The following is a 72,089-nucleotide window of genomic DNA, read 5'->3' as shown; positions in this document are numbered from 1 at the left end:
AAGGAAGACAACGTTCCTTTCGCGAAAAAATATGGAAAAAATTTAGAGAAATGACATTTCAAGGTGATTGCAGAACGAGTCTACTGTCGTCAACCTATATTTCGCGTAAGAGCCATGAGGGGTACGACATGTGGAATTTGGGCTCGTGTGCAGACATAAAACATGAAACAGATCTTTTTGCAGGAAATTTAATGTAGTTAAATTTCACGCTGGGATACGTTTTCGCTAGAGCCCGTACTTTTAGTGTTATTCAAGAAAAATGTGCAAAACTGATCTTGAAACGAACCCCCATCTGCCACACTCACAAGGGAACCTCCCCATCGCACCCCCTCAGATTTAGTTATAAGTTGGCAAAGTGGATAGGCCTTGAAAAACTGAACACAGATGAATGGAGAAAACAGGACGAAGATGTGCGGAACTATGAAAAAATAAGCAAAACATAAAAACTGAGTAGTCCATGTGAAAGATAAGTAACATCAAGGAAAGTGTGAACTCAGGAGCGCCGTGTTTCCGTGGTTAGCGTGAGCAGCTGCGGAGCGAGAAGTCCTTGGTTCAAGTCTTCCCCCGAGTGAGAAGTTTAATTTTTTACTTTCAGTTTATGTGACAAACTCTTATGTCTTCATCACTTTTTTGGGAGTGATTATCACATCCACAAGAAAACCTAAATCCGGCAAGGTAGAAGAATCTTTTTACCCATTCGCCAAGTGTACAAGTTAGGTGGGTCGACAACAAATTCCCGTCATGTGACGCACATGCCATCACCAGTTTCGTATAGAATATATCAGACGTGTTTTCCTGTGGAGGAATCGGCCGACCTATGACCTTGCGATCAAATGTTTTCGGTTCCCATTGGAGAGGCACGTCCTTTCGTCTACTAATCGCACGGTTTTGCGGTGCGGTCGCAAAACACAGACACTAAACCTATTACAGTGAACAGAGACGTCAATGAACGAAAGGACAGATCATAACTTTGCGAAATTAAAGAAAGTGAACTTTTCTCTCGACGGAAAACTTGAACCAAGGACCTCTCGTTCCGCAGCTGCTCACGCTAACCACGGGACCACGGAGCTCCTGAGTTCACATTATCCTTGATGTTGCCTATCATGCACATGGACAACTCAGTTTGTATATTTTACTTATTTTTTCATAGTTCCACACCTTCCTGTTTTCTCGATTGATCTGTGTTCAGTTTTTCAAGGCCTATCCACTGTGCCAACTTATAACTAAATCTGAGGGGGGTGCGACTGGTCAGGATTTCTAGTACGTTGTTTATGGCGCTCCCTCCTACCACTGTAAAAATATTTGCCACGGCACGAATTACTTCCCACATTCGACCATTTTTGGTCTTCATATAACGACCTTACTACGCTACCAGCTTAATCGAGCGCTTACAAATTGTAAAATTCACGCTTCGTGGATCTTATCTAATAATTTTGTGAATTTTAGTACCATAAAATAATTACATCGTCGTATTCGTCAAGGCTATTGATGGTTGAAATGGCACTAAACACTATGGGACTTAACATCTGAGGACATCAGTTCCCTAGATTCAGAACTACTTTAACCTAACTACCCCAAGGACATCATAAACATCCATGCCCGAGGCAGGATTCGAACCTGCGACCGCAGCAGCGCGGTTGTCAAGGCTTCTGACTACGAGGCCACAGAGCGCTGTAAGAGATGGGTTTGCATCGAAACTGTCAGCATAACTGGTTTTAGTGTAACATTTACAAAATTCGTTCTTCCTTCACTATCCTCACAAGTTCGGTTAAGTTATTAGTGTTATCGAAGGAGCCGAATATGCTAGTTGCGTAGAAACAAAAACGTGACGAATATCGGGAACAGTTCGTGTAGTCGGAAATTTTTGTATAGTGATAGGAGGGAGTGCCACGAACAACATGCTAGAAATTCTGACTGGTGAAGCATTAGTGTGGGGTTAAGGTGCGTTTGAAGGCCACCTTTTTACACTTGAGTATTTCTAAGCCCGTGCCCCAGGCGAAAACGTTCCACATTTAAAAATTTAACGACATTAAATTTCCTACACAAAGGGCCATCTCATCTTTTCTGTAGGAGTATTAGGCTGCGTGTAGGTAGCGAGAAAGTATGAAAATCTCACGCGTGGTTTACGAAACTCGCCTATAAAATTCCGGATTACATAACAGGACACTGGTAACGGCAGCTGAATCAATGTAGCATTATTTGGCATGGAACAGGAAAGAAGACACACGTATGGGGTATAAAAGACGAACGCCACATTCATGGGGTTGGGTTGTTTGGGGAAGGAGACCAAAGAGCGGGGTCATCGGTCTCATCGGATTAGGGAAGTACGGGGAAGGAAGTCGGCCGTGCCCTTTCAAAGGAACCACCCCACAACCATGTACACACTCTGCAAAAAGGGAAGTCGTTGAATTTTGGAACTTTATAAGGCGCACTGTGCGTTTCAAGAGAGATTTTGGTAGACGAGACTTGGCAGGAACTGCAACAGATTAGTGCAAAGTGGCACCTATATCTATTGATATCAGGAATTAGATGCTCTCTTCTTCTCGCCCAAAAGGAAATGTGTCGTGTACCATCGACTGTTGACTTATTTCGTCATGAACGGGGCCGATATAACATCAGTTATAACCTTGGTAAGCGAATTGTGTGGAACACTGCGAAGGCAGCAATAAACCAAGTTATGCTTCAAAGACAAACAACAATAACTGTTAATGTACTCGCTGTAAACGAAACATCGAAGTCTAGGAACATTATTTTAACAGTTCGCTTCTTTATTCTATGTAAAAAGTAGGATATAAACAAATTATAAAAGACGATCTCTCGTCACACTGCACATGAAGTAACTTCTCCGAAAAAAAACCATCAGGAAAGGAATTATTCGAATGGGACGGAGATCGGAAGACATGGTATACATGTACAGAAAAATCAATTGTTTTTAATTTGAGATTAACTGCCGGATTTGTCAAGAGAAATAGCTTGAAAAATTGGGTAAGTCAGTAACCCGTCGGCCTACCTCTGACTCTTATGCAAACAACTATCATACTTGGCACTGATTCATAGATTTGTTGGATGTCCTCATGAAGGATATCTGGCCATCTCTCCAGTTGCCGCGTTAGATCGTTAGAATCCCAGGCTGGTTGGATTGCTCTGCCCATAATGCTCCAAACCTTCTCAACTGAAGAGATATGGCGATCTAGCTTACCGAGGTAGGGGTTGGAAAGCTCGAAGACAATCAGTAGCAATTCTTGCCGTGTGCTGGCGGGCATTATACTGATGACATGCCAGCTCAGGATGCCGTGGCACACAGAGCAAGAAAACGGAACGTAGGGATTCCGCGGATGGCAACCAAAGAGGTTCTACTCTGAAAAGAAATGACAGCCCTCACCATCACTCCCGGTTGTCGACTCCTATGGTGGGCGACAGTCAGGCTTGTATCCCACCGCTATTCGGGGTGTCTGCAGACACGTTGTGTTGCTGGTCTGCCTGGACTGGTGTCCGATTACCGATTTATTGAATTAGCCAGATAATGCACTTTGGAGATATGGCCTGGGCAACTGTAAGTTACTTGCCGTTACATTCTGGCATCGTGCGAGTTGGTTGGTCCAGTGCAACTGATGTATGTATTTTGGTGTCCACTGTTTATCAGTGACGAAGACGAACCGTGTCAAGGTACTTGGCCCTATTTCTTTTATGTATATATTATACAAAGTTTTGTTAAGTTATGGTATCAGGTGTCTGATTCATTTTCTTCAAGTTACCTGGCTACATTTAAGTGTATAGAGGACAACTACACACAGTTATCATCCAATAAATTATGCTACTCACGACGCACTTGAAGTAAATTGCAGGTCGAATTACGAGTAGTGATAACATTAAATTATATTCACATATCAAACGGTTTGTATTTTAAATAAATAAAGTTCATTTATTCTTTTAAGTTTGTTACTCTACTCACTGACAGAATAAAATTAATTTAGAAGTAAGCAGTTAGGCCAGGGCAAACCACATTTGAAGTCTACCTATATTTAAATACAGGGTGACAATTTTTGAACTATATGAAAAAACCGAAAATTAGTTACAAAGTACGGCATGCACACACTTTATTCAACATGTAAATGTCACTACAGGTATTCAGATTTAGGTTATGACATGTTCGATATGCCTGCCATCATCGGTGATGATTTGGCGCGGACGAATAGCTGAATTCTGTGTCAGCCGCTGAAGTGTCGGAACACTGATGCTGTCGATGACCGGCTGAATGGCTGTTTTCAGCTCAGCAGTGGTGTAAGGTTGTTGCTGTACACCTCGTTTTTAGTATAGTTCAAAAATGGTTCAAATGGCTCTGAGCACTATGTGACTTAACTACTGTGGCCATCAGTCCCCTAGAACTTAGAACTACTTAAACCTAACTAACCTAAGGACATCACATACATCCATGCCCGGGGCAGGATTCGAACCTGCGACCGTAGCAGTCGCGCGGTTCCGGACTGCGCGCCTAGAACCGCTAGACCACCGCGGCCGGCTTTAGTATAGTCCCACAAAAAGGAGTCGCATGTGTTCAGATTCGGAGAATATGGCTACCAATCCAGGCTAATGCTAGGGGCCTCTGTGTACCCCAGAGCCAGAATGCGGTCCCCGAAGTTTTCCTCCAGGACATGAAACAGTCTCCTACTTCTGAGGAGTCGAGTTCCGTCCAGTATGAACCACATCTTCTCGAAATCGGGGTCAGTTTGAACAATGGGGATGAAATCATCACGTACCGTTCGGTAGTCACGGTGCCATCAAGGAATTTCGCACTGATTATTCCGTGACTGGACATTGCACACCACACTATCACCTGTTAAGGGTGAAGAACTTCCCGAACGCAAACTGCGGGTTCTCAGTCTCCCAAATGAGTCGATTTTGCCTATTAACGAACCGCTTCAAATGAATGTGCGCTTCGTCGCTAAACCAAACCAAGCATGCGCATATTAACTCCTATCAGGCCCCGCGACCAACAGTACAGTTTCAACGTTCTAATGCAAAACGTTCATAAATTATGACTATTTTATTTTATTTAGTTCAATAATTGTCACCGTGTAAATCGATAAGTTGAGTTCAAATGTTGGAGCTCTATCCAAGTCCTCACACACGTTAACTTGCAAAAATTATTTCCGCTACTGGGTGGGTAATTGTACAGGTCCCCTAAACAGATGAAGTGTGCACTAAACGCCGGAAGTGAATACTAGGGTAGCGGAGGCCGTATGGCATGCACATGTAAGTCTTTTAAGATACACACATCCCTCCACAGACCATATAAGATGCCTTCTGAGTCCATACGGAGCGGCATTCGTCATAACAGATCGAAGAAAGAAAATGTTATAGTATTATCTGCTGGGGACAGAGAGCTGATTACAATCGGAAGTAAATATCAACGAAATTTTAAATTACGAGTGGAATGGATCTCATAAAGATAAGTCGAACGCTGGTGTTGAAGAATAGCTTATAATCGTAAAAAAGTACGGTATCGTCTAGTGACATAGCACAGATTCTGAATGCGAAATACTTTAGGTAAAGGCGGATACTTCAATAAACCGCTTGCGTCAACAGCAGTAGTGTCGGAACGGTTGAGGGAAAACCTGGAGAGAATTTCACCTAAATTTCCTAGTCATGCTACAGATTTAGATGGAGATTTCACCTTACAGGCTATAGACTAGAAGACTCAAGTGATTAGGACGGGTGGTAGGGACAGAGGATTCGAAAGTTACCTGCAACAGTTAATCAGAGAACCGAGTAGTGAAGATAATATCTTAGACCTGTTTATGACAAATAAACCCTCAATTTCCGACTTGCGTGGGAAACGAATTAGCTATCGCAAAGGCGTTACAGCATCACTGAATACCACTGGAAATAGGAATACAGAGACAAGGAGGCTCTATCTGCTTAGCAACAGCGACAAGATTTAGAAATCAGATTACTTAAACGGCAGAACGAAAATGTCATCTCCGGCACTAACTGATTATCAATGGTCAAAGTTCAGGAATACTGTAAAATATGCTTTAGAAAAGCAAAGTTGTGACGAATGAAAGGTATCCGCCATGGTTCACTAGCCACATCAGAAAACTGCTACGATAGCAAAGAGAGCTTCACTTCATTTTAAACTAGTCAAAGCCTCACTGACATACAAAAGTTAAATGAAGCCAAAGCGTTAAGGAGAGTCATAAATCAACGAATTAGAATTTAAAATTGTGACAGAAAATCCTGAGATGTTTTTGGTCTTCTGTTTAAATAGCCGATGTATCGAAGGCATTTGTCCACTCTGTGACCATAACTGCAGCAAAACAGAGGACGACAAAGAAAAGGCCGAGGTGATAAACATATTTTTCGAAAGATCGCACTCTAGTGCCCCCTCTTAAATCGTCGCGTAATCGACGAACTCTCTTATATGGAAATAAGTGACCATGAGACAGAAAAGAAACTGAATTCACTCACCAGAATGTAAGCCACTGGACCTGACGGAATACCAGTACGATTCTTCATTTCATGTAAACTCAGCACACATCTTTATGGAGCCATCACCAGATTGCACAGTGCCTTGTTGACAACTTGGGTCCATTGCTTTGTGGGGTCTGCATCACACTTGAAGCACACCGTCAGTTCTTACCAACTGATATTGGGACTGATCTGACCAGGCCAGTCATCTAGGGTTTAGGGTCTTCCTTGTATTGTCTTATGTGACGAAAGTTTGTAGCCATCTTGCCTTTAGCATTGTATGCATTGGTAAAAAAATTTAAACGAACATACCAATTTTCAAGATTACTGCTAATTTAATTGCTCAGCAACCCTGAAGTCATGCAGTGAACTTTCTCTCTTCTCCCATTGGCTTGAGGGCAGAATTGACTTGTTCACAGCTTTCGAATTTGGAACAATCGACACAACTGATTCATATGATCAGGGTAAATTGATACCATGGTCGGTCATTTAACATGTCTGGAATACCATATGTGAGCAACCAGTTATTCACAAACACTTAAACAACTGTAATTGCGTTTTACCCAGGGATCGCAAAAACTACTGTATAACACGAGAAACGATCAATTATAGTCAAAAATGTTCAAATGTGTGTGAAATCTTATGGGACTTAACTGCTAAGATCATAAGTCCCTAAGCTTACACACTTCTTAACGTAAATTATCATAAGGACGAACACACACACACACCCATGCCCGAGGGAGGACTCGAACCTCCGTCGTGACCAGCCGCACAGTCTATGACTGCAGCGCCTCGGACCGGTCGGCTAATTCCGCGTGGCTAATTATAGCCAATATGCCTTTATTTCCTGCTGGCGTGTTATTAAATGGGCCTAAAATATCCATCCTAAACAGTTTTGATGGTTCCAATAAACATCCTAATGGAAGGTTGGTGGCTTAGATCAGCTTGTTGCACACTAGACACACAGTTCCTGACACATTGCTCGACATCGCGTTTTCTAGTCCTCCACCAGATTTTTTTGGCAATTTGTCTATCACCTGGTCTTCACCCACCATGGCCTGATAATATATGGTCATGTGCCTGTGCCAACCCTTCATTCCAGAGAGCTGCAGGTACAGTTCATTGTTCTGCACATTAAGCCATTATGCAACACAAACTGAGGTTGTGACTTGAATTGTTGGCAGTCAGTATCAGCAACATGGGCCTTTCTCCATTCAGCAATGCTCCTGCCCACTGGTTTTAGAACTACAATTTTTCTACTCAAACTGTTGGCATTAGCACGGCATTTTCCTGGCTTGTGCTTCACTTCATAATAAAATTGACTCAAATGGACTGCCCAACATGTTAATCTGCTGCAAGATCCGTTCAGTCTTAATCATCATTTGAGAACAATACGATCCGTCACTGTTTTAAGTTTTGGCCATATGAATAACATACAAAAGTACATGGTACCATAGATTACTGCTAACATCATTCAAGGAGAAGTTATACTCTGCTTTGTTCAACTGTCAGAATGTGAGTGCTACAGGATAATTTTTATAAAGTATATTCTACTGTACGACAAACCCAAGAGCCACTTTACTTACATCAAAAAATGGACTAAATTCTTTTTCAAAATTGCTGAGTATCAAAACTGGATGCATTGTCTGTGCTCGAATTAATGTGTTGAAAGCTGCCTGATATTCAGTAGATGATTGAAATTTTGCTCCTTTTCGTAACAAATGGTTCAAAGGCCAAGTAATGTCAGCAAAGTTTCTCACGAATCTATGATAATTATTTACAGAGAGTGATGAAACTCTGAAACTGTTTAACTGTCTTCGACGGCGAAAATTTCTGAACTGCTGAGACCAAACATAGATCAGTTCTCACATATTCCTTGTGGATTACATGCCCAAAATAATTTATTTGTCTTGCTGCAGAATGACATTTATTGATGCTTAGCGTTAGGCTTGCTCTTCTCAGTTTTTAGAAGACCTTTTCTTGCTGTCATAAACACTCTTCGTTGTCCTTTGCCAACAATATAATATCATATCACACGTTGTTTTGGTTTCAGTCCCCACAGAACACCATCCAATAAACGCTTAAATGTTATGCGTGGATTCTTAAGTTCGAATGGCATTTGACGATGTAGGAAATGATTCCCCCAGAATGGAAAAGCTGTCTTTGGTCGATACTCTTTCGCTACCTCTAGTTGATAACATCTGCTCCTTAAATCCATTAGGGAGCAATAGATACACTGACCCAAGTTGTCGAGAGTCACTGTTATGTTTGGTACCGTATGTGCATGGGTGATCGTTCGTGAATTGAGGTATAGGAGAAAGCAAGGTTTGTATCTTTTAGTGACATGCAGTGACAGCTTTGGAACCAAAATTACGAATGCTCACCAGGAACTATCACTTTCCTCAGTAATACCTTCCGCTAGCTGCTAGCCGATAAGTTCTTCCACTTAGCTATACTCAGTAATACCTTCGGCTAGCTGCTGGTCAATAAATTCTTCCATTACCAGTGGCATTCACTTCAGACCTCGATATGGGTTCTCATACACAGGAGCATTATTCCAAGTTGGTAATCTGTGTTGCATGAGTGGCGTTGCTGGTAATGGATCACTCGAATTAAACAAATCCATGTACTGCAGTAACAAAGCTTCCATTGATTCTCTATTATTTCCCTATAGATGTTTCACTTTCTCACATAATGCAACTATGTTGACAGTTTGCTTGTTACAGTGCTCCTCACGTAACGTACCCATCTCATATTCCTCCGAAATATCCAAAGTAGCAATTAGTAAGGCCATTGGTAGACTGACTCCGTCCCTGCCAAAATTATCAAGACTGACCACAACCATACGTCCTATACTGCTGCACACAAAACACAAAACAGTACAATTTATCCTAGTTTTCTATAGTTTCGAGTGGCCCTACAAAATTCAATGCATCCATAAGTAGGTCAGTACCTATGCTCATCCATATCGACTTCCCTGAACGAACTGATTTTTTGTGCCTGTGTCCACAGTTTACTGGGTATCATGTTCACGAAGGGTGAAACATGCGGCATTGTAACACTTATAGCTGTTACACCTCACACAAACACTGTGCCAGTAAGTTCAGTTGTACACTGCAAAATGTCAATTTTTTCTTGGTGTTAAGCAAGAAAGTCGAGTCCCAGGATCGCACAACACGGCTCAATAACACGCTGAAATACATGCTATCGAAAACACTTATTCCCCGCCTTAAAACTGAACAGTGTTGTCCCAAATTATTTCATCACTTCATGTGATTATCACCTACTCCATGTGGCGTACACCACCTCAGTCCATTTCTATCCAAGAGATCCAGACTCACTGCTGACGTGTGGGCCACTGTTTCCACCATAAATTTATGATACCCGTCATTTACCTTGCTTAGAAAACAGCAGTCCATCTCTGCATACCTTTATGCAGTCTGGTGTTCTGCTGGAAATTCTGTCCGACGGAAGGGGCACCCCCCCGTACCCGGCTAGTGACCGATTGTTTAGACCTTTCTTGTTTCGTGCATTCTTCCCACAATCAACGGCTTCATGGGTACCACCTCCATACATTCATAATATTCGGGCTGACGAGGGCTGTGAGCCGAAATCTAAAGCACTTTCATTCAGAGCAGCTGCTTGTGTCTCTGGCATTTTTCTGAATTCCATCTGCACTTGTAAAAGATAAAAGGAAACTGCAACAACAGTCAAAATAAGAATTAAACTACAATTAATCATTACGCCGTATCATAGCCCAACGACAGTGTGTGTGCTGGTTCCGATCGTAACCAACCATTCCACACGTATCTGACACAGTTGGAACACATCGTAAGTCGTGACCAGATAAATTACGGTACTCACAACTCACTGTCGGTAAATAAGTTTGCTACTGCTCCCACGGAACTGAGAGAAGTCTGCAGGTGCCTGCGGTCTTACAAGCGACACTTGTGAAGGCTCCTGTGGGTCAACATGGCCATAAGAGAAAACAAAAAGAAAGCAAACTAATATCAGTTACTCACCACAGTACGACGAACCTCAACTCATAGCCGCTGACCTCACGTTGGAGCTGCGCAGAAGGTCGGCTGCTGTAGTCTGTGAGTGGCACAAGGCGTAGACGTCTCTACCACTGCCAACCATGTGATGACACATGAGACTGAATTCTGGACCCAGGCAAGAGCTGGGTGGTATTTGGTGATAAGAACTTAGCTATTCTCGAGAGAGCCAACAAAATGTAATTTACAATAACGCATTTACTAAGCAGCAATCCAGGATTGTCTTCCAAAGCGCTGCACCACAACCTGGCCGGAAGAGCAGAGACCTAGTCAGCAGGAGAGTCCTGGTTTGTGCTCGACTTGCGGTTCTGCCATCGCAGCAATGCGTCAGGTGTTGGCAGTTATGTCATGGGGCAGCTGTTTTCCTTGGTCACCGGCGACCTCCAGCTCTATGTATTGATCACCAAAGTGCTATCGTCGAAGATCTGCACTCACGAGTGACGCCACCTGAACCTCGCAGGGTAGCCGTGCGGTCTCAGGCGCCGTGTCACAGTTCGTGCGGTTGCCCCCGTCGAAAGTTCGAGTCCTCCCTCGGTCATGCGTGTGTGTGTTGTCCTTAGCGTAAGCTAGTTTAAGTTATATTAAGTCGTGTGTAAGCTTAGGGACCGATGAGCTCAGCAGTTTGGTCACATAGGCTCTTACCACAAATTTCCAAATTTTCCACGCCACCTGAGTCCATCTAAAGTACTCGCTTACTCGCAGGAGTGAGCTCAGCCCCCGTTTAAGAGACAGGAGCCGGCAGCATTGGTGTTGGCTACAGGAATTGGTTGAACAGCGCAGAGGCCCTCTCTCTCGCAGGCGGACTGCACTTCGGTCACGCAAGTCAAGCCTTCAGCAGGCCTGCAGAGCCGTAGCAGTCGCTGCGTCCCATCAGCTTTGCCTCGAAAGTCAATTGTGTAGCTGGCAGCAGGAGCCAAACTCGTCGCTCCACAGGTGATCGTAGCGAGAGTCGACTAAAATAGCCTCGACTAAAATAGCACTGGGTAGCGGCAACTGACACAAGAGTTGAGACTACACACTGGGTAGGCAGGAATCCACACCCAGCAATCACACATTTATATGTCCTTTCGGACATGTCTGAAAGAATAGACACCCCGCATTCATACACTGAACCGCCAAAGAAACTGGTACAGGCACTCGTATTCAAATACAAAGATATGTAAGCAGGTAGAATAAGACGCTACCGTCGGCTGCGCCTATGTAAAACAAGTGTCTGACGCATTTGTTAGATCGGTTACTGCTGCTACAATGGCAGGTTAGCAAGATTTAACTGAGTTTGAACGTGGTGTTATAATCGGCGCACTACAGCGCCTCCGACGTGGGGATTTTCTTGTACGACCATTTCACTAGTGCGTTGTGAGTATCAGGAATCCGATAAAACATCAAATCTCCGACATCGCTGCCGCTGGAGAAAGATCCTGCAAGAACGTGACCAACGACGACTAAAGAAAATCGTCCATTGTCACAGGAGTGCAACCCTTCCGCAAAATTTTGCAGATTTGAATGCTGTGCCATCAACAAGTATCACCGAGCGAACCATTCAACGAAACATCAGCGATGCGGGCTTTCGGAGGCAAAGGCCCACTCGTGTACCCATTATGTCTGCATGACATAAAGCTTAACATTCGACTGTGGGCCCGTCAACACTGACATTTGACTGTTGATGACAGGAAACAAGTTGCCTGGTTGGACGAATCTCGTTTCAAGTTGTATCGAGGTGACGAACGTGTATGGGTATGGAGACAACCTCACGAATCCACGGACCCTGCCCGTCAGCAGGGGACGTTCAAGCTGGTGGAGGCTCTGTAATGGTGTGGGACGTGTGCAGTTGGAGTGATACGTACGTAAGCATCCTGGCTGATCACCTGCATCCATTCGTGCTGATTGTGCATTTCGACGAGCGTGGGCAATTCCAACAGGACAATGCGACAGGACAGTGGCTACAAAGTGGCTCCAGTAAAACTCTTCTGAGTTTGAACACTTCCGCTGGCCATCAAACGTCAAACTCCCTAGACATGAACATTACTGAGCATATCTGGCATGCCTTGCAACGTGATGTTCAGAAGAGATCTCTACCCCCTCGTACTCTTACGGATTTATAGACAGCCCTGCGGAATTCATGTTGTCAGTTTTCTCCAGCACTACGTGTTTGATTAGTCGAGTCCATACCACGTCGTATTGCGGCACTTCGGCGTGCTCGTGTGGGCCCTACATGATATTTGGCAGATGTACCAGTTTCTTTGGTTCTTCAGTGTATAACTGATTCACCTAGATGGACAACAGATCCACCTCCTTCGGTGCGGATTCACAAGTATGTCTGACCTCCTGCGGGTGTCTCCAAGCAGCGAGCATGTAGGAAATGGACGGGGACTGCGGACAGGTGGCACTCAGTTGGATTGTCTATCGGCCGTCAGGTGAGCCGAAAGTACACGTAGTAACGATAAACACTGTTTCCCGGAGGGCGCAGAGCTTAACGTACCTCCGTAGTAACCAGGAGATACCAGGTTTGAATCCTCGACCCGTACAAGTTTTCACCTGTCGCCGCTGATTCTGCGTAATACCCTGATGCAGCGGACATCAGTTATCTCATTACAAATAATCAGAGGTCTGATAAGAAAGCTGGCGTATTTGCGTTGGCGCTTCCCGTGTGCTCTGCTGCAGTGGGGATGACAATGACAACGTGTCACGGCTTTTCGTCTCTGTTAGCTCTCCTGGTGAATTTCGACTTTCGTTCCTTCATTTTTCAGAGGCTCTTTTCTGCTAGCGTGCATCTGAATGCTTATTGCTGCTTTCCTCCTAGGCCTCCTTACGACAGTCTGCTTTGTTACTAGTGTGACGGCAACTCTCGGCTTCCATGGGGTAAATATGCTTTGCTTGAAGACGTCGGCACTTGGTCATTCCCCGTGCTGCGTTAGCTTTCATGCCTACCGCAACTCACACACCATTTCCCACTACCTAGCCGCCGTTATTGAAACAAGCGGTTTAGCTTCCGGGAGCTGCAAAGGTGGTAATGGTATTTCCTCTCATTTTATCACTGTTGATCAAGTAGCTTTATTTTACTCTCATTTTATGACTTAATCATGACGCATTATTATAAAAAAACACTACCTGTGTGGCCTGTATCTTTACAGCTACAGAAATGCTGACAGTATCTGGGACCGTTGCATATGCGGTTCTCACGATAACACCTGCTATACTATTTCAAGTAATGAGCTTTCGATCCCACTTTTACTGATGCAGCTGGACATTTTCCTATATTACGGACATCTTACGAGGTAACGGTTTCTTTTTTCTTTTTTTTTTTCTTTGAGTTACAAGTAATCTGACTGGTTTGATGCGGCCCAGAACGAATTCCTTTAATGTGTCGTCCTCTACATCTCAGAGTAGCACTTGCAACCTACGTCCTCAATTTTTTTCTGGATGTATTCCAGTCTCTATCTTCCTCTACAGTTTTTGACCTCTATAGCTCCCTCTAGTACCATGGAAGTCATTCCCTGGTGTCCTCTCGACCTGTTCCTTCCCCTTATGAGCGTTTTCCATATATTCATTGCCTCTCCGATTCTGCACAGAACCTCCTCATTCCTTACCCTATCAGCCCACTTAATTTTAATTTTCTACATTCGTCTGTAGCACAACATCTAAATTGCTTAGATTCTCTTATGTTTCTGTTTTCCCACAGTCCATGTTTCACTACCATATAATGCTGTGCCCCAAACGTGCTTTCTCAGAAATTTCTTCCTCAAATTAAGTCCTATGTTTGATACTTGGTCAGGAATGCCCTTCGTGCCTGTGCTACTCTGCTTTTGAGGTCCTCTTTGCTCCGTCCGTCATTGGAGGTTTTTCTGCATAGGCAACTGAATTCCTTAACTGTATCTACGTCATGACCCTCAATCCTGATGTTAAATTCGTCGTTGTTCTCATTTCTGCTGCTTCTCATTATTTCCGTCTTTCTTCGATTTACTCTCACACCGTATTATGTACACATTAAACTGTTCATTCCATTCAGAAGATCTTGTGATTCTTCTTCACTTTCACTCATGATAGCAACGTCATCAGCGAATCGTATCACTGATAACCTTTCACCTTGAATTTTAATTCCACTCCTGAACATTTCATTTATTTCCATAATTGGTTCCTAGATGTACATATTGGACAGTAGGAGCGAAAGACTTTATCCCTGTCTTACACCCTTCTTAATCTGAGGGCGTACACTCTTATTATTCTCTCTTGGTTATTGTACATACTGTATATTACTCGCCTCTTCCTATAACTTACTCCTATTATTCTAAGAATTTCGAACACCTTGCACAATTTTACATAGCCAAACGCCATTTCTAGTTTGACAAATTCAATTAATGTGTCTTGAGTTTTCTTTAGTCTTGCTTCCATTGTTGTTGTTGTTGTTGTTGTTGTGGTCTTCAGTCCTGAGACTGGTTTGGTGCAGCTCTCCATACTACTCTATCCTGTGCAAGCTTCTTCGTCTCCCAGTATCTACTGCAGCCTACATCCTTCTGAATCTGCTTGTTGTGTTCATCTCCTGGACTCCCTCTACGATTTTTACCCTCCATGCTGCCCTCCAGTACTAAATTGGTGATCCCTTGATGCCTCAGAACATGTCCTACCAACCGATCCCTTCTTCTAGTCAAGTTGTGCCACAAACTCTTCTTCTCCCCAATTCTACTCAATACCTCCTCATTAGTTATGTGATCTACCCATCTAGTCTTCAGCATTCTCCTGTAGCACCACATTTCGAAAGCTTCTATTCTCTTTTTGTCTAAACTCAACCGCAATGTCAGAACTGCCTCTCTGGTGCCATTACCTTACCTAAGGCCAAACTGATCGTCATCTAACACATCTTCCATTTTCTTCTCCAGTTTCCTTTATAGTATTCTTCTCAGCATGCATGAACTCTTAAGCGGATTGTTCTATAATACTCGCACTTGTCGGCTCTTGCAGTCTTAGTAATTGTGTAATCATATTTTTCCGAAAGTTAGAAGGTTTACTGCCAGATTCATTCATTCTACACATCAACGTGAATAGTCGTTTTGTGACCACTTCCTTTAATGATTTAGGTAATTCTGACGGAATATTATTGATTCCTTCAGCCTGGTGTGATCTTAAGTCCTCCAAAGCTCTCTTAAATTCTGATTCTAATACTGGATCGCCTATGCCTTCTAAATCGAGTCCTGCCTTTTCGTGGCAGACAAATCTGTCCCCTCATGGAGGTCTTCAATGTATTCTTTCCACCTATCCGCACTCTCCTCTGCATTTAACAATGTAATTCCGGTTGCGCTCTTACTGTCACCACCATTGCTTTTATTTTCACCGAATAGTTGATTTGACTTTATATATGCAGAGTCAGTCCTTCCGACTATCTTTCTTTATCGATTTTTTCACATTTTTCGTGCAGCCATTCCGTCTTAGCATCCCTGCACTTTCTGTTTATTTCGTTCCTCAGCGACTCGTATTTCTGTACTCCTGAATTTCCCTGAACATTATTGTATTTCATTGTTTCATCGATGAGCTGAAGAATATCTTCTCTTACTCATTGTGTCTGTGCAGTTACTTTCTTTGTACCTATGCTTTTCTTTACAGTTTCTGTGATTGCCTTTTGTAGAGATGTCCATCCCTCTTCAGCTGTACTGCCTACTGGATTATTCTTTATTGCTGTATCTACAACCTTAGAGAATATCAAGCGTATGTCGTCATTCCCTAGTACTTCCTTAACCTATTTCTTTGCGTATTGATACTTTCTCACTAATATCTTAAACTTTAGTTTAGTCTTAATCACTACTTAATTGTGATCTGAGTCTATATCTGTTCCTGGGTACCCCTTACAATCTAGAATCTCATTTCTGGATCTCTATCTGACCATGATGTAAGCTGATTGCAATCTTCTCGTGTCAACCCGCCTTTTCCAAATGATTCTGGAACAGACTATTCATTATTACTAGCCGAAATTTTTTACAGAACTCAATAAGTCTTTCTCCTTCTCATTCCTTCCCCCAAGCCCATGTTCTCCTGTAACCTATCCTCCTACTCCTTCCCCTAAAACTTCATTCCAGAGCCCTATGATTATTAGATTTACACCTTTCTTTACTTACTGTATTATCCTTTGAATTTCTTCATATTCTTCATCTTCAGCGTGCGACGTCGGCATGTATACCAGAACTATGGTTGTCTGTGTTGATTTGCTGTCGCTTCTGGTAAGAACAACCCAGGCACTGAATTGTTCACTGGAACACACTTTCTGCTCTACCTTCCTATTCATAGTAAATCCTCCTCCCGTTATACCATTTTCTGCTGCAGTTGATATTACTCTATACTTGTCTGACCGGAAATCTTTGTCTCCTTTCCATTTCACTTCACTGACTGCTACTGTATCTAGACTGAGCCTTTGCATTTCCCTTTTCAGATTTTCTAGTGCCGCTACCACGTTCAAACTTCTGACATACCATGCCCCAACTCGTAGAACGTTATCCTCTCTTTGGTTATTCAATTTTTTCCTCATGGTCACCTCCCCCTCGGCAATCCCCTCCCAGAGATCCGAATGGGGGACTATTCCGGTATCTTTAGCCGATGGAGAAATCATCAATACAGTTTTTCAGTTACAGGCCTCATGTCCTGTGGATATACTTTATGCGCCTTCAGTGCAGTGGTTTCCATTGCCTTCTGCGACCTCATGCCGTTGATCATTGCTGATTATTCCTCCTTTAGGAGGCAAGAGAGTGCTACGAATCTCTGTCCGCTCCTCTCCCATCTTCGGCAAGCAGTTGGTGGAATGAGGGTGACTTCCAATGCCAGAAGTCTTCGGCCGCCAATATATATCATCTTTCACCTTTTTATGTACACTGCTGCCTGAAAAAAAGGTGATGCTTCAAGACGCCATTATAATTTCGTACGCGTACAAACCATTGGCAGGTATGCAAATGATTAGTTGACTACGTCATGAGTAGTCAGAATTCGTGATGTTTGTGTTAAGTGTTGTCACCACACCATGCAGGTTATACAAGCGATATGAACAGCGTCAGATGTTGAGTGATCATTGCGAAGGACACAGGGATGCAACATAGGCGTGTGAGGAAGCGTTATCAGCAACTGACCGCTTATGAGACGGGACTAATTGCGTGTCTCCATTTATCCAACTGGTCCAATCGTGCCGCATCCAGATGTGTAGCATTCGGATGTGGGAGTAGCACGGAGTTGGAGTGCACAGGAACGTGAGGGCAGGCACAGATGTTGACGCAATTTCAGTTAACTTCTGACCACCACAAGGAAGGATCACCATACCGTGCTCCAAGCACGTCTTTGCAGCTTCACATCTACACTTGCCAACCGAATGAGTAATGGACTACCAGAAACATTCTGTCTCATTCCTCACCGCTCATCAGAGACTATCAGCAGATGTATTAGCGGAATGTCATCTCATACGTAGTCTGCCGTTAACACCACAACACAACAGGCGTCGCATTGTATTGAGTGATGAACTGTGGTTCTCCATTATCCCAAATGGTGGCGGTGACCTGGATAAAGACCCAATCCTTCCAGTGTTTTGTAGAGGCACGGCGGTTTTACTCCTCAAGTCATGGTGTGGGGAATTATCTCGTAGGAGTTCAGTGCATTGCTGGCAGTGAGTGAGGGAACTCACGGCACAACGGTACGTCAGGGAAATAATTCGTTCTCGTGTGTCATTTCTCATGCAGCTGTTCAGTGGTGGCTGGCTGTTTTCAACAGGACACTGCTCTTCCTCACAAGACACGTGTCTCAGTGAACCGTCTGCGTGGCCCTGAGTTGCTCCTGCGGCCAGCAAAAGGCCCAGTTCTACCCGCGTTACAACATACGTAGAACCAGCTCGGACGTAAGCACCTTATTACGGTCAAGTATGCAGGTATTTAAGGACCAGTTACAAAAGTTGTTGGTCAGCATGTCCCAGGAGATAATACGACCGTTTTATCTCACGCTTCCCATCAAAATCAGGTCATGTATCCAGGTGCAACGTCATACTAACAAGTGGGCTGATACTGCCAAATTCTATGTAAATCTGACTCGCTATTGTAAACACTGATGTAACATCACATAATCTCTCAATCCGTGAAGTTTCTTCTTGTTTCCACATGCATTTCCGAGTGCTTCACTTTTTTCTCAGGTTATGTACTCAGTTTGCTGTGAGTATTAGTCTTTCCAAGGAATCCCTTGAGTGTGAGGTCGCAAAAAAGGCCGACGATGTTTACGGCATTGACTCCCCCGTATTTTCTACCACGCAACTACGCTATTGACTACGAATGGCAACAGGGGGCGCGAGTGGAGGTATCCAACAGTGAGCACTGCATGAGACTACGGAGAGTAGTGGAATTGCTTAGTCGGCGAGTAACTCAGGACAGTCGAACAGTGATCGTGGTATTCATACGAAGCAGAGCCACGGCAACGATAAAGAAGGCAAACATAGCATTATAACAAAAACAACAGATGCTGAAGTTGACAATCCGTCAGAAAGAAACCCAAGGGATTTTGCAGAGAAAGAAGTGGCAGATGAAATATTGGCGGTATCTGCAAGATGACTGAGTGGAATGTGTGGTGTCAAATAGCTCGATTGTGTGGATAATGTACATGAGGGGTGCAATGATGACTATACGAGCATAGCAAGTGAAAGCGGTATTACCACATGTGTCGAGCCATGTAGTTTATCATCTTTGCCGAACAACGAGCCTCAAATCCAGTCTCCAGTGAAATGAAGTAAAGGACAATAGTGTTCAAGGAAAGAGTTCTAAAAACAAATACGTGGAAGTTCATCCGCAGAACAGTAAAGAAAGAACTATGAACCGATTTCGAATAAGTCCGCAGCAATATGAAAGCAAAATGCAAAAGGAAAACAACGGCTTTTGAACGGAGTGCGTCTTGCACTTGTTAAAAAAAGCGGTGTTTACTCATTTCAAGGATGGTCGATACAGTTAACAGGATGCGCACGATAGCGACCTACTACGTTATGCACATCAAACTGGGCACGACATAGATGGCAGTGATTTCATGGGAAGCAATGGATAGTTGCATAGCTTTAAAGAATGGTGCAGAATTGGAAGACGTACGATAACGAAATTTAGAATAAAACGTCAACTTCAAAATCTGCCCGGAGACAGCCAATTTTATTCCGTAGTTCACTAATAAATTAGCTTTCGATTTCGACCAATCGGGACTTGAAGAGTAAATGCATATTAAAGAAAATCTGGGTGTCAGAGGTGCCTAGAGAGTTGTGTGAAGGTCAACTAAACTCAGTGCCTGAACATATTCGATACAATTATGTCCACTGTTTGTTGGAATGGTAGATTGGTTGTAAAGTTATTTATTATGCAGCGTGGAACTGTAGGTACTCTGCCACCTACGATTCTTGTTTCTTCAGTGCCTATAAAGCATATTATGGCACTGTCTGGAGCTACGCCTTAAAGGGTAGCCAGTTCCACGATAATCTTCGCATTCTATCAGTTCTCATCCCCCCGTTACACCAATGTACCTCTATATGCATTCTTGAAGAGTGGGTACCTAGCTGAACGTCCTTCACGGTTTATGTCTCGCAAGGAGTTCACCAACGATCTTGATGTTGCAAACCTTCGTCATCACTGAGACGCACCATGTTTCTTTCGGTGTTCATAGTGCAAATTAAGTTTTTGTTTTCAACATTTCTTTAATGTCGACGACGTCTATAGAAGGTTAATCTCTGCACCTCCCGTGCACTCATTTTCTGTCGTCCCATGATACATATCGTGAGTCATTAGCAGCTAAAATTTGTGCTGTCGTAAACGTTAACACAACACTTACAATAGTGTCTTACTAAAGACTGAACATGAAACCTATCACTCACTGGGTCCCTTGTTGTATTCTTCATTTACACAGCGCATACAGAACAATTTTTAATCACCTGCCATATTTAATAATAGATTACTGCGGTGTATGAAATCAAGTTTGGCGTAACTCACATGAAAACACTTCCGGCGAAACGTTCTATTTACGGAGCATATTTGTTCTTCGCACATATTCCCCACAGATGCAGTTATTTCAGTATAATGATTATAATGAAATCAGAAGCATCCTACTTTCAGTATGACTCTAATTTAAGCCACGTAGTAGGCCAGTAGCAGGGTTGTTCTTCGAGAACATAGTCAAAGGTGACATGAGGAGCTTTGTGTTCACCGTAGCGGTGTGGAATAGGGAGGAATAGGATTACGTAATTACGTTAGCTTTTACGGTGCTATGAAGAGACTCTTGAGGCAGAAAACGCCGTCTTCTGTTACCAACTACTCGCTTTTGAGCCCGTAAGTAGAACATAAACAGACAGGCACGTCTCTCTCTTTACTAGGAAATGGGTTAAAAAAGAAAGTAAAGATATGGGGCGGCCGGTGGAAGCGAAGCATAATGATTAGAGAAAGAGGAAGATAGATTAGAAAAAGAGGCAACTTCACACCGAAAAAACTCTTTCGATGTCATTAAATGAAAGAAGATGAGGCAAATTGTATCGCAGGACAGGTTGTAATTAGTTTCTCTCCCATTTGACAGTACGCTTCTTATAAGTCAATGAAATCTCTGTGTTCTTCTAAATACGAGGAATGCAGCCACGCGAAATTTGTAATTAATTTTGCGGTACCTAATACAGAGTTCTTCTGAAGTGGACAGTATACCATACTCTCAGATATCCTCAGACACTAATTCAGTGTCAAGAAAGACAACGGTAACTGGTCTTTCTAACCATAGTACGATCTTTTAAATATGATACCTTCTTAAATGATCATGCCTCTTTCTTACTGGTTCTTTTGACTCATAGAGCTGGCAGCTAAAATGTTATTATCATTGGAATTTGAAACAGCCACGTTGTCGTACCAAAACTATTATCAAAACTTAATATGTTTTGTGTGTCAATATTGGTCAAGCGATTACTAGGAACTGTGAAACTAATCCTTCTTTTACCATTTCCGCAGTACTGTCACATTACATTTATAGCGCTCCTGACGTCTCGGATTCCAGATCAACATCTGCCGTTCTGTGTTAAAATACTGTGTTACACGCATTTATTTTATATTCACGAAAGCCCCAATGTTGGAACGGTTGGCTCAATGTAAAACTAAAGACACTAACAAATATTTGAAGTTCACAGGTGTGACGGAAGTGTAAAATAGAACTTAAGTATTGTGTATCAAGTTTATTACTTACAATACAAACTGAATTTCTTATGAAATATTACATGAAATGTTTAAGCATCGAAACGGTACTTGCTTACAGGCTACAGTGAGTTCAGTGATCGGCTTGTGCCTGGAACGAGTCTTTCCTGTCCAGGTCATATCAGTTAATTTGTGGTCCCTAATACAAAGACATAATTAGCTTCACTAACATTCATTAAAGAAGAATTTCCACCATTCATCAGACAAGTACCTAAAAGAAGGCTGGATCAGTGACAGTGATTCTTGCAGTCGAATTAAATATTACACATAACATGTCGATTTCTTAAGTAAGGAACTTACAGGCTTATGAAACTGAAATACTGTTTAAATTAATAATAACCACAGGACAAATGCTAACGATACAGTCTCATTATTTTATTGTAGTAAAGACACACGGAACTAAGTATGAATAAAAGGTGAAAGTAATTCACTTACCGGTGAGTTTAGCTGTTGGTAGGGTATTCAAAATTAGGTATGGCGAGAGGTGACATGTGATTTATTGTAGTGACTTCCAAGACCGTTGAATGTGTTAATCTGGTAACGTCCCTGCTTCGAATATGTTTCCACTGTGCAATTCGTCGAATTTCATTAAGTCTTCTGACAATATTGACGATGAGGATAAAAAGAATTGAAACAGGTAAGAGAGTTTACGAGAAATCCATTTCAGCCTTTCTTCTGCAGTTCGTATAGAATTTTGGTCGCTTTTAATATGTTAATATAAAATCCACCAAATTTTCATTTTTATGAATCAGTGTAGCCGTATAACGGCGTACGATTTAATAATTTTTCACTTCTCTACAATATATGAGTAATGGGAGAGGAAGGTGGTAGGAGACCAAGGAATGAATACAGTAGGCATGTTAAATGGATATATATATGTTGCAGTAATTATTCGGAGATGAAGAGGCTTGCACAGAGTGAATTACTTACCAATGGAAATACATCAAACAAGATAAAATACAGCGAATGTCATGACGTACTTATGACGTACTTTCCAAAAGATATCGTATACGTATTGATATCACTAATTTGAATCATATTATAGCAAAGTATCTTATGGAAGGGATGGTACGATTTTCCGAGACATATATTACTCTATCCTCAACAACAACGAATGAAATCTTAATATTCGATGCATTTCTTCTGCTTTTTATTCAGTGCAGAGTTAAAGCACTTGTTTCGTTGGACACTGCTATTCTATAACAAAATATTGGTGCGTTTTGAAAACAATGGTAGTATCTCTAGTTTGTTCCTTAATACAAGGTGATACAAGGATACTGATCATTTTCGTATGAGCTTGCATGCATATTCTTTCAGCTGTTAGCGGTAAAAAAGGTGTAATATGTTTTTCTTGGAGGAACTTTAGATGGATGGTCACGTATATTTACTGAAACTAACAACCATGGCGTCGTTCTGCCTAAGCATTTATTTCATTAAGGGTGCTCTGATGCATAACTAAAGAAGTACACTTAGGAGTGATGTATCGCTGGCAGCTGCGGCATCAATATCTTCCGCCATAAGTCTATCTTTTCGACTCCGGTGCATGGGAGAAATTGATCAGGCAAATGTCAACCTCCATTTCTAAAGCCATTATGTCATACATTTTTGTTATGCAGAAATAACTGCTCTGCTCAGCTGGAGGTGGTAGTTATCTTTCATATGTCGACTAAAGTCCGTATTGCAACGCCTTTCTCGGGAACTGAATACTGTCCGTTAGGGATGTGTTCGGACCTAAACTATATGCCACTTGATCACTTAATTATTTGCCCTTGAAGAAATAGCCTCATTTTCCTGCTACGTGGCGAACTGGTTAGCAAAGTGGACTCGCATTTGGGAGAACAAGGGTTCAAAACCAGCGTCCCGCCATCCGCATTTAGGTTTTCTGTGATCGCCCTAAGTCGCTCCACGCAAATTCTGGGGCGCCCACCTCCGTAGCTGAGCGCTCAGCACGACTAACTGCTGTACATAGGACCCGGGTTCAATTCCTGTTATTTCCAAGGAATTTTCTTTAGTGGGGGGACGTGTACATGGTGCACTTGCCTCGTGAGGCGAGTTGAGAGGCAACTTGACCGGGTAGTAGTGGCTCCAGACCATGAAAACTGACAACGGCCTGGAGAGCAGTATGCTGAGCATTGTGCTCTCCATATCCCATCCAATGACATCATTGGCATAGTATGACACAGTGGTCGGTCGGTATCGTTGGGCCTGCCAGGGCCTGTGGACAGAGTTTACATTTAAACCCCGGGATGGTTCCCTTTAAAGGGTACGACCGATAGCATCCCCTGCCCTTGTAATAATCTGAGCTAGTTGTCCATCTCTGATGACCTTGGTATCGAGGTTACGTTAACACCAAGGGTCCCTTCCTTCAGCCACAGGCGCGAAAATTGTACTCAGCGATTCATCGGATGATTCGGGAACTACAAGCCAATTAGCAGTCCATCAGTGTGGACTGCAGGTGATCCACATACTGATCACACCATCTGGCGACAAATTGTTGCAACGCTAGATCGACGAACTCTTAACGTAAGCTTAACATGAAAAGAGTGACAAAAAGGCTCAATTTACCGTTGGGACTAAAGTTGAAAATGAAGATGGGAGATGTGACAGTAGCACTTCGCTCGATTCGCATCAGTCTTACTCATGTCTGACTGCACGACTAAACTCTCACATCTAGGAACCACAGTGTGATCAACAGTTATCCATTGCGACTCCATACCTTTAGTATGAAATTCTTGGATGGAGAAAAGATTTCTGTCTAATCTTTCTCCCAAGATATTTAGGCGACGATGCACAGAAAGATAATTCCTTACATAATTCTAAGGTAAGTAAACGATTTGTGTCACCTAAACCACGATTCTAAACTACACTAACAGCTTGCTTGTTGACAGGCTTGTTGACAGGCTTCAACAAATATTGCTTTGGGCTATTGTTCACGAACGAGTAACAGCTGTGCGTACTCGCAGCGAGATCGCGGTGTCAGAAATAGTTTCAATGCGCACGTGGCGACATCGCAGTGATAATCGCCCAGCGGTACTAGATTAGAAGCCTACAAGTATGGATGTAGGAAGAAGAAAGCCGTCAGAGTTTGCTTTTTCTGTTTATGAATACATTAAGGAAAGCGACATCAGTCTTTTTACTCACAATCTAGTTAACTCAGTGCTGATGAAATTAGCGTTGGGAAACTCATGGTTGAAATATCAACAATATAAGGAAAAGATACGTTGCTACTTACCGTAACGATGACACGTTAAGTAGCAGACGGGCACAGTTTGAGCTGCCGGAGATGGCGGTCATGTGTTCGTGAGGTGTGCTTGCTTGTGTGAACGAATGCGTGTGTGTTTCCTTTTCTGAAGAAGGCTGTGACCGAAAGCTTATTTGTAAGTGTCTCATAGTTGTGCCTGTCCGCAACTTAATGCGTTAGGTTTATGGCGAGTAGCAATTTATATTTTCCTTATATTGTTCGTTCACTATTTATAGATTTAAGTGTGGTTGAAAGTAACTTTTTAATTATTTTCGAATTAGTTTATAATAGCTTGATGATCTACCGTTACAACTACAACCATCCATCAAAAGCAAAGACTTTGCTATGAGGTCTCCAGTACCGCCTAATGTAATATGACTCACTTTGTTATGAGACCGTACACCAGAACTTTCCTCTCCTAGAAGAAGTGATCTTTACCTGCCGTATAAGTCGTGCCCAGAGATTTGTGTAGCGGGCATTTGAAATTCTAATTAATTAATGCAGAATATTCCACAGACCTATCAATGTTAAGATGAACATTAGTATTAACATTATCAAATGTTTTTGTGTCCTTCCTTGCTGATGCCGTTCGAGAGATAGTTTTAACTTTACCGTATATGGAGCCCGTGTAATCTGGACAACGAAATTCCACTAACCCAACGAAGAAGTTCACTAAATAGTAGAAGCAACATTTTCGCTAAATACTTTGTAGACAAGGCTGATGAAGTTCGATGGTATTACAAATGTAAAAAAACCGGTTGGCAGCATTCGTAGTGAACAATGAATCAGTTTACTGTCGAACGTGAAAGTATAAAGTGGTGACTACACTGAAGTTCTGAGAGAATTTATTTTAACCCGTTGTTATTAACTGAAGATTTGTTCGGTCAGCTCAGATCGCTATCACAAGAGAGCTAAACATTTGCTGCTTAGAGCTATTTCGACTGCCACCTCTAGAATACAAACACAAAATAGTTTAACACCCATACTGCTTAACAGTGAAACCGATATCATTATTTTCTACTGATCCTGCTTCGCAGGAAAACTCTCACAGAATCTTTCATTCACACACCTAAAAGCATGTGGGTCTGTTCTTAATCCTATCACTTTGCGATGTATCAGGATATTTCTTCACCTTCTGAATGAACATATCTGGCTGCACCCATGGTGGCGGACATATCTGCACTGGCCCGTTCACCTTTAACGACTGCTGCTTCCCGGCAGTGGGCGACATTGCTGCGATGCAGCAGTCGCTGGAGACCTCAGCTCTCTCGCTGGGCCATCGAGGACATTTTGCCGCGTCACTGCCGTGGTGTGCGCGGCCCCATTGTTTCGCAAGTACTGTTAAAACTCCCGAGGAAACGACGCTGCGAGCTCACTATAATAAATTGCTCCAGTGCATCGAGTCTTCACCTCCTGTACAAATGCCACACAGATGTTCAGAAAATTTACCTCATCTAGAACGATCTATGATGAATTAAGGCTAATTCACAAGATAGGTTTGTTACGATTTCCTTCTGTCGATTTACAGATACTATCCTAGATATTTCGTATGAACCCAAACTACCATCAGATTTAAACTGAAATTTACTTATATTATCGCTACAATTTGGCTGTCGCTAGGTGTGTCGGCTGACATAGAAATAAGGAAAGATGAGGAATGGAAGAAAACATTTTACAAGCGTCATGACGCAATGGTGGAAGTTAAAGACTACCGAAATGCACCATGACATCTGCAGTGTCTATGGTGTACGTTGTTGTATTAGCTGACGTACTATATATAATCTAAAGCACATTTTTCGAGGGGGGCGACGGTAGCAGGTGGCAGCACGTCAAACCACTGATGTTGGAAATTACCTCCACTCAGTAGAAGTTCAGAGTCTGTTGGAAGCAAAATCGTATTTACCTGCTCACAATGACATATACTGTAAATAAAATGTTACAGACATCAGGACGTAGAAAAGTGTGGTGTTGCGGTACGTGTAATATTGCCGTTTTCTAACTACGTCCTCAAGCTTGTATTTCTGATTAATTCGGAAATTAATAGCCAGTTAGTAACAGAATAAAAGAGAACGTGTTTCGATGACAATGTAAAAACTCCCGAGTGAAACGATCCATTATAGCCTAGATCTTTCGTTGCGGGGTAACTACCGTACGACTGCTCTTGCAGCTACCTCATTTAAATTAAAAATAAAACGAGCAATAAACAGGAAATCATCCTGTTTTTGATTTTGACCCTGCTAGAGATTGAGAATGTACTTGTCTAACAAATAAATTTGTAGATGGGGGGGAAAGTAACGTTGTTCTTTGATTACATGTCGGTTCATCCGTAGTATTGAGAAGCCAATTTGAACACAAATATTATCCAGTTTGTCAGGAATAACTACATCCTTCACGAACAGTCCTTCTGTAAGGGAAGTAGAATCAATGATGTAAACTACCACAGCATGGACATTTTGGAAACAACAGGTGAATAACACGTTTTGGTGGCGGAGGTCCTCTACCCTCTCTCAGAAAATTTGGAAGTGGTGGGCACCTTCTAGTGGTTTCACATTTCCATGTAATAGCATCTAAACACCATTGTTATTTAGCGTTAGCTAAGGACTTAACTTCCACCTGCTGCCCAAAACAATCATGAAAACGAAGGTTGGTTTCAGATGTGCTGAATATTATATCGAACGAATGTGTACTGATTTCTTCCATTCAGGTAATATTAGGCTGTGTGAGGCACCTGCAAGCCCGAAACAAACTTTAATCGGCAGTTACGTTTGAAGCTTTGATTTCCGAACGCTACTAAGACAAGTTCTCCCTCAGCGTAGGTGGTAATGGCATCAGTGAGTTAACACAGTCGTTTGTGTACCGTGGCTTACCCTACCACGAACCGGTTTATGGTGATGGGATGCCAATCAAAGTTAGAGTCCTGATTTGGCATAAATTTTCACTTGTCACAACATATTTATTACACTGCAACTTTGGCACATGTCAAACGTTTGCACTATTCTCATTCAGTGGCATTGCATCTTCATTAATTTCATCTCAAACAGAAGAAGAAACGTATTATATATGGTCGTGGGTGTAGAACTCATTTTGTGACAACTATCGGTAGTATTTTACATTCGCGGGAAAAACAATAGGAACCGAACATATTAACATAATCACGTGAAAGTCTGCCTTATATGAAATGTTCAGAATGAATCAGCCTGCTTTATTGTTACTTTCGTTGCGTGTGTGTGTGTGTGTGTGTGTGTGTGTGTGTGTGTGTGTGAGAGAGAGAGAGAGAGAGAGAGAGAGAGAGAGAGAGAGAGAGAGAGAGAGAGAGAGAGAAGAGAGAGGGGGGGGGGGGGGAAGAGAGAGAGAGAGAAAGAGAAAGAGAGTCTGATAAACCATGAGTGTTGGGAAGTCAAAATTCTTAAAAAGAAAAAAAAAAACAAAAAAAATGCAGTCATAAGCCGTCACGTGAAACGAACAGCGCAACTGAACATTTATAACAACTTTCTGTGGTATCAAACGTCTTAATCAGATCCTAAGATAATCAGTAAATGTGGCAGAAACTAGTTATCAAGTGTGAGAATTAGCAGCTGGGACCGTTATAAATACACTATGTTGGTGCATCAGTTCGTAGTGTTCCTGTTTTGCAATTTGGTATTCTGGTTCATATGGGTTTATTTATTGTCGTTTGTTATTTCTATTTCATTGTTGCTGTCTAAGTTTACAAATTGGAAATTTGCGGTAACGTCTTATGGGATTCACCTGCTGAAGTCATCGGTCCATAAGCTTACACAATACGTAATCTAACTTAACTAACTCACGCTAAGGACAACACACAGACCCCTGCCCGAGGCAGGACTCGAACCTCCGACGTGGGGAGCCGCGCGGACCGTGACAAGGCAATCGAGACCGCTCGGCTACCCCGCGTGTCTTTAAGTTTGCATATTTTCGTTTTGTCATTTAGATATAGTGAGTGGAACTATGGAAGCTACAAAATGGAGTGCCAAGTGGAGAAATCCGAACATTTCCTACATATTCTCCTGTTTGAGTTCACTAAAGAGGTGACGGCGGCGGAGGCAGCCAGAAACGTTTGCGCTGTGTGTGGGGTAAGGCCACCGGACAGAGCACGGCAGAAGTATGGTTTTCTTATTTTAAGGAGGATCGTTTCGACATTAGTAACTCTCCACATTCATTAAGATCTTCGGGTTTTGATGAAAGTCGTTTAAGAACATTAACTCACAATGATCTATGTCAGTGCACTCAAGAACTAGCAAATGTCGAACTGTGATCTTTCCACCATTATGCGACGTTTGCATGCAATGGAGAAGGTTAAAAAATCTGGTGTATGGGTATCGCTTGCTCTAAGCGAAAACACAAAAAGCAGCGGCTGCCCTAATGTTTATCTCAGCTTGATAGTCATCGATTGGCTCGTGAATAACACCGGCTATTTCTATCCTGTACCATTACTGGTGACGAGAAACTGTCTCTTTATTCTACAGTAAGGAAAGGAAAGGAATGCTTGAGCCCAAACAAAGCAGCAACTCCCCGTACAAAGACCTGCGCGCATCCATAGAAGATAATGTTACGCATCTGGTGGAACAGTGACGTTGTGGTGTAATACGAATTGCTTCCCCGAGGTTAACCCTCATTGCTGACATTTATTGTCAACAGTTGTGTAGCTGACGCCTTCCAAAAACAAAACAAAAAAAGACAAAAACACAGAAAGGCAGCGTGATGTTATTCTGCTCCACGATACCGCCCATCCGTATTCTCCTAGACTGACAGAAAACGCTATACAGGAGGTAGCTCAGGAAGTCTTTCCGAACCCACCTTATTCATTTGATCTTGCGCCTCAGATTTTCACCTTTACAGCTCCCTATCCATGGTTATTCAAGGAACTACCGTTCCAGATGAACACGTGCTCCGAACATGCCTCTACGAGTTCCTTAAATTAAAAGTTATGGAGAAACGCCACGAACTTACGCATCAACCTGTTGTTGTTGTTGTGGTCTTCAGTCCAGAGACTGGTTTGATGCAGCTCTCCATGCTACTCTATCCTGTGCAAGCTTCTTCATCTCCCAGTACCTACTGCAACCTACATACTTCTGAAACTGTTTAGTGTATTCATCCCTTAGTCTCCCTCTACGATTTTTACCCTCCACGCTGCCGTCCAATACTAAATTGGTGATCCCTTGATGCCTCAGAATATGTCCTACCAACCGATCCCGTCTTCTGGTCAAGTTGTGCCACAAACTTCTCTTCTCCCCAATCCTATTCAATACCTCCTCACTAGTTACGTGATCTACCCACCTAATCTTCAACATACTTCTGTAGCACCACATTTCGAAAGCTTCTATTCTCTTCTTCTCCAAACTATTTATTGTCCATGTTTCAGTTCCATACATGGCTACACTCCATACAAATACTTTCAGAAACGACTTCCTGACACTTAAAACTATACTCGATGTTAACAAATTTCTCTTCTTCAGAAAAGTTTTGCTTGCAATTGCCAGTCTACATTTTATATCCTCTCTACTTCGACAATCATCAGTTATTTTGCTCCCCCAATAGCATTTACTCCTTTAAGCGTTTCATTTCCTAATCTAATACCCTCAGCATCACCCGATTTAATTCAACTACATTCAATTATCCTCGTTTTGCTTTTGTTGATGTACATCTTATATTCTCCTTTCAAGACACTGTCCATTCCGTTCAGCTGCTCTTCCAAGTCTTTTGCTGTCTCTGACAGAATTATAACGTTATCGGCGAACCTCAAAGTTTTTATTTCTTCTCAACGGATTTTAATTCATACTCCGAATTTTTCTTTTGTTTCCTTTACTGCTTGCTCAATATACAGATTGAATAACATCGGGGAGAAGCTACAACCCTGTCTCACTCCCTTCGCAACCACTGCTTCCCTTTCGTGCCCCTCGACTCTTATAACTGCCATCTGGTTTCTGCACAAATTGTAAATAGCCTTTCACTCCCTGTATTTTACCCCTGGCACATTTAGAATTTGATAGAGAGTATTCCAGTTAACATTGTCAAAAGCTTTCTCTAAGTCTACAAATGCTAGAAACGTAGGTTTGCCTTTCCTTAATCTTCCATCTAAGATAAGTCGTAAGGTCAGTATTGCCTCACATGTTCCAACATTTCTACGGAATCCAATCTGATCATCCCCGATGTTGCCTTCTACCAGTTTTTCCATTCGTCTGTAAAGAATTCGTGTTAGTATTTTGCAACCATGGCTTATTAAACTGACAGTTCGGTAATTTTCACATCTGTCAACACCTGCTTTCTTTGGGATTGGAATTATTATATTCTTCTTGAAGTCTGAGGGTATTTCGCCTGTCTCATACATCTTGCTCACCAACCTAATATTCATAAAATACTGAACAACTGCGGAATCTCTCGTGACAATACGCCATCCACTATTACTCGTGTGATAGATCAATGCTTCTGACACTCAATGTTACTACGAGTCGATGCTTAAATCGGTTATGACGGAATTCGCTTTCAAATTTTTATGTAAGACATTCAAATACTATGCTAATACATTCCTTTCCTTAGTGTTAGCTAGATTAAAAAACATGAATAGATGCAGGAAATGACTTCTGGCATTAAAGCAGGGGCGTAACCATACGGCCCGCAGGACCAGCAATCCAGGCGGGCCCGGTAATTAAGAGTTCCGCAGAAAAGCAAATAAAATATTAGTGTTACTATCATTATGATTGAAAATGATTACAGGAAATTAAAATGCATACAAATATAGATACAGAAATATGGTCAGATCAAAACGATTTCGAAGATTCTGCCAACGCTGAGATGAGTTTAGCACAGTTGTAATGCTGTGTTACCAATGTCGTTCTTGCCGTGACTCGTAACACACGGTATGCAGCGTGTTACTCGATCGTCCCAAGGTACGGCGTTATGATAGTTGTTAAAAAAATGACAAACATGAAAATGAATACCAAAACATTACATTTATGGAGAAAATTCTTCTTTCTTGGTGTGTAGTGTACTAGAGATTGTAGTATCCACATTTTTCTATAGTTTTGTCACTTCTTCATTCGACAACAATGTCAATTAACCAATAACATGATGTGGTGTTGTAACGACCGTTCAACGCCAGCTCAGGATCAGTTACAGTTTTAAAAGATGGGAAGCTTTTATATCTTTTGTACGTTAAAAAAGTCTTTCTCAACACGTTGGTTTTCGAGACACGAGTCTGTTGAAGCCATTCGTTATGCTATGACCATGTATGTCAGGCTCTGTCAAAAATAATCTTGATATCTAAGAAAGAGAACAAGCAGTTGTTTTGAATAACCAGTTAGAGAAATCTGAATTAATTTTTCAGATACTGACACGGTTAAATATAGAATCAACTAATCTAGTTTCGAAAATTATGCAGTCGATATAAATTGAGCTTGATAAATCGTGTTTTGCTATTCAGAGTGCAGCTTACAATTTATCTTGCTATTGAAACAGTTCTGAGGAAGCAGTGTCGTCAGCTACATCTTTGGCAAAGAAATGAAGCATTTCACCACAGTTTGAAAATGAAAGAATTAAAAAATTGAAAAAAAAAATTGGTTAATTTTGCCTGGCCGAGCAGATCAAAATATGTATTTCAGATCCACTGTTTTTAATGTTTGTTACAGCATTATTGTAGCGCGGTCAACAAGCAGATCTGTGGGTATTAATAGTTTTAACCATTTCTTCAAAATTATTTCCCCAAAATTTCTAAATTCCGTTTCCGATGAGGGGATTCAAAATGCAGCAGAAATTGTTCAAAACGAATAAGAGAAGAATTTATCCGGTGAATTCCCAGACCAGGTAATACGTTTCAAAAGAAATATGATCTTTAACCTCTGTAGTTGGCTGAACTAAACAGTTGGTAATAGAGTATTCAGCAGTTGTTGCTAGCATTCAAAATTTCCTGCACATAATTTTATGTGTTCTTACCGATTCCTATTACTGTTTCTTCAGCTGAACGCTCCTTTTCTTTAAACTCAGACTAATAACGAACTATCTACGGTACTCTACGACCTAAGACAGATTTAGTGAACTCAGCATCCACGTATCAAAAGTGAAAGAGCTAGATCCATTGATGTCAGTGAAATCATCAATACCTTCGCATCACAGCATGGCACATAGACCAATTGCGCCAGAGAGCAAGTTAAGTGCAGTCTGGTTTTGTAAGTACATAAAACAGCAGATAGAAGTAAAGGCCTGTGCTATCCGTATTGATATTTAGTATCAATCACTACAATGTATTTAATTTTTAATAGCATTTACAGGTATTAACAGTTTTGTTCACAGATTTGAATATGGTGAACAAATAATCTCTTTGTTCATATTACAAGGGCTATACAACACATTGTATTAAATTGCTACATCTACTGGCAGTAATTAATCTTTTGATAGTTACTAATGGGTTACATATTTTATTTTAGGTTGCCCGGATGCGGGCGGCACGGTGTCGCGTACGTTACGCTTCTGCCTTAAGGTAGAGTGTTTCTGGGCTCATGTCAATGTGACACATTTTCTTCTGGCGTGCATCAAGAATTTTACCGTAATGTTTGCCGTTCCTTTTCCACACATCGTGTACAGTACGAACATATCGAGTGCTTCTTAATAAGGGACGTAGACTGAGCGATTCACCAATTTCCCCATACCAAATGCCCGAATGATTCCTTTGAGAAAGGTATGAGCAACTATTTCTTCTCCGTGTCTCACAACCCCAAGCTTGAGGTCCATCTATGATGTCCTAGTAGTTGACGGGATGTTAAACGTCAATCTTCCTTTTTTCCGTCAGAGCCCAAAATGGCAGTGCTGGAGCCTAAAGATCCATAAAGCTTGCAATAAAGCTCCATATGGGTCATAATCTTCCGCCGATCACGGTGCTGTAGGGTGTGAGCTACGAAGCCACAACTTCGCTCCTTCTCTGCAATGAAAGTGTAAGCCATCATCCAAACTGCTGGTAGGCGGTGATGAAAGAACTGTTCAACATTACCAACAAAAGAGTTCTAAATCATTAGAATTGTTGGTAGTAACGGCATTCTGTCGGAAAATGAACGCCCTTGACAACGTACTATCCGTGAATGAACTTACAATAAACAGTCCGATTTCTCTCTCCTCGTACTGGTCAGTGGACTAGATCGTGCCTGTACTTACCACCATTTCGAAGTCTGTATTTTCAGAGCATTAGAATTCATGGCGGAAATGTAAGGCAATACTGTTAGAAAATGGTCATGTCATGAAGCCGAAATGAACGCAAACGTTAGTTATTGTTAATAATTGTGTGTTCGAGGTATACCTCGAACACATTACAGACCAGTAGGGATAAAGGTGTATACAACAGTCATACCACTACAGTAGCGTTTCGCAGAAGATTTAATTTTAAAAAGGCCAATTGGGAAACTTTTGCAGAGGAACTGAATAAAGCCATAGCAAACCTCCGCCCAACCCTAGATAACTGCCAAACATTTGTGCGAATGCTACAGTGAATCTCCAGACATACCATGAAGCTGCCAACAGCAGTATATCCTAGGTCACTCACATTACTCAATGCTTCTCCTGGCCAAATACGAGGAATTTTACCAAAAGTACCCCTTTAATCAAGAAACAATAGCATTTGGTACGGAGTTTAGAAAGTGTTAAGTGAATCTCGGCAAAATAGGTGGATGGAGAAGCTGGAGAGGATGGATATGACACACAGCAGCAAAATAGCTTGGAATCTTATTAAAACACTTGACGGAGACCCAAATGGTCCCAAACAGTCTTCCACGGTAACACATAATCAAGTGGCTCACCAACTGCTCCTGAATGGATAGACTAATACAAAAAAACTGAAAATTTAACAATTAAAAGGACTTTAGAATCAGAAACTAATAGGTTTTTAGCACCCTTTCAACAAGGGTCTCAGCAATACGGAAAGCGGCAAGGCAGCTGGGGTGAATGATGGGTGCACGGAGCAGATGAAACGCTTTGGGCAGGGCACAAAGAACTGGATTCTGCGACTTTTCAATCAATGCCGCGAAACATATAAGATCCCCAAGATGTGAAGGAAGGCAAGGATAGTGGCAGGTATATGAAACCCGAGAAGGCACCTGATTCACCAAAGAACTATCGCCCAATACCTCTCCTACGTCATCTTTACAAACTGTATGAGAGACTTACTTCAAATCGTATGACAGACTCTACTGAGATAAAACTTATTCCTGAACAAGCTGGTTTTAGACCTGGAAAATCGTGTACTAGCCAAATTCTGTGCTTAACAGAACACAAAGAGGAAGGATACGAAAATAAAAAGATAACAAGGCTAGTCATGGTCTATCTTAGCTCTGCATATGATACAATTAGCAACAGACTGCAGCTCCAGAAGAGTTAAGATTGTCGAGTCCCTACTACAAAATAGACAATTCTGTGTTGTCCTGAATGGGAAGAAGAGCAGATTGAGAAACCAGAAAAATGGTCTGGCCCAAGGAAGCGTTTTGGCGCCCTCCCTATTTAATCTGTACACCAAAGACCAACCGATGCCTAAGCATACAAAACATTTTCTATATGCGGATGACCTGGCAATTACAGCACAGGGATCTAGAACAGAAGCTGTAGAAAGCTCTTAGAGAAATGTCAGAGTATTTTAAAAACAACATTCTTTAGCCAAACCCGTCCAAAACACAAGTCAGGGGCTTCCATCTTCGATCCTGGCAAGCTAACCGTAAGCGTGACGTCTATTGGAATAATACAACACTGGAGCATACCGACAAATCAACTTATCTAGGCGTGGTGCACGACAGATCACTGACATGCAGGTACCACTGCGAAAAGATGCAGCAAAACGTAACTGCCAGAAATAACATTCTCTGGAAGCTAGCTAGCATCAGATGGGGTGCTAAAGTTCCATAGTAAGAGACACCACAGCAGCCTTATGCTTCTCTACAGCCGAATATAACTGCCAAGTATGGTCCAGATCAATCCAAGCAAAGAAGGTCGACATAAGTCTTAAAGAAACATGTCGATTAACAACGGGGTGAATGAAACCTATTTCCCTACCGAAACTATATAGAGCTGCCGGGTTTGCGAATCCCAATCCTCGGAGAATATCACATGAATTCACAGAGGCTCAGCCAAATTATTGACGATCGACATCTTCTTTTCGGCAGAGAGTGTAAATCTGTAAAAAGTTCTTAGCCACGATAATAGAAGAACTACCAGCTGATTACCCACCGGCACAGTAAGGGCCCAGCGGATTCGGCACAAACTGGAAGACATGGAGGACCCAGTGAAGACAAGTAAGACTAGGCTGGGTCTTGGAACCACGGATGATAAGCGTGACTCCGGCGCTGTGCAGGATATGGAGCATCTACTCGCCTGCCCAAACTGCCCTTATAGGTACAACCCTGACGATTTATCGCTGGACAAGAAAGAAGCCTTGGACGTGGCCCTATACTGGGCTGAAATATTGTGACCTGGCTTCCGGGCACGAAAAAGTAATTAAGTAATAATTGTGTGTAATAATTATGAATGCGAATGTACATCTAGATAACTGCATGTGGCAGATGATAGAATTTACACTAAATCTTACTACGTAAGAAGTCATACTTAGTTTTATTTTAGCCACCTGCAACAGAGAGCTAAAGGCCTCACACGACGTACAGTTCTTTTTAATTTATTTTGGGGTATCACCAATGCTCCTCATCAGTATTCAGCCACTACTTAAATTCCAGCTAGCTGATACCTTAAGTATCAGGTGTACACGGGTTTTCGGTACGAAAAGATATGTGAATAAATCAAAGGCAATCTACGATATGTGTTTTTATCGAAGCAATTTCAGTGACAGTATGACAATATTAAAAAAAAATAACCAGTAGCATCATGGAATACACTAACAGAAGGAAAATCGCAAGAACAAAAAATAATTAATGTAGGATAATGAAATTTCAGGAATATATTTCTCTGAGTAAAGTATTTAAGTGATTAACATTGTAAGATAAAACAGGTTAATGTTAGCGAGAGATAAGCCATTGCAAATGTGAAATGCTGGTACATTAACGCCCTCTATAACCGTCAGAATGTCGTATGCAAGCACGAAAACGCCCATGCATTGCGTCGTACAGGTGCCGGATGTCAGTATGTAGCAAGAGGTTCCACATCTGCGGCACTTGGTCAGTTAAGGTGCGTTTAATGCTGTTCGTGGATGACGCTGGAGTTTTCGTATGGTGTCCCGTATTTGCTTGATGGGAAACAGATCTGGTGATCGAGCAAGCCAAGGCAACATGTTGGCACTTCCCAACATGTTAGGTTACAGCGGTGGTATGTGGGCAAGCGTTAACCTGTTGGAAAACGTTTCTGGAATGCTGTTAATGAATGGCACCACAACAAATCGATTCACCATACCGACGTACAGATTTTCAGCAAGGGTGCGTGGAATAACCACGAGAGTGATCTCCATACCGTAACTCCAAGAGATCTGTGTGTCCAGGATGCAGACAGGTAGCTTGCATTCCCTCAACTGACTTCCTTCTAATAAGGCCATCACTGGCAGCGAGACAGACCACATTTCGTCAGAAGCCACAACAAACCTCCATCTCCAGACCTTCAGTGAGCTCCCGCTTGACCCCATTTAAGTCGCAGATGGCTGGTTCCTGTTCTTGAAGTCATCAATTTGTAACAGTTCGTTGGGTCACTGCGCTGCCAATAGCCGCTAAAAATTCTGCTGCAGATACATTGCGATGCTCCAGAGCCTTTCCCCGAATATAATGGTCTTCCATCTCGGTAGTGCCATGTGGCCATCCGGAGCCCGGTTTTCTTGCGACCGAACATTCTCTTGACCATCACTGCTAGTAGTCATGTATTCCTGCCAAATGTTTCTGCAATACCGCACAAGGCACATACAGTTTCTCGTAGACCTATTACACGAGCTCTGTCAAACACAGTGAGATGCTGATAATGGCGTATTTGTCGCATTAAAAGCATTCTTGACCAACATCAACTCTCCACGTCCTATCTCGAAGGTAACTAACGCTCGCGACCGTTACAGCGTGTATTAAGGCAAACCTGATTTGCATCGTCATAGTGGCGCTGCTTGATCCCCTCTTATGCGACTGGCTTGGAATTTGAATTGACATCATTTTTCAGATGTAGAAACACGCCCATCAGCTTCCGTATATCTAGCACAACTCCTTCTTGGTGTTGCCGTCAGTGTATATACAACGATGAAAAACAGGTCATGCTATTCCACACATACAGACAATAAATGTGTTCATTCATTCAGTGAACAGGTTGAGTATGGTACGGCTTCAACACCACAAACTATGGTTTATCGTCATAACACGACAGTCTGATTCCCAGCAGCGATAAAAATGTATCACATGTTCTCAACATTCGAAATTCACTTGGCGGAACTTATGCGGAAGAGCATCATCATCATCATCATCATCATCATCATCATCATCATTGTCCTAAGACACTTCATGTAATCATTGACCGTGATATTTTTCTGTGACTGCACGACCTACATCCTTATCCCGCCTAAACGTTGAACCTGTGCCCATATGGTATTTTAACGTTGTTGGACTAAGAACAAGAAACTCTTTGATATGCGTGTCATTCGTTTCGTCTTTCATGAGACCGAGAACTTTATTCTTTATCGATATTTACGTCATTATCAGCGTCATGCCCAGATGCACCTCATTCGTTGAGACAGCACCTTATCACTTCATATGGACCACAAACTTTGATCCAACAAATGAAATGCGGTATGCACATAAAGTAACTTAGAGTGTTTAAAACGAGGTTTGCAAAGTTGTAATGAATATGTACATGTGAAGCTCAGACAGGACTAATATACACATACCGATGTAGATGGTTTCTCGAGCTCTACCAAAACCATCCCCAGGGCATCATGGTCCTTATTGAAAATAGCCCGTTTAAAATTTGGCCTTGGCAACCAACTGTCTTCCCCCACGAAGTCCATCCAATTTACTAACCAAATAAGTATCACGATGTTTCCGAAGATTTTCTATCGTTTACCAGAACACGGAATTATTCATATATGTGTAATAATATTTTTCAGATGAACTGTTTGCAGAAGCTCTCTTTTTAGTATTTAAATCGACATATTTCTTCAACCAAGCGTACTGACCAAATTTAACAAAGGGATGGATTTTATCCAGTTTCATTTCTAGCTCTATGCACTACGGATGGTTTGTATAGTAAAAAACGTATCTTGTTTCTCCATCTAAAGTTGCCATCAGCTTGGGTTGAGAACCTTTCCGTGGAACTCTATGCTCTGGACACAAGCCAGTGGTGAATCACTGTACGCAACATGTAAGCTAGTAGAATATTAGATGTCTATCTGCAAGACAAATCCTACCTTAGGATTAGCTGCCACGGACGAGATATTTGGCTTTAATTCGTAAACAAACAGCGAAACCCATCTTCCACCCATCCCCCTTTCACCCCCTCTTCTCCCCACCCCACCCCCGAAGCAGGCAGAAACTGTTGCATGGCGTATCTGTATAAACTGTTAACACATACATGAAAGTTGTAATGTGAAGCAAGGGATGTTTTACTACTAACTGACGGGTTACTTGCCATTGCATGCCTATGTATGCCCTGACATAATCCACCACGAAGCCCACGGTCGTAAAATAACAGCAAGTCAATAGCATGACAATGTTTAGTTCCCTGGGAAGAAATAAGGCGAGACATATTCTTTGTCTGACATTATCGCTGCTTATCGCCTCCAATGAAGAGCAGTAAATCTGCATGCTTCAGTCTCAGACCAGCGAATTCGAAAAAGTCAAGAAGACCTACAATTTTTTGTGCAGTCTTGCTATCACTAGCCTTGTACGCAGCCAGGCTGTATGTATTAATATATACAATATGTGGATTCTGCTTCTCAAAATTACCGCCTGAACTTTGATGTGATAATCTATTATTTCACATATACAGGGTGAGTCGCATAACATTACCGCTGGTGTCAATTTAATTCTACTCGATGGTTCTGCTGTGTGTTGTAATCACTGTTATCAGTTAATTATCAATTGAAAACCTATCATATTCAGAGTATTCGTTATACATGCTGCTTGCATGTAAACAACTATCGGAAAAAAGACAATAACGTTATATCAATTAACCGTCTTTCTTTTAAGAAATATATAATTGTGTTCTCAGCAGTGTTCGGGTGGTCGCAGTTCTCGCAGCAGGGTTGTTCGCGATGGCCAGACATATTATCTCCACAGCCTGGTTGTTCGACACGTTTAACACCATTCGCTGGAACTGGCAGCCTATGTCTGACCATCCCTGACTTTCTTCCTCTGTGATAATGAACGCTATCCGTTGATTTTCTTGTTCCCACCTTCCCGATGACAAGGCACCCCCCCCTCCCCCCCCCCCCCCCCCCCCCCCCCCCCAGTGGGCTAAGGTGGTCTTGGCCTTGCCTCTGCACCAGACACGTTCTCTACGCCTTTTTCCAACATTGAGTCTAGTCTTTTGTGCAGTTTCGTTTCCACTTTTATTGTGTATTTCCTCCCTCTTGTTGTCCTCGTTGTGTCATGATCATGGTGGGATGTCGGAGTGGGGACTGGTCGGTTGCAGTTCTGGTGTCTGGGGTATCTGTTGTCTTCCTGTTTCCCTCAAACCCCTCCTGTTCTTTCCTATTCCGGCATCCCTGGCGTTTCTTTTACCTCTTTGCTTACGAGTTTTCCCTTCTCCTTGACTGGACTGTGCCGTATGTCTTAATTGTCCCTTGATTTCTGACACCTTTGTTCATGCACTCGATAATCTCGCTGTTTGATTCGCTCTCATCCCCCCACCACCACCCCAATGCCACCCAATCAACCAACCGACTATTGATGTTTTCAAAAGTGTAAGTTGAATCCTGTCACTGTGCCTGACAAACCACGATATTGTAAATTCAAAGTGATATTAACGAGTTTGAGTGGAAACAATTATTCAGAAATTTAGCTGCAGTGTCTTCAGTGTTTACACGGAACGGGTCAGTGAATTTGGAAAATTCTGCAGTATATGCAGCAATGTCTTTCCTCGCTGTATAAAACTGTGTAATGATAAATTATTCACATGCAGAAAGATACTTCTTAAAATCTGCTTTACTGTAGTCACGCCGTTCATAAAGCTACGGAATTTAAAGCTACACGCCGGCCACATGCAAATAACACATATGATAGGTTAGTGTCAAATATAATAAAACTTGTACGTCGTGAGTTTCAACCTGGATAAAATTCTTTGTCTGAACATTATGATTCATGTGTGGCACCATAAAAGAGCCGTACATACGAGGCACAGGAAATGAATTAAAGCAGTATATCTACCCAACGATATGTAAAAGACTTCGAAGTAAGTAAAAATAATAGTTAACCATCTATTCTGCAAACAGTCAGTATGGTTTTGCATGAAATGCAATATCAAGTTGAAATAAACAGCGGAAATGCTAACTGCTGTCTATTTGGGCTTTCATCGTCCTGTGGAAATCTGTCCACGATGAAAATGAAAGTAAATGTCCTCACATCCTGTTTAAGACTGTGAAACTTTCGTTTCCCTCAGGTAACGGCCCTAAATGCAAAATTACCAGATGTCTCGTGTAGAAGGATGTGTTTCAATAAAATAATTACGATATGGAATACCTGCTGATAACCAGTTTTATATTCGACGGTGACATAGTAAAATGTTTTACATTAGTCAAGCCTGCAGTCTATAAATCTAACAAAAACTTTTACTTGCATTAACCACAATGATATGAAGGCCTGCCGCCCGCAGAACTTACTTTTTCGTCATCTATAGGGAAAGGACGTACAGTTTCTATTCTTGTCAGCTATTTGTCTCCCTCCTCCATCAGAACATAAACCAGGGTGGTCCTGTCATGTGACTTACATTTCTTTTTTCTTCTCTTCCATGCGTTGAGGAGTGCAGGGCGTGCAGGGAGTGCAGGCTTTTTCAAGATCCGGACTGAAAAGAGAAGTAGTTACTTTGAGGCACACAGTATGTGCTTCCTGTGGCAGTACTATGGTAGTAAGCCTCTGGCCTGAGATATGCTGGGTGGGAAGGATCCCAGGAGAGAGTCATATCACTGGATGCCACTGAGGAAGGGCGACACATCTTTGGCCAGGGAGAGGTAGCGAGAGCAGGAGGGGAGGTCATGAGAACTGCAGGGGAGGTGGTGAAGAAAGTGGGATGGGACTGGTGTAAGAAGGAGGGAGAAGGGGAAATGATGTGACAGAGGCAAAGGTACAAGTCATCGACAAAGGGTTAGTCTACTGAATTTTGATGAGCTTCAGTGAAAGGTAAACAACCAAGGGACTTCCACATTTTCTTTTCCTTCTTGTAAACTGGGCAATCTTGTGAGAATGGAGAGTGATGGACGTGGCAATTAACACAAACGGTGGCAGAACACAGGGGCTTCCCTCACGGAGTTGGTTTCCACAGTCACTGCCTACGGGACCCGTTGTACAGCAGGGTTGGGTTGGGTTGTTTGGGTGAGGAGACCAGATAGCGAGGTCAACGGTCTCATCGGATTAGGGAAGGAAGTTGGCCGTGCCCTTTCAAAGGAACCATCCCAGCATTTCCCTGGAGTGATTTAGGAAAATCATGGAAAACCTAAATCAGGATTGCCGGACGCGGGATTGGACCGTCGTCCTCCCGAATGTGAGTCCAGTATACTAGCCACAGCGCCACCTCGCTCGGTGTTCATCAGAAAGACATGTGCCTGAAACACAAGTACCCGAAAGCACCTTATGGGTCGGAGATCACATGGCTCCATGTCACACTGGCAAAACATAGCCTTGAACTTCTCCAAGAGAGTATCTCCCTCAGATTCTGAACACATTAGACAAAACGATTGCCGTGTCGTTACAGACTGGCTCTATTTGTTCGAAGGATGAGGTACCTATGAGAAATTCCCTGAACCATATTGAATGACTGATTAGTTGTAACAGACACCTGGATATCGCCAAGATGCTCACAAGCATGAGGGGCTGCAGCAGAAGAAGTTTTGATCAACATGGAATCTGACCGCATCTTACTGAGAGATTCTATTGCTCCTAACTTGTCTTCTATATTTTCCACAAAGAATAACGGCTTGGTGCCGGAGAATGTGTTCCCGTCCGTCCTAGTGCAGAGCAAGTAGTGGTGAAGGTGTTTCACCGGAAGCCGGCAAGGCTGGCCCTCCTCCCAGGGTGTTGCCCGGGAAGGGAATGCCACAGCATCACAAGAAGTAGCATTCAATGATCCGTTACCAACCAAGGAGACATTCATAGATGGTTGGCCAGTTTTTTAGAAATTGTTACTTTCATACACAAAAAATCCACCCTGACAGCACAAAATCAAGTGCTTTCTCCTGGTCGCTGCCCAGCCACAGCAAGGTCCATCTGCCCATTATTGGGAGTTCCGATGCTCCAGAATGACAAGCAACCGCTCCTAGGTATACATGGAGACGCAACAGCTCGATGTCAGAAGTGTGATCCGTGTAATGTCAAGGGCGTCAGTCAGATGGGTACGTGACAGCGCCACCATAAGGACTGGCTTCATATGCTGGTGGCCTGGAGGACTTGAGGGGGGGCGGGGGGCTATGACAGGAAGGAAGAGATCAAGGAAAGGGGGAGAGGAATCCACGCCGTAGTCGCTAGGGAGGGAGTTCTTGCCCAAATGGCTCACACTAAGGAGAGAAAATTTAGAAATGGAGGTGAAATCCCAAAGGGAGACCAAAAACGCCAAAAAGTAAGGTGAGGCAAGGAAAACGCAAGTAATACAAGAAACCAGGTGAATAGCCAAGTCAATGATTGTTGAAGGCAGTAAGTTTTAATCAATAAAGCCATGGACCTAGTCTACTACCGTTAATTAGGGTGATTTAACAAGGAACAACAAGGTTTGCTGCTGCTAAAAGAAAGCATGAGGTTCTCAAATTAAGAACCCTAGAGCGCTGAAATTAGCAAACATAAAAGTGACAGTTCTAGACACAGTAAGCTCAGGTCTACAGAACAGCACACGAAGCCCTTAGAAACTCATTAGACCACTCTGGCTGGTAACACTAGCCTGATTTAGTATACACAAAATATTGAAATTGCTGCTCAAGCTAATGCCTATAGCCCACTTAGATTAACAATTGAAAAGAACTACATTTTAAAGAAACAATCATAGATCCATAGGAAGAGTACTATCTCGCGTAAGTTAACCAATACAGAACGCCAGTTTTAAAGGGTAACATCTAACCAAGATAATATTGCACGAAAGCCTTAACCTCGAAGGTTACCTCTACACCGTTTTGTGGTAGCAAAATCTTTTGAACAGTTGCTTAGACTAAGAGCACTAACCCACTAAAACTTACAAATTGAAATAACAAAATTTTTGAACAGTAATAGTAAAGTAGCTAGTGACGGACTTAATGCTGAACACCTAGTCAGACAATCTTGAAGACAAAAATTTCTCGTGCTGAACAAATAGTTTCTAGCAAATAAACATTGCAACAACGATTTTCCACACGTACCGAGGATTCTTAAAGAGGACCCATCGTCTTATTATAACAAGTATACACAACTTACAGTGGCAAACATTCTGCCATCAGCAGAGCAATGGGCGGCGGGAGTGCTTATTCAACAAGGATATGATAATGATACGCCAGCTGGAACGCCGCCACACACGTCCAAAACTAATCTCATACAGCACTTTCATCCATAGGTTTCTCTAACAAAATGAAGTAAGTTCATTAATACACAGAAGTACAACAACGTCCAACCGTTCGGAACACACGCTCCGAACAAGGTAATTGACAGACAACCAAATAAACCGGCGAGCACTAGTTCGCACACAAGGAGATGAAGTGGCACTACTCAGATCATGAAAGTGTTACTAAACACTTCTCCTCATGGTAATAATAATGCCGTGTGACTAGGGCCTCCCGTCGGGTAGGCCGTTCGCCTGGTGCAAGCCTTTCGATTAGACGCCACTGAGGCGAGCTGCGTGTCGATGGGGATGAAATGATGATGAAGAGGACAACACAGCACCCAGTCCCTGAGCGGAGAAGATCTCCGACCCAGCCGGGAATCGAACCCGGGCCCTTAGGATTGACATTCTGTCCCGCTTTCTCCATGTACTCCGTCAATGCTATCTGGTAAGAAACCCATACAGTAGTATTCTAAAAGAGGGCGGACAAGCATAGTTTAGGCAGTCTCCTTAGCAGATCTGTTACATTTTCTAAGTGTCCTGCCAATAAAACGCAGACTTTGGTTAGCCTTCCACACAACGTTTTCTGTGTGTTCCTTCAACTTTAATTGGTTCGTAAGCGTATTTCCTAGATATTTAGTTGAATTTACTGCCTTTGGATTTGACTGACTTATGGTGTAACCGAAGTTTAACCGATTCCTTTTAGCACCCACGTGGATGACCTCACACTTTTCGTTAGTTATGGTCAATTGCCAGTTTTCGCATCATACAGATATCTCTTCTAAATCGTTTTGCTATTTGTTTTGATCTTCTGATGACTTTACTAGTCGATAAACGGCAGCGTCATCTGCAAACAACCTTAGACGGCTGCTCAGATTGTCTCCAAAATCGTTTGTATGGATAAGGAACATCAAAGGGCCTATTAAACTACCTTGGGAAACGCCAGAAGTCACTCCTGTTTTATTGGACGACTTTCCGTCAATTACTATGATCTGTGACCTCTCTGATAGGAAATCACGAATCCAGTCACATAACAGAGATGAATTCAATATGCACGCCATTTCACTACAAGCCGCTTGTGTGGTACAGTATCAAGAGCCTTCTACAAATCAGGAAATACGGAATCCATTTCAAATCCCTTGTCGATAGCACTGAACACTTCGTGTGAGTAAACAGGACGTTGTGTTTCACAAGAATCTTTAGGCTCCAAAGCTCAGATGTTGGCCGGCCGCTGTGGCCGAGCGGTTCCAGGCGCTTCAGGCGGGAACCGCACTGCTGCTACGGTCGCAGGATCGAATCCTGCCTCGGGTATGGATGTGTGTGATGTCCTTAGGTTAGTAGGTTTACTTAGTTCTAAGTCTATGGGACTGATGACCTCAGATGTTAAGTCCCATAGTACTTGGAGCCATTTTCTTTCTTTCTTTTTTTTTTTTTTTTTTTTGCATAGATGTCGTTGCGAAATAGCTTGTGGAGTCATATGCCCTTGGACACTGGCACTACTTCATTGTGCAGCTCGTGTTATGACAGTGGAGGCCAACTTCCAGAAGTGAAAGCAGGACGAGCGCCAGACGTGGGGGGGCAGTTGCCTAAAAATTAAGGTAAATCAAACGACGGTATGCCTAAACCCCTCTACACACACTGTCGTGTTAGTCTACAGCATCTATTATGCCATAGCCGTGTCCGACAGAATATTACATTTAACCGGCTGCGTTTTATTAATTGGCATGTTGATTATTTGGTTTGTGGAGATACGTGGAGTGCTTAGTTGTGTCCGCACCTCGTGTTCTTCATTTTTTGTCTTGAGTGTTCTCGCCGTGAATTTGATATTATTTGTCTGTTGATTAGCGTGTAGCTTCAGGACTGTTGTTTGTGGCTGGTTCTGTGGAACAAGGTCGTTATTTGCTCGTTGGTTGAAAATTTCATATACGTAGCCATGTAAATTATTTTGCGGTTACTTCCATATCTATAAGCTGAGCGCTTCTGATGCGTAACCAACAGTGGAAGTTCGTTGTCAAAGTGGTCTATTTTCCTCTGTGGCGGTATTGATCTTTCGTCTGAAAAGTCTTTCACCGGAAATTGCGCTAATTCCTTTATAGATGGAGTCACGAACGATGAAGGTCGAGTTCAGGGTTGTTCTGCTGATCTGCGTCATGCATTCTCAGACAGCTTATGATCTTTCAGTAATGCTCTCAGAGCTCTGCTGTGAACGTCCTAGCCAATGTGAGTATTAAACATGATCGTCGCGGGTTCTTTAGTGAATCATTATACCATTTGTTGCGAGTTGTCACGAACCATTGTGGTAGTAAGAGAGAAATTATGTCTTTATTCAGTAGTATTCAAAGCACTGTGACTGACGCGTAAACAACAGGCCGGCCGGAGTGGCCGAGCGGTTCTAGGCGCTACAGTCTGGAGCCGAATGACCGCTCCGGTCGCAGGTTCGAATCCTGCCGCGGGCATGGTTGTGTGTGATGTCCTTAGGTTAGTTAGGTTTCATTAGTTCTAAGTTCTAGGCGACTGATAACCTCAGAAGCTAAGTCGCATAGTGCTCAGAGCCATTTGAACCATTTGAACAACACGGAACTGGCATGCATCCAAACTAGAAAATATTGTTTTGATAATGGCTAAGCACTAGCCGAAATCTGGATTTGCGTAATAAAACTTGCAAAAAAAGAGTGGGGGGGGGGGGGGGGAAGTCTGATTGCTGCGCTCTATGATTTATGAATTCTGTAGAAGCAATAGACACACATAATTTCACCATACACGCTCTCATCAAGCGCAGGGAACTTGTATGCGCATAACGCAATTGTCTCTTGGAATTGGCAACAATGTAGTCCAAAATCACGTCTCGAACTGCGTGAAACAATAACGTTCGTGGATCAGACTACAGTCATAAATTTGCCTAGATAATTGGTTACTATTAAGTGTACCGCTGTTTTATGGGTTTTACTGATAGTCAAGCTGGTGCCTGGCTGATTACAAAGGCGTTAGCACCCTGCTTTAAACTGAAAACCTACTTTAAGCTACGACTACTTCCGACTAGTACAGTCATAGTTTGTCATAAGATCCTACTGGCACAGCATTTAGTTAAGAAATTCTGAGCACTATAGTTTAAGTAGCTTTGGGTGTGGCTGCTACTCTGTCTTCTAATGTGTAGTAACCCTTATTGTTAACAGTGCATGTGTAGTACGTGCCTGACAGCGAATCTTTGTCTATTAACAACTGTGTATGCTGCTGTCACGTTTAATATGTACTGAGACAAGAAGTTTTACTTAATGCATTTCTGATTAAGTTTCACGGCATTGCTCAATTGAATGTTTTGTTGTGATTTTAAATGTCGTTATCCAGTGTTGTTAGTATTAGCCTAGCTGGATCAGGTTTCCAGTCCGGCACCTGGCTCTCTCCGAGAATGTCAGGCATTCCTAATTTTTGTCGCATCAGGAGACACGCTGATGAAATTTGAGAGAAAAGAAAAAGAAAATAAGAGAAAAAATTGGAAGATAAAAGTATGGCAGCTTAACTGGCCCTCAGTCGCAAACAACCCAGCGCTTCACTCCCCGCCCACGTTTCCTGCCGTTTCAGATGAGTGGCAAGAGCGATATAACAGCGCAGCGAAAACACAGCAGAACACAGCCTCTGCGCCGCTAACTCTACAGCGTAGCTGCCATCATTAATCAGCCGGCAAGATGGGCGTGACTCTGCTGCCAGTGACGCAGCGGCGGGACTTTCGCTCGCAGATACAGCAGTGCCTTTATAGCGACCACATCGATTTCTATGCCCTCAGGCAGGCTTTCAGAATCGCTGGATCGGGATAAAAGTTTCCTCACCCCTAAGGCGTGTGGCTAGGTCTGGAAGCGGCCTGAGAGATCCTATGGAAGTTTAACTGGTGACCCGGCTAGTAGTGTTCGGAGACTTAAAACTGCTAGGTAAAGAGGGGAACTGTGAGCTTCGGGCACTGTGCTGGAGCCCGGTAGAATAGGCGACTTATCTCTTTCAACTCTCTCAGTTTCTATTCTGCGTCATAGGATTGCGACACGTCTATGGGCAAACACGAGATTTCCCGCTGGTCAGAGCCAGCATTTCGTCCTGCAGGTAGGCGAGATAGAGCCCCAGCGTTCTCATTTAGTGCTGTGGGAAGTACTTAATGGTGTAATAGTAAGAACCGATGAAAAGTGTCCAAAGCTGAAGCCATTGTGCTGTCGACTTTGGAAGCGGGGAGCGCACTCTAAAGAGTTCTATCACCGATTGCTGGTACATAATGAGCTTCAATCTGATTCCAAATAGGTAAATATAGATTTTCTTTCTTGCAAAAACAATCCACGGAGCTTCTTTTCCTATGTAAAAGAAGCACTTCTGAACAGGTGTCAGCGTTTTGACGCATAGGCAATCAACTGTCTGGTAACGTCCTCATTCCTATACACCAGCAGTGAACCAGTGACATATAACCATGATGCTTTGTGTCACTTCATCCATTGGGATCATCAAATATGCTTCGGCCAGGTCTTATAACTGTGTAATCCATTACTAACTTTGTGAGGCTACCCTCTGGGCTTGGTATGCGGTTTAATTTCACATGTTTCTAAGCACTGATTGTCGGCCTAGTCTCCACAAAGCCGGAGGGTTTATTGGTCTCTACTTGTACTGATTTAAACAATTTCAATTACCGCACCCTAGTGAACACTATCTAGTTCCTGCTTAACGGCCCTCCTTGGAGAGATAGGCATGGGTCGTGCCTGGCAGAAACGGTTACTTCATTTGGACGCACATAAATACGAGGGTTGGAATTTAAATACTGGCATCTATTTATTTGCAACCGATACACCACTAAGTGATTCCTTCATCTTCAGAATCAAATCCAAGTCACAGACTTAAGTCGTATTACTGTTCGTTTTCGGAGCATCACCTGCGACCAGCTTTGCGAAGGAAGCGGCAACACTTTCTCCGCAACCCACCCATCATTTTGCACGGCAATGTACGGGCGCATACAGAGCCAGCTGTGGCTCCTTTGTTCGGTCGATGGGACTGGGAAGTACTGTACCAAACACCATACTCCCTGGACTTAAGTCCTTGTGACTTAGATTTGATTCCGAAAATGAAGGAACCACTTCGTGGCATTCGCTTCAGAACTAGAGATTCGACAGGCAGTAGACCGCTCCATTCGAACCATCCAAAGAACTGGCTCTGGTAACAGTATACTACGACTTCCACATCGCTGGCAATGGGTTCTACATAACGCTGGTGACTACTCTGACGAACAGAAACAGGTGAAAACTTGTAACTCTTTTGTATCGTTTGTGAATAAGTAGTTGCCACTATTTAAGTTCCAACCCTCGTATGAGCCTGGAAATCCTCAGGCTAGGTTCTAATATATGAGAAAAAGTCGTGGAATTCCTGGAGGGGAGAGTCGACGTGAACCTCATCAGTGATGCAGGATCCAACAACTAGAAGCGAGAAGTCAGTCAGACTGATAATTTTGGCAGCTGAGTGACTGTAGACAACCAACAGCGTCATTCACCTTACGATTTTTTGTATGCGGATGGTTGTGAATTTTCCCGGAGGGGCCATCATATACGACCAGCATATGGAGGGATGGGGCGAACTCAATGGAACTCAGATGAGTACACTTTAGGAGGTTCACCAAGGAAATGGTAGGTCCAGTATCCACCTGAAACCGTGCGTCTTGATTTTTCCGACTCAATCCTAGCTAATCAGTCACCCAAGAACGACACGACTGACCAAGTTGCTTGTGGTACTGATGAAACTGGAGTCATGATGCAATCACACAGTATCGTTGCGAACAATAAATCGAAAGTAACGACCTCATCTCCTCGAATGAGAGAGCGACTGAATTTGGGAGGGTAGCTTACTTCTTCAGCGAGAGTATGTCCCTCGAAAGCTCGTGAAAGGAGGAGCGTAATCAGAGACCCGTAAGGCGGTGGTGCCTTAGCCAATCTAAATATGTTTCCCAATCCTATTTGTCATTAAAAGGTGCAAAGGCGGCTGGTTTGCTATCCGTCTGGGACCTGAGCACTGCCTTCGATGGGTGGGTAATCTAATCCTGCAGTTGATTCTTATACAGCTAAATTTTTGACGGAGCAGTCCACAGCAGTTTACTGCGGCTGGTGCTGATGCAGTTGCTAAAAGCACTGTTGTAACTGATGTTTCATTTGTTGTTGGACGAGTAGCTTTTGCGGTTGCTCTTCATAACATTACATGTGTCAGCCTGTAGTTATATTTATACAGCCCTCAGGATATCACATGAAAATATAAATCACAGCGTAAATATATATCGATAGGCGTAGGTTAATGCGGTAATGAATGTCAATTTCCTGGTCATTATATGCGTGCAATACTTCATGCCTTTAAAACTGAAGAATATAGCCGCCGGAGTGGCCGAGCGGTTCTAGGCGCTACAGTCTGGACCCGCGCGACCGCTACGGCCGTAGGTTCGAATCCTGCCTCGGGCATGGCTGTGTGTGATGTCGTTAGGTTAGTTAAGTTTAAGTAGTACTAAGTTCTAGGGGACTGATGACCTCAAAAGTTAAGTCCCATAGTGCTCAGAGCCATTTGAACAAAAGGATATATTGACAGCATGGGGCAAATAAAAGTGGCCCAGACGAGTGGATACGATTTTGAAACCATTTGTGGCAACATTAACGGAAGAGGAAAAAACCTACAGTTAGATCCAACAAGATGGAGAAGCTGCCTATACGCAGCCCGAACCCTGGACCACATGGCCAGATCATCCAACAGGCCAGTGTGCCATTACTTTGTGTGGGGAGCCTAAAATTATAAGGTGTATCGCAAAAACCCTCGAAGTCTTAGAGAACTGCAGCGGAGAATTTCGGACAAGTCTGCTGTAATTCCAGCAGTCCAGCTTTGATCCGCTTTCGCCAAGATGCTGTCCTGGGCCCAAAAGTGCCAAGAGGTAGTAGGTGATCGCTTTCAACAACTGCTGTAGTCAGATTAGTACTGTATTTCCTTCCATTTAGTGTGTATCTTTGTTCCCGGAAACTCTGTTCTCCTTCGACTTTTATTTTCCCCAATATCTACTTGACCAGAGACTTTACAGACGATCCAAGGTTACTGAAACGACGAACGTGTATGCAAATGTTTGTAAAAACACGCGAAAAGAATTACTTCAATTTGTCCCCCCCCCCCCCCCTATTAAGGCGCCCTATTGTTATCTAGCTGTCTTGATGTAAGCATACATCTTTCGTGCACTCTCCTTCTCGTTTAAGTAGGGGGGGGGGGGGGGGTGTTGTAACCGAATATGTGTGAATTTATAATGTGAACCTGATAAATTCCTATGTTAATAAGCACAGTTCTTAAGAGTTTTGGGAATTTCCGTAAGGAAAGTGCAGAGACGGGTGACCGAACACAGCTCGTGTTCTTCCAATATTCGTGTTGTGTGCAGAACCTCCCTGAGTCGACTTGGCGATCATTTCTCTCAGTTCTTACCGTATATTTTCACCTAAGAATTTTTCTCATTTTTGCCGGACAATTACCTTCGAAGAATGGCTCTGGCTGTCGCTTCATTGGTTTTATGGAAAGGGCTCCACAACAGAACACGTCGAAGTGTGTAGCCAACTGATGCTATCAGCTACTATTATTTATTTATCTAACCTTTTTGGTCAGTTTCATCGTTGTTGGAGGTTCCTCAAATGTGACGCGGTGTTGTATTATAATCAGTTTTCTAATTATCACATTGTAATTCTGCTGTGACTTTCGGAGAAAAGTTTCATTTAAAATATCACAGTTTAAATCCAAACATACAGAGAGGAACGCTTTATGTTCCAAGAGCTGCGGAAGTTTCGTGTGTATGAGAAGCTGTTAACCTTCTACCTCGTTACCAGTTATAATGACTTTAATCCGGGAACGACTCAGCAATCCACAGAAACTTGTCAATTGGCTAAGGGCCACCAATAGCGAACCACTGAGAGTGAGCAGGAGGACAAGAGGAAGACGGTAAACGGGGACCACGTTGCACAATAACTCCAGACGAGTAATCCCTGAGTGAATGCTTAAAGGGTAGCGAGTCCTGAGATCAAAATAGGGATGTGTGCTGAGAATGATACAACAGTGCAGCAAAATCACAATAGCGGCTTTGCTGTTAGCTTTCTAGTGTGACCTCGAGCATTAGCTGCCGGGCGAGATGAGCTTCACTCCGCAGCCAGCACTGCAGAGGCGCGGGTCGCGCTCGTAGATGTAACAGTGCCCTCCTGGGGCCGTCATCGAGTTCCACGCCCTCGAGCAGGCTTTCGGAATCGCTGTTCCTGGAAACCACACACAAGAAATCACAAAATTGCGTTAAACTGATCTTTAATGAGACATGCGAAAGTTACCCATGTATGTAAGTATTCGTTCGAGTAGTAAAGTAATATTCACGAAAGATATTGGTTCAGATTTACCTAATGACATGAGAACACGTGCACAGTCTGACCGACTCGTGGTTACAATGGCGGACATTAGGACGATGGGAAAGCTCTGCAATTCCAACAAGAATAATACTACGAATAAGCTATACTATGTTAAGGAATCAAGTACTAAAGGTGCAGGCATTTAACATCCGCTGAAAGACCAGAAGGGTCATTCATTACCGTAGATCAAATGGTGTGATACCTAAATACACATCATACACTAAAGAGCGGTGGATCAAGACTATCTCAGTTTAAAAGGACGTCGTGGGGCAAGGGACAGAGAATGCGTTTCCACAGTTCGCCAGACGGCAAAAACAAATTTCTCTGTCAATGTAGCTTAACCTGCCAAAGTAGCTTAAGCTCTCTCCTTCACTGTCCACACCACCTCAAAAAGTCGTAAAAGTGCTACGCCATACTGCAAGTTCCTATCACTTCCAGAATTTCAGAACCATTCAACCTCACAATCAAGCATACAAATTTCATTCATGAGAGGTGAGGAGGTCACAGGATGAGGTAAAGATATAAAAAAACATAAACACAGCAGACGTATGCAACAGGTCGTTCCCTTTCCAGAGAGCAGTTACTACCACGTATATATGCAGCTATGGTAATGGTCTCCGAAATTACAGTTCATTGCGAGTTTCATTTTATGCAATGGACTTGACTGCTCCGTTTCATTGTCAATTATTTAAGTGACTTGTAGATACGAAAGTTTGTTAGTGTCTTTCGTTTTCAGTATTGTTATCAGGCCTGATAGGATGTATAAGTGACGCGGACGCCGTAAGTTGCTGACCGATGGCTGTGAAGCGCATACTCGTGTTAGGCAGCGTCATCAGGTCCTGACGGAGTTTCGAAGGGGCCTAGTTGTTGGTCTCTATGTGGCTGACTGATCGAATTGTGCGATACCCAGATTTGTCGTCCATTCATATGTGGTAGTAACTGGATATTGCCTTCAATCGAAATGTGGGGCTAGACGTACACGTCACCAAGATTCCAGTCGACATCGTCTGGCCTACACGAGATATAACATCTGAAAGAGCGTCGTTAGTGCCCCATATCCCCACCTGTCATCTGAGATCAAGACTGGATTAACTGCAGGATTCTGTGTTGTCCCGCATCATTGGTCGAAAAAAAGCAGCAGTCAGCTAGGAAATTATCGTGCCAGACGGGTTGGACAGGTACCACGACCGGGAATTATGGGACTACTGATGTATGGCGTCGTATTGTGTTCTACGGTGAATCACGGTTCTACACTACCCTGTATGACCGTGGCGGTGGCGGTGATGTGGGCATAAATCTTACATGTCAAATCCTTTGGAGATGTGAAGCAGTGTCACTGTGTGGGAACCGTCCAGCGTGACTTCAGGACACGTCTGGAAGTGACTGAGGGAATTCTGACGAAACCGCGGTATGTCACTGACATCCCGCGTCCTCATCTATTATCACTCGGCCCATAGCATCATGCTGCCATTTCTCAACAAGAAATGTTCGTCCACATGTGGCACGTGTCTCCATGAACTGTCTGGGTAATGTTGAGGTACACCTGTCGCATGCAGGATTTCCGTATCTGTCCCGACAGAACATGTGTAGCACCAGCTCGGAAATCAACTCAGTCCCACTGTCAGTATCCGCGGTATCAAGTACTAATTACAAGAATCATGCGCCAGCTAACGACCTTATGACAAACTTCTCAACGGAATCAGTGCATGTATTGGGGTCAGAGCCGTTTCAAACTCGTTTTGATAGGTGAGATCGTAACGGCAAGTTCTGTCTAAATTTGCCTCGATTTTGTAATCATTGAAATAGCATCACATACCCTCACAGTCTCTGGAGATTATTTTCCCTTCCTCCTCTCCTTTTGGCTACTTCATTCCGTTTGACAGGAAGTCAATTTTCCAAAGAGGGATTTGTTAATGACAGAATTGCCTGATTCATAAGACCCTGTAGCCTTAAATGAACACTAGACGTTAAGAATGTGGATATCACTTCCTCAAACACCCCACAGGATGTTGTGCACTATTCATTACCTTTTGTTTTCAACATGCTTGTAGCAAAACTGTTACCCAAAATATTCAAATTCGAAGACAGAAGTTTCCTTATAGACTGCGCCTTCTATTGTGCACTGGAATTTTTCGTAGTGGCTGGAGAACTATGTCTGTAATTTAATGGAGCACTTTCATAACAATTTTTTCGTGTTTTGATAATTCTTTCGTTTACAAATTTTCCAAACAGCAACCTGTAAACAGTTTGCTGAGTTGTTCCTTGACCAAGTAGTTAAGACTCCTATCATTCAACCAAACTGATGGATAAATAAATGAATAAACTTCGAAATGTAATAATGAATTTTACGTTTTCATCTTTTTCACGAGACGTAGCGATAAAATAGTAGACGTTATGAATCGCGTTTACAGATTGTTTAAGAAAAAGTGTCAGATATTACTACAAGAGTGACTACAGGTGAAAATTCCAAGAATATTTCCTATAGTGATTAGCCCGAAAACCAATACCTATTGAGATATGGACTAATCTGTCCTCTAATTCCCATTTGTCTATTATATAAGTGCTATAGAGGTAGTGCTGCATGCTGGTATCAAGCAACCATACACACCCTTTAGTACTTCTACGCAGTGGACTCTGTAGTCTTCCAAAAACTGCTTGTTCCATTCGGACTTCGGGAAATGTATGTTTCACAAGCTCGTGTATGGTCTGCACGTTGTCTATGTGTTTAGCACATACCAATGCCTTTAAATGTCCCTATATCCTGAAATCCAATAGCTTCAGGTCCGGTGAGGGTGAGGCAATGCAACCGGACCTCCTCGACCATTCCATCGCTCATGAAGCCTTCTGCCGGGGTGCAGTCGCATGATCCGTAGAAAATGCGATGGTAACCTTGTCGTGTATAAACCATAATGGTCTTTCTGCAACGGGGACGTCCTCCAGTAACGGTCGTGGATCGCCCAGCAGAAATACATTATACAATATTTGGCAAAGCGTGTGGTCCTGTGAGTCTGGGACTTGACCATCTTCTGATATTGATGTGGTCCTGATACCTTACATACCTGACTACTCGAGGATTTGCATCTACCCACATGTGCGTATTGTGGTAATTTGATACGCCAGCTCTTGTGACTCCCATCACGTGCGTAAATGAAATGCAGGCTCTGAACTTTAGATCTTCGACGGCTCTTATCTCAACATGTATCATTATAGCTTATTTAATACTGGTTTTGACCTATAGTACCTCCTGTACGATTATGTAATACGTTTTGCAAGTGCAGTACGCTAGTTGATGCTAAAATTTTTTGCATAGGCTGATGCAATTGCAGTGGTTGTGTGCCCTGATTTCATTGCCTCTTTTTTACATCGTATAATTTAATCAGGAGCTGGCTATTTCAATTGCTTTTCCAGGTGAGCGTTGTAATGAAATGTGCTGAGGACATAGGAAAGGGGAGTTACAAGAATGACACACCGAAACTGAACTCCTGCGGGCTAAGGTTAAAATGGCTCTGAGCACTATGGGACTTAACTTCTGGGGTCATCAGTCCCCTAGAACTTAGAACTACTTAAACCTAACTAATTTAAGGACATCTCACACATCCAAGCCAGAGCCAGGATTCGAACCTGCGGGCCAAGGGGAAGTGTCCTTCGCAGAATAGGTGGTAGAGAGATCGACAGGTAGAACCCGCTCTCGCCTTGTCTTGGGGAAACTCAGATCAGCTAGCGTCTTAGTGGCACCCAGCCTACTGTGCAGTTTATTTAACTTATCCTCTTCAGATGGCCGAGGTGAAAAAAAGAGTCAAAACAGCTCTGAAATGTTACAGGTCCAGACGATATCGCAGATAGAAAGCCGTGAGCACAGTTATTTAGGTTTTCCCAGGGCCTGTGACGCGAGGCTAGCTGCTGATCGAAAGCGCAAAACTTGGTGAAGCTGATGTGACCGCAGGAAGAAATAAGACGTCGAGTGAGTTTTTAGAAAACGTGAGATGCAATTCCCGATTACTGGTCTTTTAACGTTTCGCCACTGCTGGCGAAAGATTATGTTACAAGAAAACATTGGCCGTTGAACGACTAGTATGGCTTTAAGAGGACTGGTTACCGAGATTCTTGGTCAGAATAAGTGAATAGCCAGTGTCAACAAATTGACGACCTTGTCTCTGGACTTGTGGCTGCTGGCTTCACTCTTTTATTTTTATTTATTTATTTATTTATTGTTCCGTGGGACCAAATTAAGGAGAAGTCTCCATGGTCATGGAACGAGTCAATACATGAAATTATAACACGATATTAGAAACAGATAAAATGAAATATAAAAAAACATATTCAGGTGACAAGTCGTAAGTTTAAATGAAGAAAATCAACAATGTAGCACTGGAATTTGCTTAATTTTTGAGTTCTTCAAGGAGCTCCTCGACAGAATAGAAGGAGTGGGCCATGAGGAAACTCTTCAGTTTATACTTAAAAGAGTCTGGGCTACTGCTAAGATTTTTGAGTTCTGGTGGTAGCTTATTGAAAATGGATGCAGCAGAATACTGCACTCCTTTCTGCACAAGAGTCAAGGAAGTGCATTCTACATGCAGATTTGATTTCTGCCTAGTATTAACTGAGTGAAAGCTGCTAACTCTTGGAAATAGGCTAATATTGCTAACAACAAACGACATTAAAGAAAATATATACTGTGAGAGCAATGTCAGAATTCCCAGATTTTTGAATAGGGGTCGACAAGAGGTTCTCGAACTTACACCACATATAGCTCGAACAGCCCGTTTTTGAGCCAAAAATACCCTTTTTGAATCAGAAGAGTTACCCCAAAAAATAATACCATACGACATAAGCGTATGAAAATATGCGAAGTAGACTACTTTTCGTGTTGAACTGTCTCTTATTTCAGATACTGTTCTAATGGTAAATAAAGCAGCATTTAGATTCTGAACAAGATCCTGGACATGGGATTTTCACTACAGCTTACTATCTATCCGAACGCCTAGGAACTTGAACTGCTCCGTCTCGCTTATAATATGCCTATTCTGTCTGATCAAAATATCGGTTCTTGTTGAATTGTGAGTTAGAAACCGTAAATACTGAGTCTTACTGTGATTTAGCATCAAATTATTTTCCACAAGCCACGAACTTATTTCATGAACTACATTATTTGTTACTGTTTCAATATTATACACAAGATCCTTCACTATCAAGCTGGTGTCATCAGCAAACAGAAATATTTTTGAATCACCTGTAATACTAGAAGGCATATTATTTATATAAATAAGAAACAGCAGTGGCACCAGCACCGACCCTTGGGGAACGCCCCACTTAACAGTGCCCCATTGGGACTGAACATCACTACCACTCTCAATATTGCGGACAATTACCCTCTGCTTTCTGTTCTTAAAGTAAGAGGCGAACCAATTGTATGCTACTCCCCTTACTCCATAAAGGTCCAACTTCTGCAGTAATATTTTGTAGTCAACACAGTCAAAAGCCTTCGTTAAATCAAAGAAAACACCTAGCGATCGCAACCTTTTATTTAATCCGTCCAAAACCTCACAGAGAAAAGAGAATTTAGCATTTTCAGTTGTTAAACCATTTCTAAAACCAAACTGAACATTTGAGAACAAATTATGTGAATTTAAATGCTCCAGTAACCTTGTATATACAACCTTCTCGATAACTTTAGCAAACACCGATGGCATAGAAATAGGTCTAAAATTATCAACATTATCAATGTCTTCCTTTTTATAAAGTGGCTTCACTACCAAGTACTTAAATCGGTCAGGAAACCGACCACTCTTAATGGAAAAGTTACAGATATGGCTGAGAACTGGGCTAACATACAAAGAACAGTACTTCAGTATTCTGCTAGATACCCTGTCATATCCATTAGAGTTCTTGGTCTTTAGTGATTTAATTATTAACTCAATATCCCTCTTGTCAGTATCATGGAGGAGCATTTCAGGTAACAGTCTCGGAACACTTTTATCTAAGAGCGCTATATGATTCCCTGTTGGGACTAGGTTTCTATTTAGTTCACCTGCTATATTCAGAAAGTGATTATTAAATACTGTACATATATGCGTCTTATCAGTAACATGGACATTCCCACTATGCACTGATTCTATATCCTCGACCTGTGTCTGCAGACCAGCAACTTCCTTTACGACTGACCATATGGTTTTAATTTTATCCTGAGACTTAGCTATTCTATCTGCATACCACATACTTTTTGCCTTCCTAATAACATTTTTAAGCACCTTACAAAACTGTTTGTAATGGGCTGCTGCATTTAGATTTTGACTGTTTCTAACGTTTTGATATAATTGCCACTTTGTTCCACAAGATATTCTTATCCCTCTGGTCAGCCACCCAGGCTGTCTGTTTGTGCTAGTACCCTGTTTTAAACGTTCTAACGGAAAGCAGCTTTCAAAGAGCATGAGAAAAGTCTTGAGAAAAGCATTATATTTATCGTCTACTTTATCAGCGCTATAAACATCTTGCCACTCTTCTTCCTCTATATGGTTTACAAAGGTCTCTACAGCAACTGGATCAGCTTTCCTGAACAGCTGATGACTATATTTAACACGTGTTGCAGCACAAAAATCTTTTAAAGTTAAAATTTGTGCATCATGATCTGAAAGGCCATTCACCTTTTTGCTAACAGAATGCTCTTCTAGTAATGAGGAATGAACAAAAATGTTGTCTATGGTTGTCCTACTGTTCCCTTGCACTCTCATTGGAAAGAATACTGTTTGCATAAGATTATATAAATTAAAGAGGTCTACCAGCATCCTCTTCCTTGCACAATCACTTATACAATTAATATTGAAGTCACCACATACAACTAACTTTTTGTATTTCCTATAAAGTGAACCAAGGACCTCCTCTAGCTTTAGCAAAAATGTTGTGAAATCGGAGTCTGGGGATCTACACTCCTGGAAATTGAAATAAGAACACCGTGAATTCATTGTCCCAGGAAGGGGAAACTTTATTGACACATTCCTGGGGTCAGATACATCACATGATCACACTGACAGAACCACAGGCACATAGACACAGGCAACAGAGCATGCACAATGTCGGCACTAGTACAGTGTATATCCACCTTTCGCAGTAATGCAGGCTGCTATTCTCCCATGGAGACGATCGTAGAGATGCTGGATGTAGTCCTGTGGAACGGCTTGCCATGCCATTTCCACCTGGCGCCTCAGTTGGACCAGCGTTCGTGCTGGGCGTGCAGACCGCGTGAGACGACGCTTCATCCAGTCCCAAACATGCTCAATGGGGGACAGATCCGGAGATCTTGCTGGCCAGGGTAGTTGACTTACACCTTCTAGAGCACGTTGGGTGGCACGGGATACATGCGGACGTGCAATGTCCTGTTGGAACAGCAAGTTCCCTTGCCGGTCTAGGAATGGTAGAACGATGGGTTCGATGACGGTTTGGATGTACCGTGCACTATTCAGTGTCCCCTCGACGATCACCAGTGGTGTACGGCCAGTGTAGGAGATCGCTCCCCACACCATGATGCCGGGTGTTGGCCCTGTGTGCCTCGGTCGTATGCAGTCCTGATTGTGGCGCTCACCTGCACGGCGCCAAACACGCATACGACCATCATTGGCACCAAGGCAGAAGCGACTCTCATCGCTGAAGACGACACGTCTCCATTCGTCCCTCCATTCACGCCTGTCGCGACACCACTGGAGGCGGGCTGCACGATGTTGGGGCGTGAGCGGAAGACGGCCTAACGGTGTGCGGGACCGTAGCCCAGCTTCATGGAGACGGTTGCGAATGGTCCTCGCCGATACCCCAGGAGCAACAGTGTCCCTAATTTGCTGGGAAGTGGCGGTGCGGTCCCCTACGGCACTGCGTAGGATCCTACGGTCTTGGCGTGCATCCGTGCGTCGCTGCGGTCCGGTCCCAGGTCGACGGGCACGTGCTCCTTCCGCCGACCACTGGCGACAACATCGATGTACTGTGGAGACCTCACGCCCCACGTGTTGAGCAATTCGGCGGTACGTCCACCCGGCCTCCCGCATGCCCACTATACGCCCTCGCTCAAAGTCCGTCAACTGCACATACGGTTCACGTCCACGCTGTCACGGCATGCTACCAGTGTTAAAGACTGCGATGGAGCTCCGTATGCCACGGCAAACTGGCTGACACTGACGGCGGCGGTGCACAAATGCTGCGCAGCTAGCGCCATTCGACGGCCAACACCGCGGTTCCTGGTGTGTCCGCTGTGCCGTGCGTGTGATCATTGCTTGTACAGCTCTCGCAGTGTCCGGAGCAAGTATGGTGGGTCTGACACACCGGTGTCAATGTGTTCTTTTTTCCATTTCCAGGAGTGTATGAATAACAACAGTTAGAAGTTTAGCTCCGTTAAATTTAACCAAACCTGCACAACATTCAAACACCTTGTCGTGCAGTACTTTGAAACATCAATTGACTCACATGGGATGCCGTTTTAATATTCTCTCAACTGGAATAGCAGACTCCTTTATCAGAGCGGGGTCCAGTGTTCAAGATCTTGACATAGTAGTTTCAGCGACATACTTGATGGCATTCAGACATCGTGTCACCTAAGTATCTGCTCATATTGGGCCGACGATACTGCTGAGCATAGCTTTGCGCTTCGTCACGTGAGAAACATCTTGAAGTAGAGAGCCACAATCCTGCTCGTATTCACTTTTCCACGCCAATCAGTGTATCCTTCGTCGCATTTCACATTTCAGTTGTATGATTATGAGCTAATTCCGACCCCCAACGAATAACTTTGCTAACCGACACTTCACTTGTCTACTGTGCACAGTTAATATACTATGTTTGTAATTTCCGTAATTTTATGTCTTATTTAAATGATTGTTCATTTTCATGCCTTTTGTAATAAACTAAAGAGTTCACTTAAATCATAACCTGCCTGATCATTGTCTAATCCCCACCTTAAGATGCACCGCTCGGGCCACGATTTTTCGTAGCGTTAATCATTACGGTGCGTACATTGATTCCAGCACTGGGCCTTATGGGTTCGTCTCCATCACGATTAATTCGGGTTCAGTTAACTCCACTCACACATACTTGGTATTTTGCAACAGAAAACGCTCAGAAATTCTTTCATCAGTGACTGTCTAATGTTTAACATCAGCTGAAGGTCGTGGAATTACGTAATGAAAACCGATCAACGTACGTGAAGTCACCAAACACTTGATGACGATTTCACTGTATCCTGGGAAAGCACATGTACCGGATACGCAGAAATTCCATTTCAAACGATATGCATGAAACACATTAGGTTTCAAGTGTACTGTTGACACTGTGTGTGTGGGAGGGGGGGGGGGGGCTGCCTGACAGCGACAACCAGCCAGACAGTTGCTATTGTGCAACGTTTAGCATTATCTCGGTTTGTGAACCACCAGTAACGAGGTTATCTCAACGGTATTCATATCGAATCACTTTGATTTAGAGAGATTTGTGACAAAGAGAATTTACCCCCATTTTGCTTTTAATTTCGCATATAGGCTATTAACAAGAATATTGCAGCGAGTATTTAACTATTCGTTTCTTTATTTAGTCCAATTTTAACATGCAGAGTTCACCAATTTTGTAATTATTAATAATATAGATAGTTTCAGGTCACTGGTGTTAACGAGATTTAATACACGGCAACTGTTTGTCATACCACCCCAGAATCGTATTACGGTGATCAATGCTGCTTGCACACAGTAATTGTCTATTTAATTTGATCAAAGAGAGGCTGTTTTGTACTTTCATACTCTTTGCAAAATATTGTACACTCAGTGGAATAAAGTGAGTATAAATCACTAATTAACTGATGAAAAAAATTGAGAAGTTTCCCGCTAACGTGAAGGAATAATTACTTGGGGAGATTAAAGGTACAAAAACCAGTTGTCCATCAACAGAAACGCTACTTCGAGACTTTAAAAGATTTCTAAACCGCCTTATATATGTATCCGCGATAGATCAGTCTATTACTCTGCTTACATTATATGAAAATAGCTTTCCGCAAAAGCTACTCAGAATGGACACTAAAAAGCCAGGTACAAACCGTGGATCTCAAGAGGGACTGAAGTACCTTGTGAAATGAAAGGGAAACCTATCGTTGGGCAAGGACAAGTAGGAAACCTGGCAAAGTTGCACACTATAAGAATTACTCAATAATCAAGAAAGGTTAATAAAATATCAAAAAAACAAGCACATAATGTGAGAAATCATTACTTCTGACAACAGATGTGAGGCAATATAGAATGTAGTGAAGCAAGAGACAAGATCACCAACCACAGAACAACACAACAGCACTGCTGAACTGAGTGGAAGGGTTATAAATGATAAGTCACGAGTAGCACATGCATCTAATAATCATTTCTTGAATATAGCAGTAAGCATACTGACAAACAGTTCAAGAGCAAAATCAAATCAGTATGTTGAAAATGTCTTTCATAAAAGTCAATTATATTAACGTATCACTAAATTCACATTCTGAAATTAAGAAAGTCATACATTCCCCTGAAAATAAAAGTTCATCTGATTTTTATGGTGTTTCCCATAGAGTACTAAAACTCTGTTCCCATGTAATTAGCCCAGTCTCATATGGAGTATGTAATGCATCACTAACTCAAGGCATTTTTCCAGGGAGACTGAAATATGGCGTTGTTAAACCACTCTCTAAGAAAGTTGATAAGAGAAATGTCGATAACTACAGACGTGTTTCACTGCAGACATCATTCTCCAAATTTTTAATAAGGTGACGTATTCTAGGAAGGCATCTGTCCTTAGCAATAGTGACATCCGTAGGAAATCAAGGCTGGGGTTTCACAGGGGTTGCTCTACTGAAAGTGCCATTTACAAGTTTATTCACCATATTTTACAGGCATTAAATAATAAAATAGCACTGGTGGGTATTTTCTGAGGCCTCTCGAAGGCATTTGACTGTGTGAATCACAGTACTCTCAGAGATATATGAACCTTTTATGCGATTGATGGCATAGCCAAACAATAGGTAAGGTCATATCTAACCAAAAGAATGCAGAACGTTGTACATAGTAATTCAAGCAGTATAGTCCAGGACTTAATTATGACTGGAAAGAAGTCACATATTGGGTTTTCAGGATTCAATCTTCGATCAAATACTGTTCCTCACATATGTAAACGGTTTTCCGTCTAGTATACAGCAAGCAGTATTAGTTTCTTTTTTTTGCTGATGGCACTAGCATTGTAATCAATCCACCCAAATATACAAAAACAAAAGAAATGATAAACAAGTTCTTAAAAATAAAAGTTTTCTGCCAATGTTCTCACCCTCAATTTTAAAAATACCTAACTTATTCAGTTCTGCACTTCTAGAGGTACTACATCAATGATAACTGTAACACATGGCGAGGAAATGATAAATAGGGTGCTAGCATAAAAATTCTCAGGGGTCCATATTTATGGGAATTTAGATTGGAAAAAATACGTTTTGGAACTCCTCAAAAGACTTAGTTCAGCCACATTTGTGCTTACAATCAATGCAAATCTTGAGGAGAGGCAAATCTGTAAGTTGACATATTTTGTATATTTCATTCAATAATGTTGTATGGAATGATGTTCTGGGGTAAGGCATCTTTAAGAAAGAAAGTCTTCACTGCGCTAAAACGTGCTGTGAGAATAATAAGTGATGCTCACCCATGAGTATCTTTTGGACAGCTGTTGGGGATTTTGACCACAGTTTGACAGTATATTTATTCCCTCATGAAGTTTGGTGTAAATAATCCGCTGCAGTTCAAGAGGAAGAATGGAGTAGATAATTACAATACCAGAAGGTAAAATGACGTTCAGAACTCCACATTAAGGTTGTCTTTGGCACAAATGTGGTGCACAGTGCAGCAACCATCATTTACCCAGTGTTATAAAACAGATGACAGGCAGCAAAGTAAATTGATAACAAACTGAGAAAATTTCTCCTTGAAACTTCCTTCTATTCGGTAGAAGAATTTCATTATTGTAATGTGTAAATGTTGGCATGTAGGAATTTTGAAATCTTCAGAATGTAATCGTACGTACAAATTAATTTGCGATGTGATTGTATAATACCTTGATTCACCGGGTAGCCGTGAGGTCTCAGGCGCCTTGCCATGGTTCCCGCGGCTCTCCCCCCGTCGGAGGTTCGAGTCCTTCCTCGGGCATGGGACGGTGTCTTGCCATTAACGTAAGTTAGTTTAAGTTATATTGAGTAGTATGTAGGCCTAGGTATCGATGACCTCAGCAAATTCAAATGGTTCAAACGGCTCCAGGCACTATGTGACTTAACATCTGAGGTCATCAGTCCCCTAGACTTAAAACTACTTAAACCTAACTAACCAAAAGGACATCACACGCATCCATGCCCTAGGCAGGAGCCGGCCGGTGTGGTCATGTGGTTCTAGGAGCTTCAGTCTGAAACCGCGTGACCGCTACGGTCGCAGGTTCGAATCCTGCCTCGAGCATGGAGTGTGTGATGTCCTTAGGTTAGTTAGGTTTTAGTAGTTCTATGTTCTAGGGGACTGATGACCTCAGCAGTTAAGTCCCATAGTGCTCAGAGCCATTTTTGAACCTAGACAGGATGCGACCCTGCGACCGTAACAGCTGCGCGGTTCCATAGTGAAGCGCCTAGAACCACTCGGCCACAGCGTCTGGCTGACATCAGCAGTTTGGTCCCACAGCAACTCACCACAAATAAAAAAAAATCCTTGTTTCATACCCTTACGACGTATCGTGCATCATGATCGATGGAATATACTATGAACTAACTAACAGATATTTTAGAATTATATATTTATACCTTCAGCTCCTGACGAGCGTAGATATGTATCAACGGGGACAGGTGAAAATGTGCGCCCCGACTAGGACTCGAACCCGGGATTTCCTGCTTACATAGCAGACGCTCTATCCATGTGAGCCACTGAGGGCACAGAGAACAGTGCGACTGTAGGGACTATTTCATGCACGCCTCCCGAGAGACCCACATTCACACCTTATATGTCCACACACTACATACGTCGGAGCCCACATTTTCACCTGTCCCCGTTGATATATATCTCCGCCCGTCAGCAGCTGAAGGTATTAACATATAATTCTAATTTCATTCTAGACTGCTAAAGGTCGTCAATATAAGTATATAGCTCTGACAATACTGGCCATGACCTTTCTCTTCCTTGCGGATGCATACATATTACCCGAACTCTTACGGGACTTGGTAAGAATGTCTTCCACTAGTAATGAGTGCGTTGGGTAGGGACACTACAAAAGTAGTGTGTGGACCAGTAAGATGAGAATGTGGGTCTAGCGGGACACATGCGCAAGATAGTCCCTGCATTCGTACCATCTTCTGTGCCCTCGGTGGCTCGGATGGATAGGACGTCTGCCATGTAAGCAGGAGATCCTGGGTTCGAGTCGCAGTAGGGGCACACGTTATCACCTGTCGCTGTTGATATATATCACCACCCGTCAGCAGCTGAAGTTATTAATATATAATCCAAATTTCGTTCTAGACTGCTGCAGGTCGTCAGTGGTGTCTGTTCTTTCGGACAAGTTCGAAAGAAGAGACACCACATCCATACAAGTATAAACAGCTATTTTCGTCGTAGTGTCATCACCTTTTCTCGAAGTACCCTGTTCTCGAAGTACACACAGGGGCAGGGAAGAAATTTTTTACTGAACCCCACTTGCAGATTTAATGTTTCATTTTCACATAGCACGGTATTTATGTTCCTGTTACGTTCAAATGTTCAAATGTGTGTGAAATCTTATGGGACTTAACTGTTAAGGTCATCAGTCCCTAAGCTTACACACTACGTAACTCCTGTTATGTGTTTGGTGCCTGTTGATGTTCATCTGTTTTCATGCTCGTCCTGGCTCCTTATTTGGACTTCGTTTACTATTTGTCTCTCTGTCTCTCTGGTGCTTATGTGCTCCCTTTCTAATTTTTTTGCTTGTTTCTGTTGTCGCATTGGTACAGTCCGTTTAGTATGTCAAACAATATGCCACTGCACTGTATAGTGTAGGCGTCTATAATGTATTTTCGCCGGCCGCTGGTGGCCGAGCGGTTCTGGCGCTACAGTCTGGAACCGCGCGACCACTACGGTCGCAGGTTCGAATCCTGCCTCGGGCATGGATGTGTGTGTTGTCCTTAGGTTAGTTAGGTTTAAGTAGTTCTAAGTTCTAGGGGACTTATGACCTCATCAGATGAGTCCCATAGTGCTCAGAGCCCTATAATGTATGTTCGATATGCTCTATCATTTTGGAGATGCAAATGTTTTTCTGTAGTACGCTTTTGCTATAGCGGGCGGCTAAATTTTAGTACTTTTGAATGTGCTCATATTTCATTTGGGACAGGGTTGTAGGCAATAAAAATTTTTGCGAATGTGCTGTTACTTCTCAGTGTTCTTACGCGTTCGGAACTTTGGATTTTAAGGTATCTGTATGCCTGTTCGATGCATACTGACTGTCAGGAATTACATGTAATTTGGTACACACATAGAGAAAACTAGATTTGCTGAAGATTAACAACATTACCAAGGTAACTAGTAATCAAAGTGCAAGGTACTTGACAAACGTTCAACAAGCACTGGGAAACATTAAAGACACTTTCACGCTAACACTGATAAAATAAATGATTCAAAAAACACAAAAGCACCTATTCCAAATTTGTTGCCAAAAGCGTACCAAAAAAAAAAGTAAGATCAGTAACTAAAAGCTTAGGCACTCGATCATAACCGAGCGAGATGGCGCAGTGGTTAGACACTGGTCTCGCATTCGGGAGGACGACGGTTCAATCCCACGTCCGGCCATCCTTAAATCACTCGAGGCAAATACTGGGATGTTTCCTCTGAAAGGGCACGGCCGATTTCTTTCCCCATCTTTCTCTTATCCGATGAGACCGATGACCTTGCTATCTGGTCTCCTTCCCCAAACAATCCCAACTCTTCATATCGCTATCATATAGGAAGTACTTGTCTCACGTTGTTCAAAATAATATCTGTTTGATCCGAAGTCAGCCTTTTGCTTCTTATGCCACAGTCAGGTTACAGAATTATGTTTGGAGGTAAAATGAAGTCCTACAGTAACATCAGATGGGGACAGCTACATAATGTAAATAATGTCGTACTGAATCTAAGATTGTAGAGAATAAGAAAATGTACAGCGAACATAAAATGATTCATGCCTAATTTTCTACACAATAATTAATAATTAAGAAATGACTCCGTTTTACGCACCTGAATAAAAGTACTCACTGCTGAAGGCTTAATATGGCGAAACTTATAACTCATGTGGAAGGACCTGGACTCCGACACTAAAGCAATAATATTCTCTCTTCAGTTACTTCCACATGAACAGGAATTGCCGTAGTCAGCACAACGGCTTGTTTCCTCGGTGGTTAACCGACTATTTCCCTCTTTCGTCAAATGATTGTATTTTATAAGAATCCTAACAGTAATAACATCACTAATTTAGGAAATCACCGATTCTGTGGTGAACCTCTCTGCAATAAATATCGTCATCCAAACTCAAGTCGTAGTTATAGTTATTTGTGTCATGATTCCACACTTACTTCCGAAAAGTTGAAAATTTGTTATATTGTTGTATATTTTTGTGTTCTTCGAAAGCACTTATAGGTTAACCAGATTTACCTGTCCGTAGGAGGAACGGTTTTTCCTTTGAGATAAGCAGGTATACATGTAAAAGGCATTGACGCTTCACTTTTGTTCGTAGATCAATGCATGAGCGTTTTGGTATATACATTTTTACTCCTACAACCTCCAAAGCCCGAAAAAATAACCGAAAAGTAATGATATTGTGAACCTTGAGTTCGTCTTATTACCATTATAACATAAATGCCATTAACAGGAACCTGAATATAATGTGTTAACGCCAAGGATATGCTGGAAAGTAACGCCTCCAAATTTTTTGTGTGAATACTTCTTAGGATTTTCAAATGAAACAGACGTTATTAACATTTTACATCTTTATTATTCATGTCCAAACATTCGCAGCCCTCTGTCCCTTGAGGGCCCAGAACTGTAGTATGTAACATGGCAGCGTATAACAGTTTTGGTATGTGAGAAACAGGGTGCTGTAACCGTGTTTCGAGTTCTAAGAGTGTGTCCACACATTGAACACCCTATCCTTCACTATGACAATACCAGACCACACACGCGCTGCGACATCTGCAACAATCCCACGCCTTTGGTTCACCGTCATCGATCATCCTCTAGCCCATCCGGTATTCATGTTTCCAAACCTTAGAACTGCTCCGGCGTAACATGAAAACATAAAAATGAAGAACGCAAGAGCTGAGAAGGCTGTGAGATGACGCTAGCCAATAGTTCCCTGACTAGGACCACACCACAACAGGAGCGGCCTCTAGCCGAAGAGAATATAAGTGCCACTCCTGCCAGCATCGGCCGGCCAGTAGAAGACGGACGCTAGTAGAGCTGTCACTTGTGATCCATATCCATCACTTGCAGGGACATTCTATATAGCCGAGGACTCTGATTACTTGCATGTCGCTCATTCCTTGTGACAACCCGTTGCAAATCCAAAGTTAAGTATTATCAATCAACTTTATTATAATGAAGACCATTAATGTGATTTGCTAGAATTTTTGTATAGCTACCCGACAGAGCAGCATCCTTTAGGCACCCTATAACAAACGAGTGGGCAGGATCCCACATTGGGAACGAGGAGTTACAAACAAACCCCTCGCCTGACGGCCACGTAATTTTGTTTTCTGTTTTCTGGCGTCTTATTTCCTTTTTTTCTTTACTTTTGAGGGGTGTTAACCTTCTTTAACAGACTCTTTTCGTTTTTGCTACTCAGCGTTTTCAGATGAACGTCGCAGAACTTTTCTTTGCTTTTGTGCTTATTTTGCTTGCTTGCCTTGCCTGTTTGTTGCATTTGTCTCCTAAAAAATGCCTACCCTGCCCCCTGCTCAGGCGCCACAGCCGCAAGCGTTAGATGCTGCACAGCTAATGCAGGTATTTCAGTTCCAGAGGCAGCAGATATCTACGCTGCCCAACACGGTGTAGCCGCTACTGGCCAACGCTGCGCGCCCGACGCAACAAGCACCACCTACAGCAACACCTACTGCTATACCACCTTTTCGACAGTATCGTGAACAAAAAGGGGAATGGTTCAATTGGTTGTCCCGATATGAAGCTCACAGCCTCTCTCACAACGTACCATCTACTGTGAAACTTCCATATCTGCTATCAACAGTAGGAAGTGCAGTATTCCGCCTTATTAACAAACTTTTTCCTGATGCCCATTCGAGTCAACTTGCTTCTACCAGGTGGTACAGTCTCTAACTAACAATAATGACCAACAAGTGAATGTGGTAGCAACTAGATATGAATTCTTTAACTGCAAAAACGGTCAGAACAAATTTATCGCCATTGCGTAACAGATGTGCAGGGTATGACAAGGAAATGAAATTTGAAATGTGTTTGCGATGATTTATATTCAAATGTTACGTTGCGTGATGTGATCGTGTACAATTTACCTGATGTCAAACACAGAGAACAGATTTTCAAACTGTCCACCATTTCAGCGGGTAGTGTAAATCTTAAATCAGCACGATTGCGGTGCTCTGTCAGCCGATAAATTTGAGCACACGGCTATTTGTCGGGTAGAGTCCCTTGTCTGTAATCAGCCCATTCAGCAGCAGGTTGCACTAGCCACGCCGAGTAAACACCACTCCACACCGTGTAAGCAGCTCGCTAAACAGTTGGATGCAGAGGCGAACATACTTAAGTCTTGCCCTCGGTGTTATGCATGGCACAAACGCCAAGACTGCCACTCCCGACAAGCTCAGTGTTACGCTTGTGGTAGGGACGGACAAGTCCAATATGTATGTTTGCAACGGAGCAAACATAAAAATTCGCACCACTCAAAGAAACCTAGTTACAAGGCCATTGTCATTAACGCCGTATAATGAGGCATTCGCAAAACTGGCACGCAGGCAGTTTCTTCAGTGATATGCCAGTCAAACAAACTTTTTGTCCAATTACTTCTTTGTGGGAAGCATGTGAAATTACAGTCGGATACGGGTGCTTCTATCATACTGCTCAATCGTCACACATACGAACTGTTAGGCTCCCCACGCCTGTCTGAAACCAGCACGCAACTGACGGCTTATAATGGACGAGACATTCCTGTTCTCGGAACATGTACTTTGCCTTCCATGTATCGCTCATATACGCGAACAGTGACTTTTATGGTGCTACAATCGTGCGACTGATAGAACCTATTTGATATTGATGAAATTGACTTGTTTAGCTTCAATATTCAGGAAAATTCTTTCAATGAAAAGAATTCCCGGAACCCTTTTCTGAAGGTTTAGGCAAGGCTAACAGTTTAGTTGCACATATTACTCTGAAAGACAACGCTCAGCCGAAATATTTCTGAGCCAGAACTGTTCCCGTTGCATTATGGGACAAAGTCACAGCTGAAATTAAAGGACTGCAAGATAGCGGAGCTATTGCGTCTATATAAGCTAGTCAATGGGCATGTTCAGGGGTTTTGCTCATCAATCTTTCATGTCGCATTCGCTTCTGTGTTGACTTTAAGTCTACAGTCACCCCACAAACTGTGATTGATACTTCTCCATTGGCACACCCAGAGGATTACATGGACAGATTAGGCCCTGGACACTACTCTAGAAAAATTGACTTGCGCGTCGCGTTTTAAGAAAACCGCAAGATGAAGAATCTCAAAAAGTGTATGTAGTGAATACTCATTTTGGTTTGTTTAGATATCTACGTTTACCTTTTGCCAGTGCTTCTGCACCCACCATTTTCCAACGGTATTTGGTACAACCGACTGCCCAAGCACCGAACTGTGCAATCTCTGTGGACAATATTGTTGTATCGGGTTCTACACTTGAAGATCATATTGTAAATTTGCATGCTTTGTTTCGTATGTTATCTGATAAAGCACTAAAGTGTAGACTGGTCACTTGTGACTTTTTTAAACCCGAGTTGGAGTATCTAGGTCATATCATAAACAATCAAGG

The sequence above is a fragment of the Schistocerca americana genome, chromosome 2 (assembly GCF_021461395.2).
Source record: "Schistocerca americana isolate TAMUIC-IGC-003095 chromosome 2, iqSchAmer2.1, whole genome shotgun sequence".
Lineage (NCBI taxonomy): Eukaryota > Metazoa > Arthropoda > Insecta > Orthoptera > Acrididae > Schistocerca > Schistocerca americana.
This window is presented reverse-complemented; position numbering follows the sequence as displayed.